Source organism: Nipponia nippon, unplaced genomic scaffold (assembly GCF_047370975.1).
Source record: "Nipponia nippon isolate SJK-2023a ecotype South Korea unplaced genomic scaffold, ASM4737097v1 scaffold_14, whole genome shotgun sequence".
NCBI classification, from domain to species: domain Eukaryota; kingdom Metazoa; phylum Chordata; class Aves; order Pelecaniformes; family Threskiornithidae; genus Nipponia; species Nipponia nippon.
In genome coordinates, this window is record NW_028262330.1 from 14,425,988 (window position 1) to 14,498,076 (window position 72,089).

Sequence of the window (72,089 nt, forward strand, 5' to 3'; positions counted from 1 at the left end):
AGTCTAGAAATAACAAGATTTAGAGAAAAAAAAATTAAGAAAATCAAAGTACTATATTTTAGCCTGTCTACGGAATTTTATACTTGTCTGAATCTTTGACATTTTGGATTTAAGTAATAAATAATAATGATGACCCCATTACTCGCTTGCTTTGAACAAGCAGTCATTACTGTCACCTTTGTGTCACAAAGGGGAAATTGAAGTATGTGGAGCTGACATGACTTTTTCAAAGCTACCCAGCAAGGCAGAAGTCATCTTGTGTAAAATTTAAACATCCTGAGTCCCAGTCCTCTGTTCATTGTGTCCATGAAATTCAAATGTGTGTGCTTAAACCACATACTGGTAGCTTTAAGTGGAAATGCCATGTGCATCCTCTCACCCCTAAACTGTGGTTACCTGCTGGAGACGGCATTGTGAGACAAAGGAGGCAGGAAAAAGCTGAAGAATTAGCTCTAGTTCAATTTTTTTGTTGTTTTCTTTAGTTCTTCTAGGTGGTGTTTAGCTCCCTCTTTGCTAAACATCACTGTCTGCCTGAAGAGAGAACTCTGCAGTAGGGCAGACTGCAATCCCAAAGCATTACACAGAGCCAGACCTAAGCACCAGTCCTTAAACACAAAGGAGGAGAGGAAGGCAGGAGCACTTGGTCAGCCTCATCATCTCTGCTGTTGATGTGGCCCATGTGGTGTCTGTGGTTAGGGGTACCCATCACACGGAGTCAGCTCTCCACATTCAAGCAGGCCCAAACTCCCTGCAAATCGTGCCATTTTCTGGCAGTCATATGGTCCTCCAGGCAGGGAAGCTGTGACTCTGTGAGGAGAGGAGCCATGTGGAACAGGGTAAAATCAAATAGGGTTTTGGCATCTGGGTAGACAGACATGGCATGCTGGGTAGACAGGACTCTCAGTTAGCCCTAGGGGGACTCCGATACATGAGTGGAAGAGGGCAGCCTCTGGGAGAGGGTGAAGAGCCCAGGACAGCTGCTCAACTGTGTCTGCAGAGATGCTGCTGGGCTTAAAATCAGAGCTGACTCCAGAGAAGGCAAAGAAACAACCTGAAGAGCAAACAGGGAGAGCAGTGATGGGAGAAAATAATCATTACAATGTGATGAACATGATACACAAGGAAACTGAGCTTTCAAGCCTTTGAGTCCTGGTTATATGGCAGCTCCAGTTTCATTTCCCAGAGCTAACTGCAGTGACACAGTTTACAAGCAGCTGCTTCTCACTGTAGCTCTGTGTGGCTCCAGGAATGACTGCAAAGATACCTAAACACAACATGACATTTAGCACAGCAGATGGTTTGTGAGATTTGGAATGGCAGGCTGAAAAGAAATAAAAATCCAGAATTGTGGTTGCTATGAAAGCTGAAAAAAGATGTCAGTAAAATATTCTTGATTAAAAAAAAAAAAAAAAAGTACTAACGTCAGGAAGAATTTTGCAGATCATAGAGTTCCTCTTACTGGAAGCTGAGACTGATGGGAAAAAGTAAAAGAAAATTCCTGAAGCAAATGAAAGGAAGAATCTGTATCCTGAAAGGAAGGATGGTTCCTACAAAGTTGAGGCATGTATACAGCCTGCCTAACAACCTGGCACCCTGGCCAAATAATAAGCCAATATAGCAATGGCAGATGGGAATGCTGGGGTAGCTAGGAAAGTGAAAAGTGCCTTTGGAAGACCCAAAGATGGTGACAGCTGGTGAACTGAGGACACCACAAGTCCCTAAATGCAGCTTCTGCCATCAGGCTGTTGTGGAAGTGCCAGCAGAGAAGCTTTGACTGTTGCAGTGGCGACTGCCAGCAACATCAGCTGCTGGTGCTAGAGGGATATCAGAGGAGTGGACCAAGAGACAACAGGTTGCAAAACACAGATGTAGTCAAGTGGAAGTGGTTTGCTCTACTGTGCAGGTGAAGAAGCTGACATCAGCCTGGGGTGAGGGGCTTATGTCCAGGAAGTTGTGGCCTACAGCCTCCTGAGGAGGTACGCCATGGTTTGGCATTTCTCATCCTGCTGCTGTCCCACACACTCAAGGTTGTCTTCAATTTCCACTGAAGACTGGGACTCACAAATATCAAGACTGCCGAAGAAGGTACACTCCTGCTGGTATAACTTCCCTTCCTCCAGTTCTGGTATCAGGCACAGGTGTACAGCATGTCCAAATAGACCCAGAGGCACAACATCACCTTTTTCATCTCCTGTACTTGGGGCTGGAGGTGTAAGGATACCATTACTGTGCCATACGTTGGTCAATAGTTAAGATAGACCTCCTCCCATCCCAACCTCAACGTCCTAGAGGGAAGATGACTGTAGTTTAAGAACAAGTTGTCATAGGATACTTTGTTTATCTATTTTATTAAAGTTGTATTTTCTCTCTTAAAAAAAAAAAAAAAGTGGTGGTTATATTAATTCATGTTTGCACCGGAACAAAGCAGAACAATGGCGCTGGAGCGTCTCCCAGATATCCAGCCTTCCCAAATTTGTCTTTTTCATAGGATTCAATGAGGTGGCACATGCGTGACTCTGCCTTACTTCACTTCTTTTTGGTGACTTGGGAAGTGAGCACATTAAACATGACAGAACTGGCACATCTCTCTTAATCTAGCAGATTTATTCCATATTTTTAAAAATACAAACCAGTATTATTGATTCCAAGGCATAACAGACAGAGAGCTCTCCAGACCAGAGTGTTTGTGCATTACTATTTGAGCCTTTGAGGCACAGACCTTGGTATGTAGAAGCAATATATTTAAACAAAGAATGTAAGTACACATTTATAATTAGCATATAGTTGACAACTCTGGCCATAGAAGGAGCCATTGTGTCTGGAAGGTTGTGCTTTATGTGTAGTAAAACATAAAAATTTATAGCATGTTTCACAGCAGATTATTAAGATTTTGTAAACCTTATTCGTACAAATCAGATCAGTTATCACACTACATCTAGTGGGAAAGCTCTGTTGAACCCGACAAGCTATTTTGGGCTTAAAATTCAATTTTTTGTCATACAAGTTTTGATGGAAAGCAAAATCCTTGGCAGAGACAACTTCAAAGCTGTGGGAGTCAGGTTTTAGTGTGGGTTGTCTCTGATGTCCTGAGCGTTAATGGACTGACTCAGAAGAGACCAAACTTGCCAGGCCCATGGGGGGATGGGCTCCTTGTCGAGAGAAGAAGCCTTTAGCGCACACCAGTCTTCCTCAGAAGGTGAAGGCAGTGGAAGTCTGGGGAGTAAAGGTGAGAAATTGATTGATAAAGAGAAAAATCCTGTTACTAGGTCTACAGAAGCATAAAACCCTGGGCTAACCTTAAAGTTTTTGTTGTCTGATAATTAATCTATGTGCAAATTGGATAAGTAATTTACACAAAATGTCACTTGCAAACAAATACCAATTTGGGTTGATCTGTCTCCTCCACCTTTTGTTTTGTCAGAGCAAAATCATATTTCTTGTCCTTTCCCCTAACTGCTTCTGTCTCTCCAGTCTGTGCACGTGTAGGAACCCTGGCAAGTCTAGCTTCTTTCTTACGTCCCAGGGACCTGCTGCAGCTTTTCTTATCGGCTCCTCTGGCTGCAGTGTCCCTCCTGCGGCCCTGGGTCTCCACAAAGGGCAGGAGGAGAATCCCGGGAGGATACCTAGCTGCAGACCTTCACCTTCCTCGCAGGAGGGTCAGCTAATTTCACTGACTCTTTTCACAGCTATTTTCACTGACGCTACTAACATGTTTGAATTGTTGAGTCTCCTGCTGTCTTCTAAATTGCTTAATATTTTATTTAGAACTGAGGAGCTTGTAATATTTCTGTGAAAATACATGTGTGTGGCCAGCCAGATTTAACAACTTCTGTACTTTAGTGATATAATAAATAATACTATATTTTTATGATTAAACTTGCTGATTTATCTACTTACAAACATGCTTTCTGAAGGAATCCATGTGATGACTGTTTTTATCAGGCCTCCATGGTCTGCTTATATAAAAAAATGTGGATTTTTATAAACTGAAAGAGGCAAAAAGACCATACACATAATAGAGAGAGGAAAATGTACCTAGCAGGGACTGCTGTTGAGAGCACAGAAAACTGTTTCTTGATCATTTGAAATACTTTAAAATGCAATTAAAAAGCAAACTATTTTACTTAGATACAGTAAAATCTACCATTTTCACATTTTTAGCACCCAAGTAAAATGCATTCTAAACCACTTCAAGATTTTAATATCTTAAACAACAACTTGAGAATAAATCAGTCTTTTTTAAATTGGAGAAGAGACAGTCAACAGATATGTAATGTGTGGTGCTTGTAATGGGTGGTGGAGAAATCCACTGCTGTAAAATGCTATATAAGCAGAGTGCACATTCTGGTAAAAAGCCTTTTAAAACTGCAGATATATTTTAAAATGTATCAAATATTTACATTTTATTAAAATTTTACCAAAATATACAACCTTGTATTGATTAAATAGGTTAAGTTCTTAACACTAATAGAACAGTAAAAGAAATACTTTTTGAAAAGTGCCAGAAATGTGATAACTCAAATGTGTTCTTGACCTAGTGCTAGTCAATGAGTTTATCTGTTCTTTGCAAGGAAACAGTATATCATAACTGGTAAAGTTTACATGTTTAAACATTTGTAGACCGATAAATAATTTTTAAAAGCATTGGTAAGTTATGTAAGCTGCATAAACAGTCTGCTCAAACAGCACATTGAAGATAGAGGCAACCTGTCTCAAAAAAGTGCCATTTGCAGTTGTAAAGAAGATGCAGGAGCAGGGAAAGCCAGAAGGGCAGCCACAGTGTTGGCACCTGGTGGAGAGAAGATGTGTGAATAGAGCCCACAAGCAGCCCTGAAAATTATTTATTTGACATACAGTGGTTTCATAGAATCACAGACTGGTTGAGGTTCGAAGGGACCTCCAGAGGGCACCTGGTCCAACACCTCTGCTGAAGCAGGGCCACCTAGAGCCGGTTGCCCAGGATATGTTTTATTACATTTGCAGGCACTTAAGTTAAAATAGAGTGCTTGCCAGTAAAGTACAGGAAAAATACGTAACAAATGCTGTGTAACTAGCTGTGGGCTAGATAGTTTGCCTGTGTGCCTGGGATATACATTTATATTGTAGATAAATATTGCTGGCTAATCTTTCTGTTGCCGCCTTCTTATTTCCTTTCCGTATGCCAATTGGCTCATGTTCGCAAGTTTGGAAACTGGCTTATGGAATATTAACAAACTTAATTGAATTTCATAGGTCTCTGGGCGAGCTATATGTGACAATTAAAATTTCATCATGGTTCTTCTTAAATGCTGGAAGAAGTATTTGACAATATTCTTTTGGTGCTGTCACAATCCCATGTCATTATCCACTTCAGGTCCCCTGGGAGGAAGGTGGAAGCAGCACTTACCACCGACCTATTTTGTCATTTGGGCCACAGGTAGGGCAAACCTGCAGATGCATCAAAATGTGTGGCTAGTGTCAAAAAAATAGTGAAAACAAAAATAAACAAAGAAAAATTGTATCAAAACATTTCATTTGGGCACTTTCAAAAGAAAATATTTTGGTCTTTCATTTCAGAATGACATTTCCAGCATGAAACTTCAAGTGAGGATGCTCAAAAAAGGAAGCAAAAGTCTGTTTCTTCCCAAGCTTTTTTTTTTTTTTTTTTAATATGTATAAATCCCTTCATTTTATTTAAACAAAATATGCCTGGTTTGGCCTGAAACTGTTTTTTTGAGATGGTGGATGATTTCAGTCTGCGGAGAGAAGAGTCTTCTATACACATATCTCTATTTATGAAACACACCTATGAAAGAGAAAAACAAATGACTTCTCTGTTGTGTGAGTAGAATGGTAGTCAAGCGTGGATGAAGCTGCTGGGACAGACTGTGTGTGTCCAGAGCCTACTCATTTCCAGAGTACCTCCTGCTCCCCTGTGTACATCTGTTTCAGCTTCAGTTATCTTCCAGGCTGGTCAACTCAAAGCATTTTTTGATCCAGCAAACCCCTTCTACTCCAGCCACACATGTTAGCAACATCCAGATCAACATTTTTCTTGGATTAAGAAGACTGGGACAATTGAGATATTAACTGCGTCCTCCTTGCATTGCACATCCCAGAGATCTGTACCGTCTGGAGGTGAAAGAAGATCTTTCAAAATGTACTGTGGCTGTTGGAAGGTGCTGTCCTAGAGGACGGCTTTCTAAATCTCGCTTTCTTCGAAGACTTCCTCAGTTGTCTCTCCAGTGGTGAATTCTCCTTCGCTGCTGTCTGACATGCTTGCCCATGGACGAGACGGGCGAGCACAGCCTGGCTCTGCGCTGAGATCTGTCCTCTGCTTCACCAGCACCTGCTGGAGCTGCATGCCCCAGGGCTTGCTTGCCTCCAGGCACAAGCCATGTTTGCTGCCAAGGTGCTGTTTTTTTTGTTTCTGTGAACATTTCCTGAGGTATTTTATGTTTTCCCCAAGAAAGCAGAGTTTACACCCAAAGGGATCCACCAGCAGGAAGCGGGACCACTGCTTCTGGAGCTCTGCTTTCACCTGGGGGGAGAAGAAAACAGTCTGTCCATGGTGATGTCTTGTGACCACCGTGCAGGCCACTAACCCAAATGCTAGTTGTAAAACAAGAGGGACTGTGGAAGTGCTTGAGCTTCCTGCGCCTTTGGGGTGCACCTTGCACCTGGCGAGGTCACTGTAGCGCAGAAACAGACTTGTTTGCTAAGTCAACCTTAAGAGTCCACTCCCTTCACTCTAACTTAGGGAAATTTTTCCTAGCCCCTGAATCTCTGATAGCATGTGATCCTAATGCATGTGTGTGGGAGAGCTCAAGTGACTTTCATGTTTACAGCCTGATGAAGTGAGGAGGAGGAAAGACCAAGGGCTGTGGAAATGAGGACCATGCAGCTTTGCTGAAGTGTTGTGCTTGGATATCTGGTTTGTTTTGTTAAAACTTTTTATCTGGCAGCCTGCCTTAAATCCTCAGCACTGAGTGTCCTGCTGCCTGCATCATCCGAGCCAGTGCTGCAGAGGGAGGGCAGGCTCCAGGCCCGTGCAGAGGAGCGGGACGTGCCCCTGCTCTAATGAGCAGGCCCTTTGGCCCGAGAGTTCAGCTGGACCAGGAGATAGAAGGCCAAAAGATCAACTTTTAACAGCTGATGAGAGATGCTAGCAGTTAGACAAGTACTCCTGTATTGCAGACGAGTGCCAGCTCTCTTTTTTATTTAAGTAGTTCTGAAATTGCTCCAGGTTGCTTTGTTAAATATTAGGAACCTATGGCCTACCTTTTGTATAAAGCCCATCTCATTTGTTTCACTGGTGCCTTTAAGAAGGTGTCCAAATTCATGAACCTGTGTCAGTGTAGCGTGTACCATGCCAGCTGGCTGTGCCAGGCTCTTAAGTGCTACAGACACTGGAAACGTGTCTGTTTATTGCAAGTAGTGGAGGTCTGCACCCAGACCAAATATAAGGGAAGTGCAGACAGTAAGATTCAACTTAGAAAACATTTAAAATTAAGTGAGATTAATTCCACAGCCTACATAGCATGATTTTCTGAGGTAGCTTGTAGCAAGTCAGTGTGATAAGGCAAAGGCAGCATGCAGCTGTGATGGTGATGAAGGCACTGGGTTGTATGGGCAGGAGCAGAGCTATTAGATCAAGAGAAGTGATTGTTCTCCTTTACTCAGTAACTGTTCCACTACCTCTGAATATTGCATCTGATTTTGGGTCCCCATTAAAAGAACTGTGTTGATAAGCTTGAACACTTGCCCTATGAGGAGGGGCTGAGTGAATGGGGCTTGTTCACACTGAAGGCGTAAACACTTCCTATATGAGGGGATCATGGAGGAGATGGAGCCAGCCACTCTACCCAGGTGTTTGGTAGGGATACAAGAGACAGTGATCATAAATTGAAATAAATAGGGGAAGTTCTAACAGAATATATGGAAAAGATGTTTCCTCCTGAGTACAGTGAAGCACTGGAACAGAGGACCAGAGAGGTGGTGGAACCTCTGTCCTTGGGGGGGGGTTCGAAGCTCAGCTGGACAAAACCCCAAGCAACCTGGTCTGAATTCTGTTTTCACCCTACACTGGGAAGGAGGTTAGGTTTCTCTGCTGTCATCTCCTCGCAGAAGAGCCATCACTGATCTGCCAAAATCCTGGCATGGAGCAAATTGAACCCCCAGCTGTCCCTTGAGGCATAGCAGGAGACAACTTCCAGACAAGGAAGCCCCTCACATCAAGTTTAGGGATGTCCCAAGCAGTGCATGCATGAAATTACTTTTTCAACATGTTGTTGTCTAAGATATTAAAGCATCCCAAATTTGGTCACCTCATATGGACTTCAGGGGTAAATTAAGAGAGGGTTTAGCCTGGCCAAACATGAAGTCTGGGATTCCAGATGATTAATGGAGTGGGGTTTAGGTGGCTGACTATAAGCCTCTACTGGTATTTCAGACCTTTCAGGGTATCCATACCTCCACAGTAGCAAGTCAGTGTGATAGTGCAAAGGCAGCATGCAGCTGTCAGGCTGCACTCAGGCTTCAGTGGAAATACTTTGCTTTTGAATCCCAAACCTGTGAGAGGTCTTGCTGTTCTCTGCATACAAAACAGTTATACCAGTTCAAAAGAATGCATGCATGTTCTCGAATAAGCAGAGCTAGTCAGCATATTCATCCTTCTTGGCGTCATTAATATACTTTACTAATTGACAAAAAACTTTTCTGATCGCATTGTCACTTACCTCTCCATTAGCAAAGCAATATAAAACTGCTACAAAAAAACCCTGTAAGAGAAAGACAGTAAGAGCGAAAAGTTAGAGTGTACAGGAAATACCTGAAGTTTTGGTTTAAAGATGACATTACCGTTAAAGCCGCAAATATAAACAACGCTGCTTGATTTTCAAAAAGGAAACTAGTTGCTTGTATTTACTTATTATTGAAGTACCCATTAACTTGTTTTCATACGGTGCCTTAGAAAACGTAGAGTACGTTCGGTGCAGATGCTGAAGAAGAGAGACTTTTGATCTTCCGTGTTATCTTCATTTTGCTACCACATCATATTTTTTTTCAAACTACTGCTGTTATACTGTGACTGCTTCTATTTCTAAACATCGTAAAATAAAAAAATGCAGCTTGGGGGTCTCATATTACCCATGTGCTTGTTTGAATTTGTGAATGAGAGGGATCTAATTTGGGTACTTTTTAAAAATGAGTGAAATATTAAGTGATTAGTGCTAGTTTAAGGCTCAGCTGTATTAAGTGTTATGGCTATTTTGAATTGCCATTTTTCCTTTGAAATTAATCTAAATAAACACCTTAAAAAAAATTAAATCCTAGAGGTAAAACTTGTTTCAAACCAACCCCAAAATTACTCTTTCCATCTTCCTCCTCTCTGTCTGTATTTGATCTCAGATCAAAACAGCTTACATGCATGCATCTCAGCCTAACAGTCTGGCACAGATATGCAGATTTATTACCATTGCTTCAGGAAATGCACTTCTCTTGGTATGCCTAAACACACCTATGACACAAGTTCTGATGAAGAGAATAAATACTGTTGACTAGCAGTCCCAAGGCAATGTTCATATCACAAGTAAAAAGGTGTCATAACCATATATAATACAGCTGACATCACTCAATTGTTTTCACACTCATATTTTTCCAGAAATGTTTCTGTTTTTCTCAGACAAAATCTCAAAAAGAAATTCATGTACACAGCAACTTAAATAATTTTTATTATATCTAGCATTAACCAATAGCATTTTGAGCCTACTTTTAATTTTCTAGCAATCCTGAGAAGTTTGGGGCCATTAATTCCTTAAGCATATGTGCAGTAAGTATGAAAAAGAACAGTTTATCTGCCACACCAGTGGAAATGGGGGCAGGAGAAATAGCAATCACAATTGTTTTTTCTATGTATTTTATTTCTACTATATTTCATGCTTCACCTGCGTTATTATAGCACGATATAGGTAATTTTGACGTGTCATTTATCAGTGTAACTTTTAAATAGTCCTCTGTATATAAATTATTTCACAGAAATATGAAAAAAAATCACAAAATATTGTGGTCATTAGCATTTATAATAGATAATATTTTACTATCAGGACAAATTTTAGAATAGTAGTTATAGAAGACTCAGAAACCATGGAGAGAAGTTCTGATGGATAAATACAAATTTAACAGCTTAAAAAGCAGCTTTTTATGCAGAACTGCTTCTGCACCTGGAGATAGTTCTCTTTCTTGGGTAGAAAGTCCATGAAAATATCTCTGCTGGGTAGGTTTTTTTGTGTTCTGAGCATGAGCTCTAAATTTGGCCTCACAGGCACCACAAACAGAAATAGGATCTAAACTACGTGGTGCTGTTAAGTCCTGTGACTGATAAGCCTGATGATACCCACTGCCAGAAATGTAGAAACTCACAGATGAGGAGAGGACTTTGTGAATACTAGTGGCACCTCTGTGTTGAACGTAAATTTGTAAATCCCTATGTGAATTTAGTTCACTGCTGCTGTAAGATCAGAACATGCAGTGACAGGCAGAAGCACTGTAAAATCATACCGGCAGGTGGAAAATTCAGTTGACTATTCATGTTTGATGTTCATTTTATATCCTGATTTCTTTAGTGCTTCCTCATATTCATTTTTTTTGCAATACATGGAACTTCATATTTCGAAATCTTCCCCAAATGCCATGATTTCTAAGGCACACATTTTTAAAATTATCACAGTGTGAGGGAAAAAGAAGAATCAGAAATTCAGAAGAAATGTTCATTAGCATAATAACCAGTTTGAAAGGATGGATGCACGTGTAAGCTTCACAATTTTTCTTCGGTTCTATTGACAATGGCAACGGGATAAATTACTCATTAAATAACTGGGGTTTATCCACCAGAAAGCAGTATTTTCTCCTGTGGCTAACAGTTCGCATGCATCAGGAAGCCAAGATGTTTATATTGCTCCACTTTCTAAAGCAAAGAAACATCATATCTACAGCAGAATTTGTATTTAGAATTTAATTTTGTGCTCCTTGAAAATGTTTGAGTTAAAACCTCCAGATGAGATCCCAGAGGTAATTGTTTTTCTTTAACAAAACAGTTTAACTGCTTTTTAAAACTACTGAGAAGATTTACAGACTAAACAAATGTAATCATGTACAGTTTATGTGCTTTTTTTTGCTAATCCCTTCACAAATAATACTGTAGCTAAAAAAGAGAATCTGCAGTAAACATTGTCTAAGATCTTTGGGTATTTTTAAAAGAAGTTTTTCTTCTAAAGCGTGCCATGTAGCCGAGCGCGTGCATGTTCCTCTAAAAGGAATGAAGTTTGTGTTTTCTAGCAGGGATGAGTAAGCTGTCTTCTATATCAGATTTCTGTGTACAAGCCAGTAAATAAAATTTTCACTTAAAATGATTCTGTGTTTCTTAAAATAACATCTAGTCACTGCAACCTCTCCAAGTAAGGATATGTCTTACTGAGGAACATGTACTTCAACACCATGTCAGCAGGCCCCCTTAGGGTGGTGGCTCTGCATGACCTCCCTTCTGCCTGCCTGGATGTTTTTCCCCTCCAGCTGTAGGGGGAATTTTTTATTAGAGCCTCAATAACAGTGTCAAAGCACAGATGCATACATATGCCAGAGCACTGGTGCATACATACAGGTTAAAAAGAAGGATCACCATAAATTGTGGGAAAAGTGCAATAATGATTGATGATTTCATGTCTCAGGCTGCAGAAGAGGGCAGACATATGTCAAAGCAGTGAGTTAGTGAGTAGTAAGGACTTCTAGCCAGAGCTATTGCTGGGTGCCTCGTTAAAGAAAGGAGACCTGGAAACTGCTGTCCTGTCTCACCAAGAAGTTCAAGGCAGGAAGATAAGGGTAAAGGACGACTTTGCTAAGCAGGTAATTTAACAGGAGTACTGCCTGAAAAAGTAATTACTCAGCAACTCTGCAGAACGCAGATTGAAGCAGACAGCAGTGCTTTGTGCCTGCAGAAAGACTGGTGTGTCCAGTTCCTAGCCTTTGTAAACTGAAGAGTAAACAGTTACAGTGAAACACAGGTATACTTGTGCATAAGCAGCTATCTGAGAATCAATCACCATTTAGTTTCAGTATCAGCTCGCTGTGGAATTTGGACTATTTAGGATTGACCACTGTAACGGAGTGTGGCTCCTTCTCGCCTTCATGCTTGCAGCGAAGATACGACGTGCAGAGCTGCCAGAGCTACACTCATTCCATCGCTACGTCAAGTTGCTGCCTACTTAGACGCTACTAAGGCAGGGTGACTGAAGGGGAGTCAAGTGCATGAACATCTCTAAAACATTCTGCTGACTGTAGAGGTGAGAAAATTCTTTTCCACCTACAGATGCTAGTCCATCTATCTGTTCCACCTATGTGAGTTCTCTGACAATTTTTTCTCTTAGCTCTAGAAATTTGTTCATGAGTATGGTACTTTTCTTGAGTGGACATATAGGAGGCCATAGTGTCACTTTGCAGGTATGGTGAATGAACATATCCTTTAGGGAAATGAAGCCCAAACTTTGGATGAGGACAGGCATTCTCATGGTTATGATTTTTGAGGGGTAAAAAAGCTTGATACACAGACATTTCAAATGGAGTATTGCAGGAATGAACCTCATTTGTTCTTTCAGCTGAAGAATTGTTGGTACCTCCTGAACTGACTAGTTCTTTCAGAAGACAGCAAGAAAGCTCTTTCTCTGCTCAGGAAAGTTAAATTGCTACCTGATTTACCTTTGTCTTCTGAGAGAACTGGATATATGGAAACTACATTAAAAAGAGACTCCCTTAAAATCTTAGAATTTATTTTGCTCAATAACCTGGAAGTACGAGAAATACTTAGTGTGTCACCACAGGTACAGCCATGCCCTAGAGCAGTCACCCAGCTACGAGCTCCTCTGGGTGGAGGCACATCTGCACCTTCTCTTGAATCAAGGCAGGTTAATCTTGATATTACTGCCATGTCTCACAAGGCCATGAGTGGAAGTAAAGGATAATGCAAGGGCTGAGATGTTCTACTCTTTGCTCCTCTGATTACTTTAATTTTCTCTTACCTTTTTAAATCTGTAAGTATTTAATGTAAATGGTATGAACACTCAGGGGCAGGTGCCAAGGCCTCAAAGCATCCCTTTCCCAGCCAGCTGCTCTAACCACTAAGCCACAGATTCAGATTCTTTCATCCTCTTTCCTCTCAGTTCATTTTGCATCTTTGGTTGCTGGCTTAAACAGCTTTGTTTGGGCAGGAGGAAACAGTGCTGCATAAGCCTTATTAGGCACTTCCCTGGAACAGGTTAAACCATCTCCTAGCTGGGGCCTGTGTTGTCTCCATTTCCCAGAGGGGTGCACTAATCAGGGGTCTAGTGTGCAAAAGTGGACTTTTTTACTGGTGTCTGTTCACTGAATTTGTGGTGGGTTTCTATGTTTCACTTCTGATGCTTTAAGTGCTTTGTTGAATTTATACTTAAATCCATGAAAGAGACAGAAGCCCCAAACTGAGGTCCTCAAAAGGGCATCTCAGATGACATCTTTGATGCCTATATGTGAACTATGGAGACCTGAAGTATGTAGGTGCCTGAAGTATGTAGGTGTGGGTTTTGGCATAAAAAATGTCTTTGAGTTTTTCTCTAGGCTTTCATGGAAGTACCACTGTTACAACTGCTGAACAGCACACAACTCAGGTGATTCATGGCCACTTTAGTTTCTTGTACAAGACATGTCTTCAATGCACTTGCTCGAGGGCATTAGTCTGGCAGGCGTAACTAGAGTGTGTCCTCTAAGCTGGAACCACACACAAAGCGGTTTCTGCTTATCCTTCACATGCTTCTCCTCACAGCAAATGTTTTAACTCTGCTGGTTGTTCTCACAGTACTCAGGTCTGCATCTCCTTTCATCAAACTGCCCCAAATGCCATGTAGTCTACATTCAACTGCTCTTGGAAAAAGTCCTAGAAGGTAAGGACTACCCCACAGGCCCACTGTGTCAGCGATGTGTCAGTCATGAACTGACTGCCCCTACTACCCAAGCTAAAGTGAAGCTGATCCTTGTATCTCCTCGTACAAAGAGTCTTAGTGGGTTTTTGGTTGTAGAGTGGCGTGACAACAAGGTCATTGTGGTGTGTTTGAAGTATGTTGGACGTGTACTATGCACTGAAAAAGATGAGTCCAGAACCAACTGTCTCCTCAGTATGACTGCAAAGTCAACAGATCACCTGAAAATCGTGTTAAAAAAAGCCATCCAGTGCTTTTTAGGAATTAATTTATGTGAAACATATTTTAAATAGGCCACTTTAATCCTGTTTTCAGAACAGGGGTCTGTGATGAACTGTCACCCATTACCAGAGAACACAGGACAGGCTGTTTCTGAAGATGTCAGACTCCTTTTTTGGTCTTTGGGACTACTGTACTTTGAATATGCAGTTTGTTAATTTTTTATCTTGTCACTGTAATAGTGTATTTAGAGACATTATAGGTTGGAGCATAATATAAATAAGAATACTGTACATCTGTGGTATCTATAGGTGAGCAACATATATATGTGGATCTATGACCCCTAAAAACAGTACTTGCAAAACAGTACTTACATGAAATGAGCTCATTGTCAGCTGAATGAAAAGTCTTATGTGTCTTGAAAGTCCTTCCACCTGTTCATCAGTGATGAAGATAAATACAAATTCATGGATCCCCAACAATGGAATCAGCACAAGTGTGGATCTTGCCAATCTTAAAAAGAAAAGGTTTGATTATAGTATTTTTTCAACAACCTCGGTGCAAAAATAAAAAATTCAGCTACAAAGAAATTATTCCAGAAATATTCCTTCTATATTCTGACTCTGGAATGGTATTAGTAAATTTTTGATTTTGAGGACAAATTCCCAGATACAAATTTTGGAGCACACTATATCAGAAAAGTCTGTACAGGAGGGAATCTTGGCTTTGGGTTTAAGGTGAAAAGTTAGGGACAAGAAATTGAACAGGAAGGCCACTATCATGAAACTTATACTGCTAGGTAACAGAAAAGTATTCGCCTAGCTAAATATAAGTGATCTGTTAATAGGGTTCTTAGACCTTCCTATCACTGCTGAAAACTTATGTAGCTGCATAGAAAGTTTCTGCGGTACTGTCGGCAGTCGTCTACTTTTTAAAAATTGCAACCAGAATAATTTTTATGGAAGAGAATCTTCTTTAACAAGTCTGGGAACATGTTTGCATGGATGAAAGAAGAGATCACAAAAGAGAGTGAGTTCTGAGGAAGACTTGCAATGTGAGGAATAGCTTGAATCTTTGAAAGTCTAGCAAAATTATAAGCAATAGAAAAGAGAATATAATGCAAAACATTAGCCAATGTTAAATACAGGCACTGCTGTCTGTGACTATCATCATAACAATCTTCCTGTAGCAATCTGGAGAATATAGCTGAGATCTCTTGGACCTTGAATGCTGAAGGAAAATGGAAATACACTTCTTGTTACAGATTTAATACTGGAATTTAATGGGAAGTTAGTAGTGGAATTTCCATCCCCCCTCCCCCTGCCCAGTCATAATGAAAGAATTCATCTTAGTAAGGCAGGACTGTAGTAGCAGACAGGGATTCACAATGCTTTGATTAAAGATACCAAGAACTGGAAAGAACTGGGATGTGGAAAGCAGTTAACAGATCCTCAGGTTTCCATTGATTTAAGTGCAGTTTTCACTGCACCCTTAGCTCCTTGCAGAGCAGCCTGCCCTTGCTGTACCCACAAGATGTGGGAAGATGTTTGTGCAAAGTCCAATTCCAGGACTTTATGTAAGACATGATGTACCATTGAGACTCTGGCCAGGAGAGCCCACACTAGGGCCTGCAAGAGTGCAGGCTAAGGATAATGTTCTCATTTGTGTTTACAAGAAGACCAGGGACATTCTTGAGTCTGCATCTGTGAAAAAAAGGTAGATCAGAAATGCTAATGTCACTTAGGAATGTCCCACAAATCTTCTACACCTTTTCTTTTGAGAACCTTTTGTCACACTCAAGATAAAAATGTGTCACAGCAGTAGAGGCCACAGGTGTACAGTGACGATACCTGAGAGCAGAGATCTTACTGTATAGGGAAGTACTTGACAAAATGCCCATAATACTCAGCACACAGGTGCTGACCTGCCTTTACCTCTCAGATAAGAAAATGTTTGTGGAGCCTGTTTCCCCAGGTGGCTTTCCTATATCATAGTCTGAATATCTGTTACACCTGGTGGGTGGTAGGTGAATGTATAATCTGCAAGGGCAAACTGGCAACCTTCTGATGTTGTGAGAAAAAAAAAAAAAGGGCTCGGACTTCTTTGTTATTTATTACATACCTGTATTTGTAGTCATGAAAGCTCATTTGTTGAGCTTTTAGTTTGGAAATCAGCATCCTGAGAATTTTTAAGAAGATGCCAAAGTTAACCTTGAAAGAAAATACATATGGGTTACTTACAATAAATGTTATGCCACTACTCATATAGCTATTAAAGAAATGTAAAGTTGATATTAAACACTTGTAAAACCTGTCACCGAATAACCAGAATGCACTTGTGATCCCATCAGAACAGAAGCAGGTTGTTACCACAGCTGCAGCAGAGACGACAGAGCAGCAGTGACAGGCTCTGCTGATAGCAACTCTCTCCAAATGAGGCAGTTAACAGAGTTTATATACCTTTAGGTCATACAACTCTTCACCAAACCATGACAGGATGTGGTAAAAAACAGCAGTGATTGCAGTTCTTCAGATAAAGAGGCTCTAGACAGCCAGAGAAGGTGGCCCTGGGCATTCTTTTATGAATAATTCACTCCTTTGTTAATTAAATTGTGCTGACTTGGCCAAGACCAATCTGCACATATTTCTTTTCTAATGAGGCCTGCAAATACCTATGAGACATTAACTATTTCACTTCCACAAACCAAAAGTCATATGCAAAAAAATTATTAAGGTGCCAAAGTTGAGAAACTTAGCATTGGCTTATTCAGCCTGATTTATGTATACATTATCATATATGATCTTCCAGTACAAAATTACATTTTAATTTTACCACAGAATTCTGCTTCCTCATTTTTGGGGATGGCCAATTATTCAGGACTACTTTTCTTGTCTTCTTTTGATGTGTAGGTATTACTGCTGGAACCCTAGTTTCTGTTCTGCATAAAGAATTGAACACTTCTCATGCTGTTCTCCCCAAATGGGCACAGAACATCACAGTGTTCTAAGTGGATATTATTCCTTAAAAAAAAAAAAAAAAAAAGACGACTAAAACATAAATACATGGAGGTCCAAACTGTAAGATCTCACCAGTTAGAGGTGCTTTGGTTTGATTTTGCAGAGCAATTAGCATCAACATTATGTTACTGAGAGTGTCATACTTGTTACTTCAGCTGCAACTAGAAGTGCTCAACCCTTACCCCATCGGCTGTCTGGATGTTCAGAAAGCAAAAAACAGAACTTAGTAGGCAGTTGTGATATTTTGCCTACCATTGGGTATGAACTTGGGGACAGAGACAGAGTTGGAAAGCAATTTTCTGAGGCAGCACGGAACTACCTTAAGCTTAGGATCTTTTTTCCTCATGAAGCACCCTCTTGTCATTCATGCATCTCTGTTACTAAAGGGCATGTCTTGCAGACTGTGCTCTCCTGTTTTATTCTGCAGCAACAGTTCATCTTGTGGGCATCTCTAAGGACAAGTTAGGGGAGATATAGATGTGCACATGTACAAGAGGGGTGAGTTATCTTTAAATGGATGACTACTTCTGGTCTTTCCTAACTTTTAGAATTTGAATTCTCTTTTTACTGTATCTTTTTTCACAAATACAAAAAATTCATCATAGTCAACGCTGTAAGGTTCTTCAAAAGTAGAGCTAGCGAGAATTTCCATCCAAACTTACTTTTGTCTGGAAAATTTGGTTTATTCTAAAAATAATTTTCCATTATGAACTTTATCTTTTCACAGAAAACACTAGAACTTCATTGAAAATGACTGCCATAAGATTGAAATATTTTTACTCTCAATGTTTCATAGAAAAGACAGAATTTTCACTAGAACATGGAAGCAAAATCACAAAATCACAGAATGGTTAAGGTTGGCAAGGACCTCTGGAGGTCACCTTGTCCAACCCTCCTGCTCAAGCAAGGCCACCTAGAGCAGGTTTCCCAGGACCGTGTCCAGATGGCTTTTGAATATCTCCAAGGATGGAGACTCCACAACCTCTCCAGGCAATCTATGCCACTGCTTAGCCACCCTCACAGTGAAAAAGCCTTTCCTGATATTCAGAGGAAACCTCTTGTTTCAGTTTGTGCCCATTGCGTCTGGTCCTGTCACTGGGCACCACTGAAAAGAGCTTGGCTCTGTCCTCTTTGCACCCTCCCTTCAGATATTTATATGCATTGATGAGATCCCCCTGAGCCTTCTCTTCTCCAGGCTGAACATTCCTGGCTCTCTCAGCCTTTCCTTATGGGAGAGATGTTCCAGTCCCTTAGTGGCCCTTTGCTGATCTCTCCCCAGTATGTCCGTGTCTCTCTTGTACTGGGGAGCCAAGAACTGGACACAGCACTCTAGGTGTGGCCTCACCAGTGCTGAGCAGAAGGGAAGGATCACCTTCCTTGACCTGCTGGCAGTGCTTTGCCTAAGGCAGCCCAGGCTACCATTCGCCACCTTTGCTCCACAAGGGCACATTGTTGCCTCATGGCCAACTTGGTGTCTGCCATGGCCCCTAGGTCCTCTTCTGCAAAGCCACTTTCCAGCTGGCCAGACCCCAGCATACACCGGTGCCTCAGGTTGTACCTCCTCAGCTGCAGGACTTTGCACTGCTCCATGTTGAAATTCATGAGGTTCCTGTCAGCTCATTTCTCCAGCCTGGAAAGGTCCCTCTGGATGGCAGCACAGCCACTTCTTCCAGTTTTCTGTCATCTGCAAACCTGCTGAGGGTACGCTCTGCCCCATTGCCCAGATCATCAATAAAGATGTTAAATAGGATCGGACCCAGTACTCAGTACACTGCTAGTTACTGGCCACCAATTAGACTTTGTGCCGCCTTCTGGGCCTGGCCATTCAGCCAGTTTTCAATTCACCTCACTGTCTGCTCATCCAACCCATACATTGAATTGGTCATTACAATGGCTATGCCATGGTCCCTCTGTCAAGTGCTGTTGAAGGTCTCAGTAAGTACTGATACAATGTACCAGTAAGTACCCCACAATAAAAATGTAAAACTATTTACTAGCAGCTTGGGATTACAGCTAGAAACAGCCATTTCAATACAAAATCTAAAAAGCTAGCTATGTGCAAAGACTCTAATGCAATGTGGGACAAAGAAACCAAAATTGTACATGGAGTTTTTAAGATCAGTGTTAAGACCTACGTCCATCATAGTCTCTTCCAGTTCTCCACCACCAAACTCAGATAATCATTTCCTTTTTGAAGTACTCTGAAATTCTGGATGGCAATAATATATATACAAGCAAGGTGCCATCATTCTGTTCCAGGCTGACAATACATGAATAGAGCTGCTCAGGAAATAGCAACACACAAACTAGTATGGCATTTTTCCCCACAGTACTTTTATTTTAAACAAAACAGTACTGTGGAATAAGGTCTAATAAGAATCATATCATGGAAAAGACCTTTGAGATCATTAAGTCCAACTGTTAACCTAGCACTACCAAGTCCACCAACAACCATGTCCCTAAGCACCACATCTACATGTCTTTTAAATACCTCCAGGGATGGGGGCTCAACCACTTCCCTGGGCAGCCTGTGCCAAGGCCTGACTACCCTTTCAGTGAAGAAGTTTTTCCTAATATCTAATCTCAGTCTCCCCTGGCGCAGCTTGAACCCATTTCTTCTTGTCCTATCACTTGTTAGTTGGGAGAAGAGACCAACCCCTACCTCACTACAACCTCCTTTCAGGTAGTCATAGAGAGCAATAAGGTCTCCCCTCAGCCTCCTCTTCTCCAGGCTAAACAACCCCAGCTCCCCCAGCCGCTCCTCTCCAGCCTTGTGCTCCAGACCCTTCACCAGCTTCATTGCCCTTCTCTGGACACGCTCCAGCACCTCAATGTCTTTCTTGTAGTGAGGGGCCCAACACTGAACACAGTACTCGAGGTACGGCCTCACCGGTGCCAAGTACAGGGGGACGATCACTGCCCTAGTCCTGCTGGCCACACTATTCCTGATACAAGCCAGGATGCCATTGGCCCTCTTGGCCACCTGAGCACACTGCTGGCTCATGTTCAGGCGGCTGTCAGCCAACACCCCCAGGTCCTTTTCTGCCAGACAGCTCTCCAGCCACTCCTCCCTCAGCCTGTAGTGTTGCATGGGGTTGTTGTGACCTAAGTGCAGGACCTGGCACTGAGCCTTGTTGAACCTCATACAATTGGCCTCGTCCCACTGATCCAGCCTGTCCAGATCCCTCTGTAGAGCCTTCCTACCTTACACTTCCACCCAATTTGATGTTGTCTGCAAACTTACTGAGGGTGCATTCGATCCCCTCCTCCAGATCATTGATAAAGATGATGTCTTGATGATCCCAGAGATCTTTTCCAACTTTAATGATTCTACTATTCTATGATTCTATATCTCACAAGAAAAAGTTTAGGAACTTTTGGCCTGTACACCAGCTTATGCTTCATGAGGAAAAGGTCTAGCTGCCACATCTCCTTCACCACTTCAAGGACTCAATACTACAAGACTCAACAGACAGGCAATTAGGTTTAAGAAAGTCATCGCAGGAAGAAGCTAAGCCTGGTCCTCTATACACTTTGCTGGGGGGTGAAACAGCTTCAACGGTCCTCTAGCTGCTGTTTATTCTTCTGTAGAAAGATGTCATAGAATCATAGAATTGTTAAGGTTGGAAAAGACCTTTAAGATCATCGAGTCCAGCTGTTAACCTATCACTGCCAAGTCCACCACTAAACCATGTCCCTAAGCACCACATCTACCTGTCTTTTAAATACCACCAGGGATGGGGACTCAACCACTTCCATGGTCAGCCTGTTTCAATGCTTGACAACCCTTTCAGTGAAGAATTTTTTCCTAATATCGAATCTAAACTTCCCCTGGTGCAGCTTGAGGCCATTTCCTCTTGTCCTATCACTTGTTACTTGGGAGAGGAGACCAACCCCCACCTTGCTACAACCTCCCTTCAGGTAGTTGTAGAGAGCGATGAGGGCTCCCCTCAGCCTCCTTTTCTCCAGACTAAACAACCCCAGTTCCCTCAGCTGCTCCTCATAAGACTTGTTCTCTAGACCCTTCACCAGCTTCCATAAAATGTCCATAAAGTCTTACATAGTGCTGTATCTTTAACACTTTTTCTGTATTTTCTAATACTTAATGACTATAAGCACTGGTAATGATCAGAGGTTACAAGCTCAGAATAAATTAAACTGCTGGGGCTATCTGAATCTGTGAAATAGCACCAAGGCAGAAGATCCCAAAATGTAATATAAAAAAGCAATGATTAAAAATTATGTTAGAGGAATAACTTATATGTGTATTTATCTATTTACAGATAAATGTAAGCTGACCTGTCTTTTTGCCAAGTTTAGTTAGAGGGATTTTGAACAAAAGTTTATCCATTCTGTCACTTTATGTCCACCTTGATATTTCTGTGTATTGGTCTGTAGTAGGAAACTATATCTTATTTGTTCCAAAATATCAAAGGACAAAAATGGCACTAATTACAATGAAAAATGAAGGAAAAAAACTCAGGAAAAAGTATTTTCCTCTAGTTTTGGGTGATGATGACAGGAGCTCTCCAAGTAGTGATAAGAACATCTGAATTAAGGTTAGAAAGTTATCTTTAGAAATATCATTATACCTAGCCTGGACTTTGCATGTTACAGCTCTTGTCTGTTTTCTACCATCCTTTTGCTGTACCCCTCTGGCCCCGTATGCACTCATCGTTATTGCTACTGAAGACAGCAATTGGATCCCCTCTTAGCCTTCTCAGGTCTGAACAAACCCCATTCTCTCAGCCTCTTTTGGTACATCATGTGCTCCAGGCCCCAATAGTCTTGATGGCCTCTGCTGGACTGTCTCCAGTATGCTAATGTCTTAAAAATGGATATAGTATTCCAGATGCGCTCTCTCAAATGCTGAACAGAGAGGAATAATCACTTCCTCCAGTGTGCTCTGTCCTTGATGTAACATTCAATCTTGACGTTACTTCTCTTGTTAAAAACAGTGGTTCACATCCTCAGTTCTTTGCACTGATTTACACCAGCAAAGATTATGCCCTATTGGGTCACTGGCTGAAAGGAAATTGTGCAGAAATAATAGCTTAATTAAAAGGTATTTTTAAATTACTGATTGTCTCCATCCAAGAGCTAGTCTTCAAATTACTTCAGAATACATTCCTGCCTCTTAGGTTTGTTTAATTTCCTATTATTCAGGGGACTTGCTCTGGCTTGAGCATACTAACATCAGTGAACTTAATTTTGTTACAATGAAAGCAAAACACTTGATCTCTTTGATGTAACAGAAATGCTATTATTTGTTTCTGTTAGTCGTGTTCCACTAGCTGTGTATTTTCTGCTCAGGCCCTCAAAAAGTAAACTGATGATTGAGTCTTCTTTCAGAATTAGAAATATCCAGGAAGAAATTGGTTCAGATCACCTCAGGTCTGGACTTCGTCCATCCTGACATTTCCCTCAGTTTTGGAAGAGTTTCAGTCTTTCTTAATGCTCTCTTTTGCCTCCTCTCACCTTTCAGGACTTTTTGTTTTCTTTTCTGGCTCTTCTCTCCACTGCAATTTTTTTTTTTTTTTGATAGAGAGTCCTCCATTGTCTATCTAATCATTATTATTATATTATTATTTTTGATGGCTACTAAGTGTGTTTCTCTGTTTCACAGCTCAGTCCCAACTATACCCACTTTCTCTCTCACACGGTTCTCTCCAACACAGCAGCAGCAGCAAAACAAAGTCCATTATTTCTTCTCTAAAGTTTTAATTTCCACATCTTTTCTTTAGTGTAACAGAAACCAATACCCTCCTTTCCGACCGATGCATTGAATGCATCAATTCCTCAATATTACACTTTGAGCTGTCCTTTTACTCCCTGTACACATTTGCATACATGAATAAAGTACATCTCTCCTCTACAACATTTGCATCTCTCTAGCTAACCAAATCACTTATTCCTCCAATCCTTTTATGCCTTGCTGACTGCATGAGAATATAACATATTCTTGACACACACCATAGTCCCACCTATCAAAATTCTGTGTTCATAATCATACCCTCATGAGTTGTTTTGATCATGCTATTTCCATCTCTTCATTATCACCGCCTTTCAGGTGTACATTTTTGCATTTATTTAAGAAAAAAATTCATAACTCAGTCTTGTCATGCTATGCTTAATTTTTTTCATTATGTGAATGCTTTCTCCCCATGACCATCAGTACTTCTGTCGCTACTTCTCTGCATCCTTGTTATCATAGGATCCTCCTCTATAGAGAATCTGGACCTTTCTAGTGGTGCTCATCACATGGTAGCACTCTCCTAAGTAACCTGCTCATTGAGAAAATGACAGTAAAAATATGAGAAGTTAAAAATATGAGAAGCAAAAAATATGAGAAGCAAAAGGCTACATGTTTGATGGAGCTGGAGCTGTGCAGAATTCACTGCACAGGCAAAGAGCAGCATTTTGAGAGGTTGACATTGATATCTTTCTTGTGTGTAGATAGACATAAAGGAAGTTATGCCTATCCACCCACAGTAAGAAACTTCATTCACAATTTTTTCTGTCTCATCTTTTCTAATTCAAGAATTGGATTATACTTGGAGAAAGGGTCACCAAAGACAACCACACTTCTGCATGATATTAGGAACAGATGAAATAATTCTTACTGCAATGGAAAACAACATTGGTCCTCGGATGATCCACCAGATTCCCATGTGTTCGTTTGTTACCCAGCACCTGAAGAATAATTTAAAGTATAATTACATCCTTTTCATAGAAAAAAATTAGAAAGCTTACATAACCTATGTATATATTTCAAAAGGAAGTTGACAAAGTTCAACTTTTTCAGGTGGCACTCAGAAGAAATTCAATAAAACTAGGAAGAGTCTCACCAACGACTGTAATTGTATTTATTCTGAAGATCTTTCCACCAGAATGTCGAGAGAGGTTTCCCTAGACCTCAGACTTCAGAACTATCTGGCAAACTCAGTCTTTGGATCCACACAACAACTGTACATGGCACCAAACCTTCATAATGGAATTCATCCTACTCAAATTTATCTATCTGAAACTGGAAACTGGAAATGGGTAAACTATGAATTGTGAACATGGTTCTTGACCTGCTAAAAAGTATGTTTCCTTGAAGCTATCTCCTTTTCTCCTGCTCTAACCTTCTAATTTGTCCTATGCACATGTTCCTTCTTGCTAATTAGCATGAAACTCTCTAGGATCTTGGCTTGTCATTTATCGTCTTTATAACATCTAACTCTATGAGACTGATATTGTTGCTTAATAACTATGTTGGTGTTCCAAACAAAACTCTCTAGGAACCATGAATAAAAAAGGGGAACAAAAAAAATCATACATAAACCCCGAAGTTTATGTGGTGCCATTAACAGCATCATTGAAGACCAGAAGACTGGAAAACTAATGCTTACTAGTGCGAGTTACTCTTACTGATTCATTCACTGAATACTGAACACATTCATTTACTATCCGCTTTTAGTGAATATCAGTTTTTGTCATTATCCTCCATAACCAATATTTTTTTTTCAAAATGGCAGTGAGTACTAATTAAACGCAAAGTGTGGGTGGTCTCCAAGGAAAGCACTGGTCCCCTTTTCTTACTAACAAGATGCTCTCCATGAAGATGTTTGTGCTGACAATTTGCTTCATGTAAGTAGATGAACATTGGATGCAATAGCTTTCATTTCAGGAACAGCGAATGTTCATTCTACTTCTTGATTTATGCATACGTAAATCTGAGAATTCCTAGAAGTAGTTTAATGTAAAAGTACTAAAATGAACCTAGAAAATGTAACAAGTATTAATAGGTGCTGTATAATCTTAATATAATCTAGTAGTCAATACTTGTGTCAATTACTGTCAAGGGCTTCCAGAAAAATTAAGCAAGCAGGAAGCCAGTATTCTAAGGCACATTTTATTTAGTAACCTACCCTGTGTTCTCCAGTTTTGATCTGCTTATTCCCCAAGGGCCCACAAACAGGATAGGAACAACTGAAAAGAAAACGAGTCAATTACAGCCAAGATTGTGGAATGGTTTATACAAGACACACATATGTTCGTGTGTGGTGCAAAGACATATGTTTTTCACTCTTCCATTTAGAACTGTACAAAAATCAACCTGATCCTGGCTTTCCCCATTTTTAGTTCAAATACAAAATGAAATTTCATTGTATAGTTGAATCTTGCATTTTCAGACTGATATATACATATATATACACACATACACTGCTGATCTGTCCAAATCTTCTAAATTCTTGACCCTGAGAATTCAAAATAATTGGCACTTGAGGCGCCACAGACTACCTAAGGCACCAGTTATTAACATTCTTATTTGTTGAACCTTAAAGAGTTTTCAGTGGAGGCATGGAATGCTGTCTAGTTAATGAAAACAACTGACAAAGGCTTGTTTTCGTGGCTTACCTTTCCTGGACCCCTTAAAGATAATCCGTGGTCCCCATTCCCCTATTGTTGTCCCCCCTCCTAGAGATCATGGACTGCAGACTGAAAAAAAACCCTGATATAAAGGATTCCTACACTATTCCAGTGGTCTACAAATGTGCAGGCACAAGCTTCAATCACAAGCACAAGGCACGTGAGCTACAAAAGGCAGGCATTTGATTGGATTCTCAGCCCACAGGAGATTTTCTGGTGGATGTGGCAGAAAGGAAAGGAGATGTGGTTCACTGGGGCCAGAACAGGAACTATTCAGGATTCTGGGACACTAGCTAAGGTCATGGGGAGAGCTGGAGGGTGGCAATACAGGGAAAGGGCCAGAAGTAAAATAATCTCAGAGATAATAGACATCTGAGTGGGTAAAATGGGGAAAGAGATAGAGAGGATCTCACTTGGGTGGGAGATAGCATTTGTGCAATAAGTGAGTCTGAGAGAACAATCAGGACATGGACCACTTGTGAAGGGAGCTACACGTCCAAGGGAATATGAGGTTGTCCTGTGAGGAAAGATGATACCCGGGAGGATGAGGTGATGTTATCAAGTGCAGTGCCTGGACAGTAGCTGAGGAAGTGTGTCTGTCTCAGTAGGTGTAAGCATGGTTCACCCCTGCTGGCTCAGCAGCAGCAGTACTACAAATGTCTGTAAGATAGGTGCCAGATATCCCATCTTAGTAGTAATAAATATAAATAAGAAATTAAGTTAATTAGTGGGAAAAGGCCTTTAGGAAATCAGTGAATATGACACAGATATGAGAGAAATGGAGGGGACTGACAGGGAGATGATCATTATTATTTATACTCTTACACTAGTGAGCAAATTTCTTAACAGATTTGTCCTATTGCAGTTTGAAGAAGGAATAAAATGATTAACCCCTGTTCCAACGATCAAAGCAACAAATGGATTTAGAGAAGTGGGAAGAGTGAGGAAGTAATGAGACAACACTAACCAGCATGAAAGACAGTGGTTTTCGTGTGTCAGCAGCCTGTATGCTAATACAACCATATTAATATAGCACAAGAGATCTGTGAGAGGCAACAGAAAAATCAAGTCACAGATAGCAAGAAGGACCCTCTGAAGTGTAAAGTGCAGAAGAGGAGAAAGCCCAGAGGCTTGTCAATGGAGTGTGGTGTTATGCTTTGACAGAAACATTTAATAGATGAGGAAGGATGGGAATGAGTGTGAAAGTGAAGGAAAGTAGTTAACGTCTGATGAGGAAGAAGCAAAAAAGGAAAAGGAGGGATGCCAAAAATGGGATAGTATGTTCAAAACTGCAAGCCTGAAAAATAATCTTCACAGCAGCATAGTGAATGAATACAGGTAAGGATGCTGTAGGACGTAAGACAACTTCCAATGTGACTACATCTAGAGATACATGGAAGGATTAAGGTAATATTCCACTTCTCTTAAACATTGAAATAATTCACTCTTCAAAAGTACTTGTCTTCTTCCTTTGGTTCTAGAGAGAGTCTCGGTATTAGTTACCTATATTTAACCTTGTTAGATAAAATTAATCCCCTCCTACATTGGGTAGACTAAACTAAAGATTTAAGCACTACCTGATACTAAGAACCCACAGGAAGTCTGATATGAAAACACCACTCAAAGCACTCAATGAACATAGCATAAACCATACTGGGGGAGCAGAGGAGGGACAGAGGTTGGGAGATGGCATAAGAATGAAAAAATTAAGAATTCTGTTTTAATCATATGGAGCTTGACTTCATAGTTAAATAATCGGGAAAGTTTTATTTTTTTTAATGTTAACTGCTTGATTTCCCTGTAAACATAAAGAAGTTGGTCCAGAATACTTGGGACTCAACACTGACTGTGCAGAAAAGGATATAGGAATGTATTTTATCTTCTTTTTTATCAAGATCCTTTACCCAGAGAAACTAGACATGTTTTGGGACAAGACCAATTTTCTGAGACAATTCTAACTAGCAGATTTCTATCCGGGTACCAAAATGCATCATTTGAATATTCCAGTTACCGTTTTGTATTTGTCCTGACAAAAGATTATTATCCCCAGAGATGTTGCAATAAGTACCTAGATTTAGTCACCAAATCTGAGCTGTAATATACTGGCATATATGTACATATCCTTCTCAGCTTAAATGTGTGAGTGGATTTGGTGAAAAAGAATTCATATGTGGAATTTCACATCTGCCTTGGAAGCTGGAAGGACTGCATTTGAGTATCTAGTATTGACTTTGAGCTACCGTGTCCCAAATGATCAATGATTAGTTTCTTTAGGCTTTTCTTCTCTCTTCATCATAGGTATTAAATATTGATTTCCATCAAATTGTGTACTATGTTAACCTGATGAAGGTAAACTTCAACTTAGCTTGAAGATCAATACTTCTGTTTCAGATGTGAAAAAAATAACTGCTTTTTTCCAGTATACAATAAAACATGCCTTTCCCCATTGTACATGCTTCCTCAATTAAAAGCAATGATTTTTCCTGAAGCTCCTTTCTGATCTGATGTCAAAATATCAGGTTATGCTATACAATGAAATAATTTTGATTTAAACAATAGATCATCCTTTTTGTTTTACACATGAGAAATGAAACTTTCCTAAGGTTACAGCACTTGCTTTATATGCATGGACTGACATTTCTGAAAACATGTGTGTTCCCATTGCAAACACCTCTGTTTAATCCTTGTTCTGTACATTCAGCTCTTTCCATGTTATTAAATTGTTACCATGTTGATCAGTAGTGAAGTCTCTGCATTTATCATCTGGGCCTCAGAACTCCTCGGATTCTCAGGAGCCTAGACTAAAACAACCTGAATTTCTTAACTTCTGGAGATATGCTGGTTTTTATCTGGTCTTTAAAGAACTAAGAGGTGTGAGTTGATGAACAGTCTGTTAGAGTTCTTCTATTGTTACAGAAAGCTAGATAAAATCTTATTTTGGATTTAAATCTGTAAAACAAGAAGAAAAGAGCATGGGTATTCTTATTGTTAACAAAAGGGAAAAAATTGGCACAATGTCAACTGAGTTTTACAGTTATTTGTAACTAACTGATTTAATACTGCAAAATTAAATGTGCCACTGCCAAAATTACTGGGTTTGAGTACTTTTTTATTGATCTCTGATAACAATATTACACAGTGCACAAAGTGAAGCAATCTGTTGTACTGACATCTTCAGAACCGTGCATACAATACTATCTCACGTGTATTCAAAACATGGTTCAAATGCTGTAAGAAACAAAAGTCAGATATCTTTTAATCTTGTCAGTAGTAGTAACCACAAGCTATTTCTATAAAAGAGAGTTAAGGTTTCTGGGTTCTTTAATGGATCTTTATTCTTTCAGATCAGCTAGTTTTGCCCTAAATTATCTTGTGTACTTCAACAGGGTTTTCTATCATGCTTTTGAAACATTTTTCTCAGGTTTCTCCCTGTGTGGTATTTTAGATGCTTAAGTCCTGTTTTGGATCTTGCTTTAAGCATTGACATTTTTCTACAGCAATGATTCTTTGTTAATAAATTAATACAGTCATATTAGAAAAGCATGAAAAAGGGCCTTATCACTTAATTCTAGGCATTTCTCCAGTAGACTATTTTTTTAGATGCTATCCAATTCCCATTTCAAAATTCAAGAGGTAAGGTAGATGTCAAAGAGAAGTAAAGTGAATTGTCTTCATTCCCTGTGATTGTTACAGAGAGAGCCTGGTACAACTTTTAGTCAACTAAAACTGAACGACTTGAAGTACTGTCAAACTGACAGAGAGTTTGCCACAGCCTTGATAACAATAACCAAAATTTCCTTTAAACATGTAAATGTTGTAGCATTCCAGCTGTAATGATTATAATTTCATTGTCCTTACTCCATGAAAAATGCCTGAAATATGAGACCTGAATCATGCAGCATATCAGATTGTCCTCTAACTTAAAGAGCACTTTAGAACTTTAAGGTCGGTTACGAAGGTGAACATATAAAAGAAAATTTTTGATGCTTAGACATCTTTGCTATGTAGGTGCTCTATCACAAAGGAAGACAATGAAGTTGCCGATAGGACCATAATATTCAGTGATGACAGAAAATACAGCCAAATATAGTCAAATTTCTTCTTGTTCTGTGCACTAGGCTACTGTTTTCTTATGAAACAATTCACCAATTTCCTGTATCTGCAGGTCAAGCTGAACTGCAATGAATGTAACACTGCTGGTATACCTTTACTGACAATCAATGACTTCAAAACAAATAAACAAAAAAGAGTTCAGGTTTTTTCTTTCTTCACTACAAAGTATCCACCACTGACTCAAAAAAGTACCACAGAATCAAGAACTTGGAAATTGTTAAGTACTTACCCCATCCTATTACAATATATGTCTGTAGCAGTCGTCTTTCAGAGAGTACAACAGTTATCAGTAGCGTATGCAGATAAATTCCTTCTACTAATAGCCAAAAATAATTTGCTCCAACAAAGTAATGCATGAAAAACTGGGCAGTCCTGCAAATGACTACAATCTGTAGAAATGAGAGACCGGGAATCATTGTTAATATATAAAAGCTCTGACAAATCCTGGTTTTCTCTTGTTACTTTAGCAACCGTTTTAAAACTAGCACATATGGTTCAGTCACATATCTCACAAGACTCTCCTTGCTGCTTGGGAGAGGCTGGAGGGGAGTGCAACAATTTAAAGGCTTCTACATTGTCAGAGATTTTGAATGGAGGTGACAAGTAGGAAAAGAGTGACAGTGTAGGCTGGGGTATGTGTTCTTTGTGATCGATGTGATCGGCATATCAGACTTTTTATTGATGAGCTATTAAAATAATAGTCACCATTAACATCTTGCAGGTAATTTTGCTTTTTGACACGGGCAAACTATATTCATACAACATCATACAAATATAATTTATCCAGTGGTCGCAAATAAGAGATGTTGTTATTCCATTATCTAAACAAGTGTAAGAAAATTAGTACATTTTCCAAGTACAGAAAAGCCTTTAAACTATTTTTTTCTCTTAGTGTTCTTTCACGGCAAATACACTGTTTGATAACATTGTCTTAAAAGCAAGATTTGTGTGCACTGCATTGTGCTATGCATAGTGAGTGAATAAATACAGTGTTATGTAAGTGCCAAATAAATGCGTAGATTTCTTCCTAAAAACTACAGGTGTAAGTTGTTTTGCTTAATTGGATGTTTCTAAATATAACTATTGATTAATTGGTTGTTTCTATACAAGGCTTCATATAAAATCAATCTATTACTACTTATCAAATCAGAATTTTTTTCTTGATTACCCCAAGCTTTATCAGCAAAATTTCAGCATTCAAAGAGCAGCTAACAAACCCCTCAAAACTTGCCCCCATATGGCAAACTTCTGAAACTGTAACTGTTCACGGCCAGTAGCAGCACACTTTTACCATTAGCAATGAACTAACAAGTTACCTCAGGACTGAGGTATAATATCCATCCAGATTCGTCATTTGGTCTTTTGGAGTAAATATTGTAGTATACAGTGTCTTTTATAAGAACTGCTGTGGCGCGCAAGATAAAAGATGCAAATAAATTCATATGGATATAGTTTCTTGTGCAGTGAAGTTTTCTGTAGGAGAAAAAATAATGTATAAATCCTCTGGGATACATTTAATTTGCATAAATAAAAAAAAATACTGTTGTATTCATAGCGTTGCCATCAATGGATTTTTCTTAGGAATTGCTTTTATAATGCTTATTAGGAAAATACAGGTTATTTACATTGGAAGCTAAGCAATAAATTCAATTACATGAAAAGAAGAATGTGCATACTGGGGTCTGTACTTCTAAAATGCATGTAAATTGGTACTAACCTGAGTGAAGAAAGTATAAGGAGAGCTAATACAAGTGAGATAAGAGAAAAATAATATCCTATAGTGTACAACAGCTGTAATGTGGTAAGTAATTTATGTTCTTCTTCCTAGGAACAAAGAAGAAAAATGTATTAGACACGCAGGCAGGAGGGCAGAGCACAAACACAGCTCAGAAACTTTTGTGTCCAACTTCTTTGTGTTGCAAGGTAGCCAAGGGAGGTTTCTGACAGAGACACTTGCAGACAGCCTTAGTTCTTTTTAAATTCGAAGGCACTCAGTTCTCATTTCCAGATTGCTCCTGCACAAACACCATTCATAGTCTGATTTACAGCTAATCATTGCCATGATTACGTGCACCAAATGGATCATGGTGGTTTAATAACTGCAGAGATCAACTCACTCAACCTATACACACAAGTGCAATTACTAAGTGTGTGGCCTGGGGACGCAATTACAGATCAGTTGTGTCTGTACGGTTTTGAAAGTCAGCTCTGTCTAGAGTCATTGAAATAGACTGACTTCTGCCATGAGTTCAAAGAAAAAAATCAAAATTATTAAATTAGAGTTGTCTAGAATGTCTTTGAATGACGAATAAGACCTCAGAGGAGGAAGGGGGGCACTCATACTTTCTTTCCACTTTGCTTCATTTAACATTTCTTCTTGTTAAGTTTTTCCATTTAGCTGCTTATACCTACCTCTCATCTCTTCATATTGCTTTTCTAGCTTAAGGAAAGCTTCTCTACAGAAGGGACATAGAGGTACAGTATATGTGACTTTCATAATCCATATTTGGCCTGAAAAGATTTTCTTGAAACCTCTGTCTTTTCCTTGGTGATTCTGCTGTTTTCTTTGTGAATTGTCTTACTGCTCAACACTAAGGATTTTAGAACTGTCTTCCCACCAGTAGTTGTCTCTAATCAATTTATGCTAATGAGTACTATCTGGGTAGCACGGGTGAGCTCGGCCTGCTGGTAGAAACTCTCTTGGAGAGGGCGAAAGTGCCCAGGGAGAGCAACGTGGGTGCAGGAGATTCCCATAGCACAGCCATTAGTCACTCTGCTCCATGAAAATATTCAAACAGGCACGAACCTAATAAAAAGCATGAGTTATCATCTTGGCTGCGACAATTTTGCAACACCAAAGCAAATGAAATCAAGCTGATTTCTCCGATGTATGCAGATACTAGCTCTGTGCTATTTCTAACATCTTGAGGCTTTCCACTAAATATAACAAAACAGGTACAAACCCACATTTAGTGTTAGTAGGAAATCTGGTTAAAGCGTTCAGAGAAATCATCTGCTGTCACACAAGATGAATTAATGTGTCTCCCACCCACAAGTTTGCGATCCAGAATGGGCAACAAACCATGGAAAACTCTCAGTACTGAGGAATATTTTTCACACTTGTATAAATTAACTGTAAGTTTAGGAGTTCAGGTATCGTTATATAGAGAGTTTAGTAAAAACTTGGTAGTATGTGGGGATCCTGAACTAATAGTGTTTAATAAAGTAATCAATAAAGCAATGTTACTCAATAAAGTAATAAACAGTAACCGTGCTCACCCAATAAAGTATTAAAAAGTAAAAAATAATTCACAGTAATAGTGCTTACCTAAGAGACTTAATTTTGACATCAACTAAGCTGAACGCGATGGCAAAAGAAGTTACAAGAAGCTGAAAGCAGATAAGCTGCGTGCTGTACTGTTATCTGAAACTCTGCTGCATTCGTTGCATGTCATTGCTCAGTTGTGCAAGCAGGCGCCAGGATCAGATCCCTGTTTCACTGCTTGAACTGTCCTTTACCTTAAACTTAACTCAGGTGGTGGAATTGAGCTTGCTGAGGCCAACTGCCTTCTCTCAGAAAACACAAGCCAGGCTTTTTTGCAGATACAGAACAAGAGTGGGATTCCCAGCTTCACAAACCAGAACTGATCAGTAATTGTTTTCATTTTATCTTCGCTACAAAAAGCTGTGCGCTGTCGAGGTGAGAGTACCTAGTTTGCTCTGTATCCAGCTCAGGAAAGCCATTCCCCCCTGCTGACAAAGCCCAACGCTTGGGCTGCATGCTGTATCAGACCGGGAAGGATGGCATTTGCATTATGATGAATCCTCCAGTCTGTGAATAGCTAAATTTGAAAGGACCAGTTAACAGCTTATTAAATGCTAAAAGGCTCAGGAAGCAGCAGGGAATGAAGTTGTCTGGCCTTGGCAGACTACGGCGAATTGGGGCAGATGATGGGATGCTTTGAATTTAACTCATTTGCTTGTCAGGTTGCACTGTTTTTCAATTTTATTAGGAGAAATTCAGTACATGTGAACACTGGACTCTGAACAGAAAATAATCTGTGGCATCTAAAGCAGGAATCCTCCTCCTCCTTAATCTTTCCTCCTCCGCTTCTTCTAAATAAAATAACAGGTTTCCATTTGGTAATCCAAATGAAATCTGAACATCTTTTGCAGGTATTCAGTGGAAATGTTTTATCAGTTACTCAAGAAGGGATTAAGAAGATTAAAGTATTAAACCATAATATAAAACATACTTACATTTTTTTTTAAATTATTTTTCTCAGAACACTCTGAACTATCACGCCAAATGTCTGTGGAGTTTTCCTTTGTTTGCCAAGTCCCTTCATCCAAGCAGACTCTGTATACATTTCCTACACTTCCTGAAAGTAAACAGAGGTTTAGTCTGAAAGGTCAAAATAAAGATTTCATTTTTCATAAACATTTTAAAGATTTCTCCCTTACAGCACAGCAATAGGCACCACCCCAGCCCCACTCAAAAAAGGAATAAAAAACCCTTTTCTTTTGTCTTTGACAATATATTTGTCATATTTACATAGGACAAAGTAGGAATGTAACCTAGCAGAAATAAATTCCCAGAATGTACCTGGTATTTACAAAAGATACATAGTTACTGCATCCAAAAGAAAAGCCTACATCTCACTTTATTCCTTTTTCCTCATTAAACTCATAAGTTCCATCAAGTATGGGTAGAACATTGCCCAGGCTGTGCAGGCAAAATTGTAGGAGGAAGAGTATGGTTTGATTAGGGAATGATCTTTCTCTGAAACACCTGTGGCTGGTGGTTTTTTTACGTGCTTTGGGGCCTCATCAGCAGGTGGTGTGAACAGGTGAAGCTTTCTTGGTTTTCCCTCTATTGTCCAAGTTTATACTAATTAAGAATTTGCCCATGAGATCAGAAGAATGGTATGGGGACCCTGGCTGATGTTTGTTTGATGTTGTCCTTAACAACTGCCTTCCATTTATTTCTAATCAGACATGAGCTTTTTCATTCATTTTTGAATTAGGAAGTGTTTAGGCGTTGCAGCAACAACCAGAATATCTCGTTTCGCTCAGGATAACTGGAACTGAGAGAGCTGCTTTGGGAGCACAGTTTGCTGTGATGGAGGAGGAGCTCTGTGCGGAGACTAAACACTGAAAAAAATCTCAAGGCATCTATGAAATGTGATCAGAAATCTCGTTTCTAGACTACCCTAATTTTTCAGTGCTCAGGCTTGGCAATAATGACAAACCACAATAAATTTACTTCAAGTTTCCAAGCGTTTCTGGTCCAAGTCCATCGGTGCCTCAGAACAGACACAGCTATGCCTTGGAAATGGCACCAGGAATAGAAATGGGGACTACAAACAACCCTAACCCCAGTCCCACAAAATCTCTAGGACAAACAGACAGCTGGGCTGTCTCTAATGCCTCTTCTCCTACAGCGCTGAAGCATGGATGAGAATGCCAGATGATGCTGTAACACAGCAGCCCCACTGTGTTCCCCACTGTGAACACAATTAAAAGCTTCATAACCTGGTGCAATGTCTTACGTCTTGCTTTTGTAGAAATTTAGACAGAAAAAGAGAAAAAAAGAGTCTCCATTACATGGAGGGAAGGAAGATGCTTTTATGTTTATTATGAAGAACTGAATTTTTTCTAAATGGTTGGCAGAAGCAGTTGTTTGGGAGACTAGATAGAAGCTGGGTCTCTTTCTGTTTAGCAGGAGAAAAAAGAGCAAATTATGACATTACAGAACAAACCATGTGTGGGGTGGACTGGAGAAAGCTAGGATAAGCAGCCCATAGTAGTCTCCCATAAACTAGAGGACTCAGACACAATTGGTCTTTCCAAATGATATTAGAAACACAGCTAAGAAAGCCACGTGTGGCTATGAAAGGCTGTGTAGCAGGATTCAGAAATGTTAGCCTGCAGTTGTAGGAATGTCCTTTCATTTCTTTAAGAGAAAGGGGATGTGGTTTGCTTTTAGACAGTTTTGCTCCTGCAGATGTTATTCTTTTTCCCTTCCTGAGAGTCTCACTGCTCCACTCGCTTCAGGAAAAGGCTGCTTGGAAAGCTTGTTTTTTCACCACACCACTTGCTGGTGGTGTGGTGTGTCCTACTGGAGGGCTGACTGCTTGGACTGCTGCCTTGTTTGGGTATTCCAGCTTTCTGGGAGAGAGCTTCATGTCTGGGGTCAGTGGGGACCCCAGAAGTTGAACCTCAGAAGCTGCACCCCAAATCTGTTACTGCCAATAAAGGCCTGGCAGTAAGGTTACACGATCTTGGAAATGTTGCTTTATAGCAGACAATATGGAGCTGTAACAAGCATGGAGGGAGAAAAAGAGTAAATAATTAAACATCAACAACAATTTTGTGCCTCAATTCAGAAAAGAGGTGAAAAGAGATGAGTCAAGAAAGCCCTCATATACTTCAAAGTATAGTGGGACAAGAGAGACCAGCACCATCCGTCCTTTAGCTGGTTTCCCAGCATAAACTCGAAGGGAGGATACTACTTTCACATTACCGTTTTCCAACCATGGCAAATATGAAGGACAAGGAACAGAGACATTTCCTGGGGGTGAGTAAGGCCAGCAAACAAACTGATCAAATGTCCCATTACAATGTATTCCTGGGGAGAGAAGCAAATAGAAGCTTTACAAAAAGTTGTTCAGACAATGGACAATCATGAAAACCATTGTATACTGTTCCAGGTAACCAGCAAGCTACTCCAGAGTATTTACAAGATGTAGCAGATAAACTGTGCATTCACTGTGCAATGCTCAGTGCACAGTGCAGAAATGGCTGCTACCCTTCTTGCCTGGATCTACACAACAGCAGAAGATTTTACATACTTCATTATGAGATGAGGGTATTGCTCAAAATCATCCTGAGGCCTCTGTTGTCCCAAATGTAACAGACAGATTCCAGCCATGCTCTCACCCACTGTTTTTGGTACATGCCACAGACTTTTTGCTGGTAAATGGAAGATGTTCCACCTTTCATGACCCCTGTGACACCATTTCTCAGCTGAGACCACTGCCAGATTCTGGGGTAGTGACTCCTCTCAGTCTTTGGGCAATAGAGGTCAGGGAGCTGGTAATATCTCAGACCTTAGTTCAGTTTTAAGCTTCACAGGTATCACATCACTCACAGGACTTAAGGTTAAGATAAAACATTTGATAACGCAGAATTTAAATGGTGCAATCAGGTTACAGAAATATAAAATAAAATGCATTAATGGCTGCACTAGTCTCTTGGTTAGTTTCTGTCTGTCTTCTAGGATAAGATGAAGTTCTTCTCTCTTAACTTTAATCCTTTTGCCAATCCAAAGCTAGAAGAGTAAGTCCTGCTTTCTTTTCTGTGATATATAGCAATACTTTGAGAAACTTGCGTAGGAAGAATACAAGGAGCAACAAAGATAGCTATGTGCTATCTCACCACCATCTTTTCAGGGTGTTTCTGCTAAAATACACAGCACAGTATGTGCATTCATTACTAAGAATGTACCTTGTACCTTTGAGGCTGAACATGTGTGGCCCCATCTGCCTTATGACCTGTGTAGTTGTTAACATTTATAGCTGCATTTTTATTGTTCCTTTCCCTGATACCTGATCGAGGTTTGTTCAAGTGTGGATTGGGTAGGCTCCCAGGGGAAAAATATTTTTTTCTCCATTTCATGAAAACTGGAGTTCTGAGTCCCTGTAGTTCTCCTGATTGCCTGCTACAAACTGCTGCCCTCTAATATCTTGCCATGTGTCACTGCTTGTGGCCTCCTGGGTCATCTGGCTTAGTTCTAATTGCCACCAAAAGCCACCATTCTCTGCCTTCCCACCATAATACACTCTTCTTTTGCAGCATGCTAAGGGTTTCTGCACACCAGGTTTTCCCCACAGGTCATTGATCTCTAGCTTCTCACTACTGTTTTTCTTTCTTTCTTGTGAGCTTTAGTTGTAAGCTATCTTGCAGGTGTACTGGCTGGGCTGATCTGTGCTTTGCCTCCCTTGCTTTCCAGGAAAACTTTTGTCCCCTCTGCAGTCCTCATTACTCTGTCTTCTTGCCTCTCTGAGTGTAGTCACATAGTCTGTAATTTATGGCAGCTTCTTTGTCTGACCTTTCTGTGTTTTGTCCTTCCTTATTTCCCACAGCCAAAGTAAACAGAAAAAGACAAGAGAAGACAAGAGAAGAAGAGAAAAGAAGAGAAAAGAAGAAAAGCAAAGCAAAAAAGAAGAGAAAAGCAAAGAAAAAAAAAGAAAAGCAAAGCAAAGAAGCAAAAAGAAGAGAAAAGAAGAGAAAAGAAAGAGAAAAGAGAAACCAGTAAAGCATAGCATTTCGAAAACGTCAAAGGGCAACAAAAAACAAAACTCTGGGAGTGAGATCATATTTTTCTTAGTACTTGCATCCTACTACTAGAAAGCACATGCCTGGGGATGATCAGACTTCCTAGAAAGTGAATTTTACTGGAGGTAAGGGTAACTCAGCTTTATTATCATACTGGCCATACATGCTGTTCTGATGACGCCTCTGTCACAAATACATCTTTCTTTCTGAGAAAGTCTGCTTAACATTTCTACTGTGTATCTTCATTAGTACTTTTCTGACTTCTGGTCAGTCACCTTTGTAACTTTGAAGTCAGATAAACATCTACACAACATAGAAGAAAAACTTATATTGTCGGCATCTAGCAACAAGTATTATTTTATCATCACATAAAAATATAGCATGATGAAGTAAACGGTGAAGAACTAGATAACTGAATGCTTCAGCTGAGTGACACCCTGGCCCTTCCTGCATGTCCTTTTGGTCTACATGGTAACATCCTGCATGGTAACCAGAACAGTTAGTTGCTTGCTTCCAAGGGAACAATTCCAAAACCTGCCTACCTGGGTTTTTTGGGGACCTGAGGCAGCCCAGATGCATCACACTGCTGGCAGACATTTCATTATGTGCTCAAATTGACACTGTGTTGTACTAGAAGCATAACAGTTTTGACAGAGGTGACTGCCTGGTTTTCTTGCCTTGAACTGCTTAGGACTCAGAAATGATGTGCCATCCATGCAAATCCCTAAACTATGGAGATTCCCAGATTCTAAGTTCTCAGCATGGAAATGCATATTGGCAGAATTGCTTTAAACATTGTTGATGGTTTTCGCCTTTTGCATAGTAATGGCTAGAATACTCCAGGACATGATTCGTATAATCTTTATTACCCTCTTGTAAGCTGATGGAAACTGATTCCAGAACCAACATGTCCTCAGAGCGTGGAAAGCACAAGTTCCACACACCAGATTACTTCTGTTTTCATCCAGTGCCTGCCCATAAAAAATACATAAACATCACAGAAAAACGGGACTGGAACTCTTATTTTCCCCCAGCTGTCACTGCTGAATACATAGTGTGTCAACTTGAACAAGGGTTATCCTACCTCCTTCAGCACCACTAGTGGCCCAGTGGTTAGCATGCTTTACTGAAATAGCACAGAATCATAGAATAGCCCAGGTTGGAAGATACCTCAAAAGATCATCTGGTCCAATCTTTTGTGGGAAAGGGAGCCTAGATGAGATTATCTAGCACCCTGTTCAATTGCATCTTGAAAACCTCCAGTGATGGGGACTCCACCACATCCATGGGGAGGTTGTTGCCGTGAATGATCATTCTTCCTGTAAAAAAAGTTTTTCTTAGATCAAGAATGTCCTGGTTTTGGCTGGGAGAGAGTTAGTTTTCTTCCTAGTAGCTGGTATAGTGCTGTGTTTTGGATTTAGTATAAGAATAATGTTGATAACACACTGATGTTTTAGTTGTTGCTAAGTAGTGTTTATACTAGTCAAGGACTTTTCAGCTTCCCGTGCTCTACCAGGTGCACAAGAAGCTGGGAGGGAGCACAGCCAGGACGGCTGACTGAGACTGGCCAAAGGGCTATTCCATACCATATGATGTCATACTCAGTATAGAAACTGGGGGGAGCTGGCCAGGGGGCAGCGATTGCTGCTCAGGGACGGGCTGGGCATCGGTCAGCAGGTGGTGAGAAATTGCATTGTGCATCACTTGTTTTGTATATTCTTTTTATCATCATCGTTATTATTATTGTTAATATTATTCACTCTTCCTCTGCTCTCGTATTAAAACTGCCTTTATCTCAATCCATGGGTTTTACTTTTGTTGTTCCCAATTCTCTCGCCCATCCCACTGTGTTGTGGGGAGGGGTTAGCGACCAGCTGCGTGGTGCTTAGTTGCTGACTGGGGTTAAACCACAACAAGGAGAAACCTCTTCCAGTGCAACTTGTACTTGTTGCCCCTTGTTCTCTCCATGTGTCTGTTTGTGAAGAGAAGGCCCCCATCCTCTTTGTAGCAGCCTTTTACTTTGATGAGGTCCCTCCCTGCACCTTCTGTTCTCCAGGGTGAAAAGACCTAACTCCTTCAGTTTTTCCTTATAGGGTAGGTTCTCCAGCCCTTTGATCATCTCCATGGCCATCCTTCAGAACCTCTCCAGTCTACCCATGTCTTTTTGAATTTTGGGGACCAGAACTGGACACAGTACTCCACATGCGGCCTGAGAAGTGCTGAGTGCAGTCGGGTGATCAGTTCTCTGCTGGTAATGTCCCTGCAGCTGTAGCCCAGGATCCAATTTGCTTTTGCTGAGGCAGCAGTGCACTGCTGACTTATGTTTGGCGTGTTGTCCACCAGGACCCCCAGGTCCCTTTCAGCAAGGCCACACCCCAGCCATACACATCCTAGCATGTGCTGAGCTCTTTGGTTATGTCTTTGTTAAACTTCATACAGTTCTTGCTAGCCCACTCTTCCAGCCTGTCCAGGTCTCTCTGTAAGATGGCTCTGCCTTCTGACGCGTCCACCTCACCACCCCAGTTTGGCATCATCAGCAAACTTGGTGAGGGTGCTTTCAATGCCATTGTGCCCAGATCATTTATGAAGATGTTGAACATTTTTCGGCCTGGTATCGATCCCTAGGGGACCCCACTTGTGACAGGCTGCCAGCCTGAGTCGAAACCATTTTTCACCACTGTTTGAGTGTGGCCTGTTAGCCAGTTTGCTACCCATCTCACTACCCTCCATCCAACCTGTACCTTGCCAGCTTGCCTGGAGAAGGCTGTGGGAAGCAGAGTCAAATGCTTTGCTGAAGTCTCCCCATGTTGACAGCTGATGTTACCTTGTTGTAGAAGGTGATCAGGTTAGTCAGGCATGATTTGCTTTTGGTAAATCCGTGCTGGCTTTTCCCAATCACCTGCTTCATTTGATTAGTAACAGTTTCTAGGGGGACTTGTTCCATTACTTTCCCAGGGACTGAAGTAAGACTAAAAGACCTGTAGTTTCCTGGGTCCTCCTTTATTAGTGACTGGTTTCCATGCCCTGTTTAGTAATCAGCCTATGTTTTCTCTGTGCATCTGCTCACATATGATGTTGTTCTTGGCATCTTTAGACAATTTCAGTTCTAGAAGAGGCTTAGCTCCTGACAGCATCTCTGTACGCCCTAGCAAAGTTCTGGTAGTTCTCGATGGGTATTTGGCTGCCTTTGCATAGCTGGTATGCTGCTTTTTTGCTTTTAAGCACACTCAAAAGCTCAGGAAGAATGAGTGGGCATTTCCTGCCTCACGTATACTATGAAAGCTGAACAAAGTTCTTGATGGAGATGGGGGTCAGAAAGGAGAATGGTGTCTTGCTTTGTTTCCCCAGCTGTTACAGCTTCACAGCATAAGCTGAGGCAATTAGCTCATGCTGTTGCAGCTGCCAGGAGCTGCAGCTGCCTCTGGAGCAGGTCAGTGATAAAGGCTGGAGAGCATGAGGATTCATTCCTTTAGCATGCTGCCATGCCCAAGCAGAACTGCTTGTTTTCAGCAACTCCTAATTCAGTTGAAAGAAGATAAAGCCTGTTATTGAATGTGACCACAAAAAATAGTTTCCTTGAGTCACGGAGTATATCTTCCCTTTTGTTTTTCAAAGGCCTGTGAAAGTTAGAGATTTCAATATTTTGGGAAAAGCTTAAGGAACTTTAAAACAAAAAGTATTACATAATTTAGGCTTGAAAACCTCTCTTTTTTTTTTTTTTTTTCCCTGCTGTTTTAAAATCCCAGGTCAACGTTTTGGATTGATTTCCAACTTCTAAATGCATTTTGAATGATGACAAATACACACATTGATCTTAATCAGACCGTATGTGCTGGCTGACAAAGTTGCACACTACCATGTCATAAATGCGGATTTCTACCACTAACAAAGTGAGTCAGAGCTCATAATATCCTGGAGTCTCCCTGTGCATTTGATGAGGTGAGGTAGCTACCAAGCAAGATGACCATGAGTGTTAACACTTACACACAGGAGCAGAGACCTGCCTATAGCCAGTGAGTACACAACACAGAGCACAGTTTCACTGTTAATCTTTCCTTGGTGACTGCCGGCACATCTCTCCCAGCTGCTTCTTGAACTTCTCCAACTACTCAAACCAAACCTGTGTCAACCTTTCCTGAAGACAGACATCTAGCTGAGCAGAGTTTATACTTTTAAGAGTGAAATAATCACAGATTATAAGGTCCCCCTTTTGCCAAACAGCATAAAACTTAGAGCACTCAATCAGAGGTAGGAGGCATGGACTCAGTTCCTCCCTCTGCCACTTTTCAGGAGAAGATACTATCCTCTGAAGCTATGCTGCTCTTCAGCTAAGAGTCCAAAAGCTGTGGAGGCAGGAGAATAAATAAGGGACTTCAAGCTAATCGTTATAAGTGCCAGGTGAACATGGGGCAACCTGGTCTCACTGTCTTAGTTTATTAACCTAATGACTGTACCACAAAGTGCATAAGTAGTCCTGTGAGAAGAGGGCAGCTCCCCAGCTACCTTGACTAGGCAGAAACCATTTTCTGTCTTGCCTCATGTGTTTTGGGTTCTTGTCTGCCATGGCTCAGTTTCTGAAGTATAGAAATGGGAGACATCTTTTTCCTGGATGGTCTGTTCTCCTGTCGTTAGCATAATTTCCAGGTATATGGGTTTGACTTCCTTTAGACTGAAAAGGGAAGTGAAAACTGGTCTCCTTCATCCAAAGGACATGGCTCTTACCAATAATGGGTAGCAGCTACCTCTTGACCAGGCACTCAGTGCTGCACCATAGTGGTAGCTCCGCACTAGCTGTTCAATGGTTCGTTTCTGTATATGATCTGGTTTTACATATAGGAACATAATATGTTTCAGGACAAAGAGAGCCATTAACTTCATGATTGCATGTCTCGTTACAGCTGATTGTTCTACATTTAGAACTTCTAAACAGACACACACTTCTGCAAAGCAAGTAAAAGAATATTTGCATTTCATCAATGTTACTTAACATGTTGCTTTATTGTGCTGTTTGTTTCCTTACCAGTATCTACAGTTGATTCCTGCAGCATTTTCAAGCATTCTTGTCTATATTTCTTCCATCCAGTAGTGGTTTTTTCCAGCAGAGATCCTTTGGCCTGTGAGTGAAAATACTGAACATAAGGAAAATCAGTTAGAACCTTGTGGTCTTTTAGTGGCAAGTTTCTTTCCATTTAAGAAATTTAAGAAGAGAGGAGAGAAGAGGAGAGAGGAGAGGAGAATGGAGGAACGGTAGGTAAGCAGGGAGGTAAAGACAGACCCCTTCCTTCTCCAGGAAACTATTAGTGAAATTTCTTCAGTTGCTGTCTTTGCCTGAGCAAGAAGTGTATTACCATGCTGCTGTATTACCACAGAAATCTATTCAACTTGTATAAAGTTCCTTTTAAAAGATCCACACAGATATTTAATTGCTAGGATCTGTGAGGGTGCACCAAAACCATTGACATTTCATTCCTCCACTGTAGAAAATGGGTGCTTATCTTCACGAATTTTACAGTCTTTCCAGGCTTTTTACAGTTGCCTTATGCCAAGGTCAGCTAGTAGTTCTCATGTATTTATGTTTCTGCTAGATTAATTTAGGAATCTCATTGATGATAATATTGAGGGCTGTTTCTTTTTAGAGTATTTTTAAAGATAATCAAGCACACCTGGTTGAGTAGAACAGTAAAAAATTGAATAAAAGAGTAATGAATAAGTAAAACTATTTAGCTACTAACACCTTTTCCCCAGTACATTCTGTACTCCTGCCCAGCACTTTAAAGACCACTTCTTTCTCCAACAGCTGCAATTGTGCCATGGACATCTTTCTTTTCCTTATTTTTTTAAAAAAAACCATAATTGTAAATCTTCGTTCTACTTGCCCATCTGCACCAACTATGTTGCCCTTTTTGCCTGGACAGGGCACAGTTTTGCTGTCTTCTTGTGGCCGTAGAGGAGAAGAGTCTTTGCCCTCAAGATTCCTCATGTAATGAAATGGAGCATTACTTTTATCCATGCCAAAATTTTCTCTATATAAAACATCTCACATGAATGGATTTTTATGTCCTGAGCTTTTGTAGGTACATTTTGTTTGTTTGTTTTAGATATTTTCAAAGCTGGTTTTGCCTATGCTTTCCTGTTATAGTGATGACCCCAGAGGAGATAAAGAATTCCTTTAAATTCTGAAAAGCTAGATTTCTGGAAAGAATATGATCTGGAACAATTGCATTGATGTGATCTGTTTAGAAAGAAGAGAAATAAAAGCACTTCCAGAACAATCTCCCTTTTACTAGTGTAGCCTTGAAGACAGGCTCAACTTTGGACTTAGTTTAATGACAGCAGATTCTGTGGAGTCCCCTCTGGTGTCTGGAAACAACCATCCTATGATTACAAGACCTGCCTGCTCCTCTTGGCTGCTGCTATGCTGTGGGCTCCTGGCTCCTTGCTCTGGCTCTTTCTCTTTGCCTGCTCACCCAGTGCTGTGTTCTGGAAGTTTCTGTCCTCAAATGTGTTTTGCTGCTCCTAAAAGCAAGAACAATCCACCCTCAATCCACAGGGTCCTACTGGATCTATCACCCACTCTCTTCTTTTCTGGGTGAAGATAGGCTGAGAATACAAATGAAGCAAAAAAGTGTGTTGGTGTCTAACTGGCCACTTGCTCTGATGGACAAATTCTGGCAGGTTGTATGGGAGAGGACTGCTGCATTTATAAGATGTGGATGGCACTTTGGCCACAGAAACACACAGAAAAAACACAGAGATTGAGGGGATTGTCAGTGGTGTTCAAAAAGGGAAAGTGAGAAGAGGCTTAGGTGCCCTGCTTGGACGTGCTGACCTTGAGTCACTCCCTTGGCACCGGGAAGCAGATAAGCAGAAAGGAAAGAGACCTAGACATTAGTATGAAAGGATGAGATCAGAGATGTAGATCAACAGTTGTTAGCACAGAGGAGAGAATTAAATGTGTCCACTGCTAAAATTACTCCTAATATAAAATTTGCTCTGCTGTTAAAAAAAAAATAATCCCAGCTATAGACAGATTTTAATAATGATTTTAAATATAGTGACTGATGTGTTTAGGATATGGTGGACATCTGTGGCCTTATCAATGTAAGGGTTCCAACTGTCCCAAGGGGACTCTCATATTTTAACTTGCTCTCTGTAAATATCCATCTTTCTGACACATCTTTATCACACAACACTCTGACTGCAGAGGCCTTTAAGAGGGCTGTAGCTGATAATTACTGTTTAGGAAAGGAATGGCTAAAAATAGAAGAGTTTTAAATGCAAAATTGCTTTGTGACATATTAGGTTTGGGCTGTTGAAGAAATGCCCAATTAGGAGCAAAGCAGTAGAGAAAGGATAATGCTAGATACTGCTTACAGTTCAGTATCAGCGTGATGACTTGATCATTATTTATCCAGGGAAAAGAACACCAGCCTAAGCAGTCTCTGTGTAATATGCCAGCTGGTGTTCTGAAACCAGGGCTTTGAGAGGCCAGAGGTGGGCAGGCAGTCAAAGAACACTGTCACTATAAGTCACCAAAAATGAAAAATTCACTACTGGTTGAAAATGTTCCCAATTTTAATGCCCAAATTTTGGAGAGTAAACTAAATATAAGTTTTCTAAAAAGCAGCAATCCTTATACCAAAGGATGCTTTCAGCTCTCTGGGGAAAATCAGTTTCCTTTTGTCTGGACTAGACCCTTTTTGGAAACTGCCTTTCACACATGTGTGGTTGTCCTGAGCTTGGCTGAGCTTGGTCATGTGCCAAGGGCTGAGATAAATAACCAGGACAATGTGTGGCTGTGAACTTCACCTGTATCTTTTTCTTTGAACCTATGTTTGTTGTAAAAATAAAGCAAATCATATTTATTTACCTTCAAAATAAGAACAGTGGAGACTATTAGCTAGCTGTTATATGAGACCACTCTTTCATGCATGTTTTTGCTGTGTAAAATGTTGCCTGCCTGATACTCTGCTTTTAGTCTCCCAGCTAATTTCCAGACACCCTACTTTAAATTCCAGGGAGTAGAAAGACTATCATCATTCTTCCTCTGATGGGCTTGCAAGATAAAGAGAGAATATTTACAGCAGCCATGAGAAAGGAATGCATGTTTCCAAAATAAAAAGTATCTTGACATTTCCCTCATGTAGGCCTCAAAATACTGGGAGTCAGGGGAGATTCTTCAGACACTCTGGGGTCAGTGAACCTTATCTGAAGAGGCAAAGACATGGAGATGACGCATTTGTAGAAAAGACTGCTTGATTTAAGGGATAACGCTTCAGTTTCTCATAAACAAATGCATTAAACAGCCAAGGAAATACAAGGAAAGCCTCACAGCAGCTACCTGGATGCTTGTTTGGTTCCATTCCTGGACATGAGATTGACATACAGTCATGAAGAAGCTCACTCAACAAGAGTGAGGAGCAGTTTAGGCATATATGAGATTTTCACATCACTTCCTTACATAATTGTCAGTTTCTGCAAAGCCGCAGGCACAGTCAGATAGCCAATAACTGGTCACTGTTGGTGTAAATATCTGAGATGCTTGGTTTTCTAACATAAGACTTTCTGGTGAAAAAAAAAAAATCAACTCTGTGTAAAATCAGAGCTGCACCTGACAAAAAAATTAAGAGCTGTCAGCTGACCTCAAAAGTTAATTTGAGATATAGTTAGAAGAACATATAAAATAATTTAAATTCTTAATCAAAAGAAGTGCAGATTATTGGAAATTAACAGGGGAGCAGACAATGACCAGTTAATAATGGCCATTTAGATCACAGAGAAACATGAACCCCTCTGCAGTGCATGCTCTGTGATAGACCTAATGCAACATTTTACTCCTAGAAACCACAGCTAGAGGATGTATCTCAGGACTTTTTGAGAATTTATATTTAGTTGTAGAAATGAAGTGACATGAGACACCTGTAGACAACGTTGCAGTACAGGAGACTATTGACATTTCTGGAGCTGTACATACAAGGGAGGATGTTGAAAAGGAATACAAGACTATTAATGAATAGTATTTGTCCCTGGTGCAACGCTGCCTGAATAGTATGACTAATTCCAATGGTCATACCTCGAAAGAGATTGGCAATAAATTTGCAAGTTGTAAGGAAAGTGCTGGAGTGGCCTTAATCATTAAACTAAACGACTAAGAAATCCCCATAGATTTATCTTATCAAAGAAACGATAAACAGATATTCAACAGCAAACCATGATGACTTGAATGGCAGCAACTTGTGAACTGATCATCAGCTACTTACACAGGGACTACCAAAAGTACTTAAAAAAAGCAAGCTTGCTGTTTGTACATGACTATTCAGTCTGCAGTGGTCTCCACTCTCTCTGGGGAAAAATCTATAAGGACATATGTATAGAGAAAGGCTGAAGAATGCTGGCAGTGCCTTGGAATAAGGCAAATTATTTTTCTTTCCCTTCTTGGCGTGAAAGGAATTGATGCAGGTGCCCCAGACAGAAGACTTCAGTGTTTTCTGCAGTGGGACATCCTGTTAAGTCTCTTCTGCATTAAGTGCACTAAAGAGCTATTCACTGTCCAGTGAGAAGGCAAACTGTGTGGGCTGGGAATAAGGCACTAGCCTTAAGAGAGAAAGGGAAATTAAGGAAGTGGGATACCTTGACATTGTATGTCTGTTTAACTAAGTGAAAAGGATCCAACAAAAAAATCAGAGAGACAGGCTTGTCTCCGCACCTTACATCCATGTCACTATTATTTTTCAGAAAAAGGAGGGTCTGCAGGATGGGTCAATGTCAGGAGCACAGCAATCACTGCAGAGATCACGGGGGCTTTTCCTGCTTTTGCTACATGTGTAAGAAGGCCCAGTCCTGTGGGTATGTTCTAAGAACTGACAAATTGCTCCCTGCATCTGACATGGGTCTGTGTTTACAGATCCCAGTGAGGTTTTATTATGATCTAAGTTTTGGGCTACGCAATGCTATCAAAATTTAGATACAATGCATGCTCAGCAGTAGAAATAAAAGCTTTCAGGTAAATTTACCATGATCTTAAGCAGTGGCAACATACAGCTCAGCATGGCTTTTGATCTCAGTTTTATGTTTCAGTTGACATTCAGCCGCTAGCATTTAAACAGGACTTCTGACTCAAAAGAAATTAAACTCCAACATCCAAGACAGAAGCTCAGAAAATCCATGACCTTTTGCCCTGCCTGGACGTTTCTTCACTTCAGGCTATCTGAAGTTTCACTGGTAGCAAATGAACTGCTTCAGCCTGCGAGCCTGGCATCCAGCTCGCACCAAAGTTCATCCGTACTGAAATTTAATCAGATTTCCCTGGAAGGGACTTTCAATTCATTTGGTTTGCTCAGAGCCCACAAACTGCACCAAGACGACACCACTGTTTAAAAATATGTTAGATGCAGCAGAAAACACTGCCTGAAGCTCTCACTTAGGAAGTGGATTATAATAATAAACCTCCAAGGTTGCAAACAGACTGGTTTAAATTTATTTTTTTCATAAATGACCACAGTATAACTTCTTATACTAAGCTAACGGTGAAATGAAATGTTTCTGTTTATTCAGACTATGCTATTATGGACAGAAAAAAACTTCAATTTAGGTATAAACTAGAAAGAAGAGCTTAAATATTTACTTATTCTTTCAGCTGTGATCCTGGTTTATTCTGATTGATATTTTTCATATCTGTATAGGTGTTTGCTAGAAAAAATGGATATAGTGATTTATGATTGTTATTTCTTTAAATTTTTCTTTCTTATTAAATAGAATATGAAGAAATATGACACATATTTCTTTAAACAAGTTACAGGAATCACTATGATAAAGTAATTCACTCTGATTTATAGTCTTGTAAAGTTTTGATCTCACGGAAGTAATTGGGAGATTTTCTGTTAGCATTGATGGAACCAGTGCCCTACAGATTTAAGGTATCTCACAAATCTGACAGTTGTTTCAGTTCTATATTCATTTATGTGAGAGAAGCTCTAGATATGAATTATACAGAAGCATTAGGAATATTTTCTATTAAAAAAAAAACAAAACAGAATATGTGTCTCCTGCTAACTTTTTCTTCATAAAAAAGCTAGGAACACAATTATGGTCTCTCCAGCACATACACATGCAAACCCACTTCCTTAGTAACCCAACTAAATGGAGGACAAATGGATAGAAATACCTCATTACTTTCAGTTTAAAATAAGCCTGTCAATTACACTTATTCTCATGTACACTTATTTCATAGAAATGTAACTTAAATCTCTATATGAATCATATTCAGGTGAATGGAAATTTCCTATATCTTAGTTTTTTTTTTTAATTTATCAAAATCAGGGTTGATATTAACAAATAAATAATAATTATTAAAAACATAAGTGAAAATTTCCTTGAAGTGAATTACACTGAGATATTTTGTCATTACATACCTAAAACTCTTACAAATTATCAGACTATATGGACAAAGAGGTAAGCTTTCATATTTTGTTTATAGATTTAGGAAAAAAAGAAGTGAATAGTTTATTAGATCTCTACAAGAAATAAAAGTAGAAATAACATACAGATTTACTAGCCTTCTGTAAGAAGCTGAGGTGAAGAATGAAACCAATAACACCAGATTTCACAAATGTGAGATTCAATACTCACCCCTCGTACAAGTCAAAGGCTAAAAGATAGTGCTAGAAACAAAGCAAAGCTGTTTTTAGAACAGGGGAAAAGCAGTAGAAAATAAACATGATTCGCAATAGTATTGATATCTGGTAGGAAAATTGAAAAATAAATATAATTCAATACTGATCAAAATTGGTATGAAAAGAGATTGTATAAACAGATGTAATACAATTTATTCACTGTATGAATGAGCATTAATAGAAAATTGTAATAAATAACCTAGTCAGAGTGAGTTCTAATACAAAACTCCACAGCTTCTCAGCCAACATTTCTCATGACTAATTTTTAATAAACATAAGTTGTTATGTCAGAACTATTTTTAAAACAGACATGCTGTTTGTGAAGGTTAAAATGTTGTGTGATAGGAATCCACTTTTATACTTGTCCATTATTAATTATTGAATTGGCTTACCTGTTTCACTAGAAACAATATCATGACAGAGCTGGCAGGTGCGGGAGATATTCTGGACCAGAGTCCCATGCTGGAACAGAGACCAAAGAGTGTCACCATGCCCATTCTAATAAATTTGTCCCCGGTATGCTGCTATTTCACTCTACTATAGATCAATTATATCACCCTGTCCTGTGAAAAAAAAGTAAAAATGTCTTCTTTTATGCGTGCAACTCTTTCATGAATGTTCTTACAAATAAGTGAGGAAGTCTACTAAAGTGTCTAGGCTTGCTAGACTCCAACTACGTTTTGTTTTTTTCTGATTAAAGGCAGAGAGAATTTACCCTAAACTCCACAGAAAGCCTGCTTACTGTAGCTTGTCCTTTAGCCAATAAGAAGTCAGAAAACTATTAAAACATTAAAGGGCTGGTCCTGTTCCCTTGAAACTCCATGGGAATTTTGCCAGTGGTTTTGCAAGAATGTAATCCAGCTCAATAAATACATATATATATATTTATACACACCTCATGAAACCATTAAAAGAAGCCCTAAAACACAGAAAAACTTCGTGTACGAAGCTTGCTGAACATAGCTGGCTGTTAGGAAGCAGCTCAGTAATAGCTGTTTTTATCCTTTCTGATCACGTTTTGTCAAAGATGTACAGTCAGGGCAGGATCAAGGAGAATCTAAATGTACAAAAAATTATGTTACCAGCAGTTAAAGTTTTACTACAACTCTTGTGACGTTCAGTGTTTTTTTCACAGGTTCAGCTGCAAGGTTGGAGAAACTGCCAATGAATTTCAGCTTTAATTTTCAAAAAATTGTTTGCCACTTTTCTAGTTGCAGAGAAAAACCTGAAAACATTAATAAATTTGTGTGTTATACAGGCTCAGGGAATAAAAACATTTATAATATAATAATTTTAGAGTCTATCTTATGATTGTCATGCTTTGAGCTGGCAATATGGAGAGTCAAGAACATGTTGCCTCCTCCTTTTCCAAGAGAAATGAAACTTGTGGTTATTCATACTGGAGGATGGCTCATGCCCTTCCCAGAACTCATGGGCATCCTGAGCAGCTAAGCTGGAGAACAGGCAGAGGTGCAACACTAGGATTGTGGAGGCCAGCAGTAGCCCAGTTTTCAATGCCAGACATAGGCTAAACCCAAACTCTATGGCAGATACACCCTGCACACCCCATCAACCTGGCCAGAAATGCAACCTGACTCCCTCTCTACACACATGCCAAAACTTTCTTCTGGAGGAATCCGGGAGGTGAAAGGGAATGATGTATACTTGTGTGTCATCTTTACATAAAGTCTGGATGTAAAAAAAAAGAGTACTGGGACATGGGGTATGGAAGTGCTCTGAGGACAAGTATTTCAGGGTGGAAATACATCCAGCCCACTGTAGAGGTCTGGCAGTAAGGGAACTGGCTGCTCTGCACTACTGTGCCTTCTGGGATATTCCTCCCTGCCACACCTAAGGGCAACTCTGGGGAACAGGTTACAGGCACATCAAAGCCCCCATAGCAACTGCTCATCTCTGTATTGCTACAAGGGATAAAAGTACATTTTCTAATGGCCATATGAGTTAGATCAGCCCTGTAGCAGGTTAAAACCAGGAGACTCGAATAGTGCTCGGGCATTGGAGCTGTTCTGAGATCACCATAAAAAATGGCCTAGTGCTCAAGAAACCCTGAGGTCTGCCTAGACTCGAAATGAGCAGATCCACAGGGTCTCCTGCAGGACATCCTCACTGTTGCTCAGTAGCACGCAAGTCCTCTCATGTTCTCCACTGATAGCTAGCACTCAGCAGCTGAGGCTCTGATTTCAGTTTTTGAATTCTACAAGTTGTTAGTTTTTACCTGCTAACTTCTAAAAATCATCTGGAGTTTATACTTGAATGAGCTCTGTGGTCCCTCTCTGGAGTTAACACTACCCAGGACTAGGTCAAAGCAGGAGACCCACATTAAAGTGTCCTCATGTTGTAGTTACACTAATAAATTGTGGCACTGGGTGGTAACGACAGAATGCAGAGCTGAAGTTTGAATTTCTGAGTTATTGTTCAGGGTTTTTACTAGAACAACATAAATCAGGAAGGTCATAATGCTGAACACTAGCCACAGCTGCCCACCCTCATTCACTCTCAACTTTACTCCAGCAAAAATCACTGAATATAACACTTTGTTTGAAGGAAGGTCCAGCTAATCTATTTGATTCTCTTTAATTTTCTTTCTTTTTTTTACCATATGACAGATCTAACCAATAAATGCTCATGCAATGCATTTCTCCTATTATATAGAGTATTCTTACATGGCAAATTGATTTAAAGCTTTGTGGTACCAGCACTGATAGAGCATAAGCAGAAAACTGGTTCAGTGAAAAATCTCAGACTGCAGTTGTCAACCAGACGATATCAATTGACAGAGCTTTTTCTGAAGTCTCCAGACTGATTCATAGTTTAGTACAAGGTCTGTTTAGTCAAAGAAGACAACAATGCTATGACATTTATGCTGGTTAAAGTTTATAATGGGCATAAAACTGTAAAGTTTGCACATTTGAAGAGGTGTCAGTGTTATTCCCAAATGAACTCAACTGCCTTGAGTCAGTGGTTTCACAGGACTCGAAATATGTTTGAATACAGCCATATGCAGATTACTCCTGGGAATAGGAACAGAGGTAAGTGTTTAATCCTTAAAAGGACTTTCCTCCTTCCCTCCTTCCCTCCCACTGATCCTGTCCTCAGTCTTGCTGGGCAGTTGGTAGTGCTGTCCAGAAGTAGTATCAATGCACAGAGGCTTCAAGTGGAGTTCATGAGTGCTACATCCATGTGAAAATGCAGTAACACAAAGCTGTAGGAAAAAAATAACTCCTGGCTCAATCTACAGTCTGCTTTTTGGGTTGTGAGACTTGCTCTACCGTTTTAGTCCAGATACTTGCTTGGTCTTCCATGCTGTTGCTGGCCAGCTCTTCAAGCTGAGACTTCATAACAGTCTAAAGCAGGCATTTATCCCGTTTCTTTGAGTTTCATGCTGGGACTTGTCTAGCCACATTCTTCTCCAACCCTCACATCTGAGTAGAGAGTTGTCTTAAAAATCAGAAAGATTTTAATTAAAAGATACATGTGACTTCAGTGTCTGTCCGGTGGTATCACTCTCCCTTAGGGCATGTGTTTTGACCTTACAGCTTCATTTTAATGAAGCAATCGTTTACTAACATTCCTGCTCCTTCTGGCTCTTTGCATCGCTTATTTGCATTATCAAACAGGTGGAAAAAGCAACATATATAACATGTCAAGGTAGGAAATGTTTCTTAGCTGAAGGAAAAATAAATGCTATTTCACACAGAGAACAGACGGACAGACAAAATGCAGATAATTCACCTTCTCTACTCTTCCATCTAACTTGGGCAAGACTTCTATTATGTGTTCATGGAGGCAGATTGGACAGTGTCCAGAAGCCCATCAATAGCATGGTCATGTAACTTATGATTTTCATTTGTCACTGGTGGAGCTTTGAACAGATGCAGTCACCTTCCCAGTGGTCTTGGGAAGTGCTGTAATGCTGTGAGATGCTCTAACTTAACAACTGGTTTTATCTCCTTAAGAATTTCTTTATAGTAAGATTCACAACTATATTCAATTTAATCAGTGATCAGTGTAACAGAAGCATTTGGAACTGCAAGATTTTATTTATTTTTTTATCTGAAAAATGGAGAAGTTCCATCAGTCTGACTCCACCTGCTGATCAAGGTAAATGTGCATATTTTGTTTGTATAAATAAAACTTGTCTGATGGCATACTGGGGTACTTCCAATGCTTCTGTGTTCTGTGTATCTTTACTCCTGTGATTCATGGGGCAAACTATAATTTATTGTCCGACCTCCTCATACTTCTTTCACAAGACATGACTGCCAAATGACACTGTCCTATATCCTTAATCTCTCCTGCCACATGATTTCTGGTCATGCCCATATCTCTACTTTCTGTCTTAAATACTAAGCTGGTACAATTTTCTGAGAGGAATGAAGAATGGGATGGTAAATACAGGCAGGTGTTTCACCAGGTAGATATATACATAGCTTTATAAAAGATTGTTTCTAGAATAATTGATAGAGCAGTTCTGGAGGATGCCAATTTCAGGACCAGCTACAGACAGACGGCAGAGAGCCTCAGCAGCATTTTCTCTCAGTTTTCTTTCTTTAGTCTTCTCTATTACAGCATTCAGTAGCAGTTACTGGTGTGAAGGGACGAGAAAAGTTGCCAAACCTTTCTGTACAGGACAGAGCAAAGGAAATCACTGCATCCGCTTTAATAGTCCTGATGCCAACAACAGCAATGCTGTGCAGTATATTTGGGAGACAGGAGATGACAAGTTCGTTGACCGAAAGTTTCATGCTGGGATTTGGTATTCCTGTGAAGAAATTATAAATGAAGAAGGTGAGTAAAACCATGTAAATTTACTTAAGAAAGTAATCAGAGTTCTTCCTACTTGTTTGGTGTCACCTTCTTCTTTGCTGCAATATTGTGTATGTATTTTAAAGGAAAAAGTATCTTTAAAAAGTTGCTCTTCTCTTGGAAGGGGGATCTTAGAGGGTGCTATCTAGTCAATTCCTAAAAAATTCCTAATAAATTCTGTAAAGAACTTTAGCATGACAGGTTGTAGTACAGATGAAGATTTTTTTGTTATTCTTCTAACCAGAGCAGCAAGTTAAGTTACTTTAACAGGGAAGTGGTTTATTTTTCTGATGTTTTTAGTCCCTTAGGCAAAAATGAACATATTTGCCTTAAACGATTGCTTACGATCCCCTATGGCTACATAAAAAGCACAATGTGATTTTTTTAAAAAATAATTTGAGCACTTATGTCTGTGAGATCTAAGTTATTTAATGGATTTCCTCTTAAGTACAGGTATTTCTACTTTCTTACTGCAATCTCACTTTTCATAAATCAAAGCAGAAGAAGATTATTTTCACCCTGGTGAAACATAATTTGGAGACTTATTAGTCATGAGTGGTGGCATTTAATTGAGTTTCATTCTGGCATGTAAATGTCAGTAGAATGAAACTAGCTTGCCATTAAAGAAGGCTTCTAGTTCATTTTGGATCTTTGTATAAGGGAATTGCTTAGCTGTTTCAAGAAACAGGTCATTTATTGTAAATCCAGGTCAACACTAAGTTTTTCCCCTTATTGTCCTGATCAGTTTATGAATGACATCTAGAACAAAACTTCAGAGAAATCAAATCAGCTGTCATCTGTGCTATAAAATGCAAATATTTTTGCAGTCATCTGTCCTGAAAGTCCAGTTCTACCAGAAGGTCTTGTAAGTTATGCAATTTTAAGGGGGTAAATGTCAAGGATCAGAGCAAAATACATCTCCAAAAGACATCTTTCAGGTGGTGATTGCTATGGATACCGGGGCTGTTTAATTTGTGCATCTGTTATGGAAGTTCTTGATTTCCAACTTGGTACAGTTAGTAGCTGAAAAAAAACACCCTGCATTTTCAGAGCACAGCAGAATTAATTCCAAGAGCTTTGTTCACAGCATCTGTGTGCGGGTCAGGAAGTCACATGGGTTTGAAAATCAAAGCTTACAGAAACAAATTGGAATCAAGCTTAGAAGAAATTTGTGTCAGCAGCAGCCTTGTTGCTGTAAGGAGAGCAGGTCTTCCTTCACAGGGAAGATGGTATACAGGGTGCCGGTCTTTCAAAGGAATTGATCTTTTTCCCATTCTGGCTTTCACAGCTACAGTATTTTGGAAATCAATTCATAGCCTTTCTCTAAGTCTTCCTGACTCTGGTTCTGCCTTGAAAAAGTCTGGAAGGATTCTCTAGCTAAGTCCCAGGAGCAGGCCTGTACCAGGGACTCTGTGTGTACAAATATACATCAGAAATAGTTTCTCCTGATCGTCTCAGTTTGTACTTTTATGATAGATTTTACATTTTCTGCTTTCTATTAATCTATTTCTTTAGGTCACCACAGAATACAAAATAATGCTGAATTTTATTTTAAAGTAAATTTTATTTTTTTTTAGGTGAGAAATGTAGAAGCTTCATTAGTCTGACTCCAGCTGCTGATCGAGGTAGATATGCATATTTTATTTGTGTAAATAAAACTTTCCTGATCACATTTACCAATATAAATGTTATGTATTTTGATATAAAAATACTTGCTTTAATCCCACACAGCTTTTTGTCCTTTATGTTTTTAACTTCAAAATGAAGTCCACATGACTTAAAATATGAATCTATGTCTTTTGAAAGCACTCTATTTGAATACAATTTTTTTTAAAATTACTTTGAATATGGGTACTGGAAGTCAAGATTTGTAAGTTTTTGGCCCCTCTCTCCTCATACCTCCATATTCAGAGAGTCAGGAATTTCGTGGCTTGCACCAGGCAGCCTGGGAGGGACCTGTAGAGGGACAGGTAGTGTGCTGCAGGGGTGGGCAGTATGCTGAGGGGACCTGGGCGAGACATGCTGTGGACCAAACCAACCTTGATGGCAGTCTGAATCCCTTCCCTGTACCTTACACAGAGCTGTAAGGAGGCATTTCTGTTCTCCTGAAAGCAGAGAGTTGCCCTCTTTCTTTCAAAGAATCGTTCATGTTCCTATAAAACATGCCTGCAGATGCTGTTAAGCGCCCCCACCTCCAATGTAAACCTTATCACAGATGTGGTTAAACCAATTACTTTGCAAGTGGCTGATCCAGAAAAAAAAGTCTTCCTTCTTCCCCAGGGGGTTGAAACTGCATGTTCAGGATACTGAGACTGGAGTACTTTCCTGGATATGCAGTTTCAGCCCCTTGGGGAAGAAGAAAACTCAGTATCTGAAGGCTAGTCCTCCTTCCCACTATTGCAGCTTGTCACTGGGCACAAATAGTTAAAGATTTTTACAGCATGAGAAAAAAATATGAATGAGATGTAGTTCTTAGTCATACAGACATGGTCCTCAGAAAGGAGGGATGGATTATGGCCCTGCCCTGAGAGCTCCTCACAGGTGAAACCACTGGTGGACGTAGTGCTGAAACTAACTCTGTGAACAGCATCTGCAAATGCCCCAGGCATCTGCAGATCAGATCAAGACACCTAAGACAGTGTCTAGGTACCTGATAACCACACTGAGAAGCTATTCCTGGGTAGGGAAATCCTGTGTGGAAATAGAATCCTGTCCTGTGCAGGAGAAGAGCAAGTTTGTGTTCTGCACATGGATATGGCTGTTGTGTGCACAAAACTCAGGATGCATCAGGCTTACTCCTCCTGAACTTATCATCCCTAGGCATCATACACAGGGATAATCACCACAGTTGTTCTGTGCATATGTAATGATGGGCCACATCAAAAATGTTAAGATGCCAGCTCTCGTAGGTGGAGCAGCCAATAATGTTGGCTAATACTGTCTGGAGTTCCTAAACAAAATCAGAATTTTTAACTGAGACAAAGATTTGCTGGAGAAATAAACCTTACACAGGAACCCCACACATAGGCTGGCCCAAGAATTTGATGTCTAAATGGCCTTTGAATCAGAGAAGTCCCACAGACACTGTCAAAGCCTGCAGTAGGGGTTATTTACCACACAAACATTTTTTACTGCCATATATAGTGTTTAGTAATCAATTACATGTCTTATCAATGTTTCTGTTTTTAAGTTATGATTGTTAGTATATACCTTAACATGAAATCACTATTGGAATCGACAGCCAGGTGTCTCAGGACACACTTACTTGTTTTTAATAAGGTTTGGGAAGGTTGTTGGCCAGTTCTTGCTAGAATCTGGACACAAGAAGACCTCCTGCTCCTGACTGTGGGACATTAGCATGCTAAGAGTAAAAGAGCAGGCTGAGAAACTTTAATGGGAAGATTAACTTCTTGCATAAGATGTACTTAACAGATATCCAGAAAGAGATGAATTACCAGATAACCAGAGAAATGAATCCCAGTGAACCCTGGAGAGTGTCTGGGCTCATGAAAGCTTCTCTGTCCAAAAAAATCAAGATCCTGTTTGGTGGAAAATTAAGCCCATGGGGAAGATTTTATTTAATGACTAGACCCTCAGGCCATGTGGCTGTGTGCATGGCCTTGCAGTTTGATAGTTGGGTAACATGGTCTTCTGTTTTGGTACACTTCTCTCTGGACTCAGCAACCGTGATGTCAACAACTAGATAACTGGATAGTAATTCTTCTTTTTATATTAACTTTGGTTCATGGTAATTTTAGGGTAGCTTCTGAGTATAAAACCATACTGCCCCCCCTTGTACTGTAAGCTTCTTAAGTATATAGCAGGAACGTGCAAGTGCTCTTCTACTAAATGGCCAAATCAGTAGAGGGAATTATAATTTAGGGTGTCCATTGACCTTGAAGTCTTCCTATAGATGTTAATTATAACATAATAACATAGCATCCTCACAGCCTTTGAGCTTTTGTTTGATGTTGTGTAAACAATATAACTGAAGAAGAAAGAAATGGTGAAAATACTAAATGACTGCTTATAATATCAGTGCTATTGATTTGGTTTTCCAGGGGTTTTGTGGCTGTCTATTGTAGCAGAGCTTCTGTACATCATTTTGCTTCTGACTGGAGCCATTCTTATGTCAGTAGAAATGTGCTGCTACAGTACTGTCATTGATGGACTAAAGATCAAAACCTTTTCTGCAGTAGTCACCGTATTAGCAGGTACAGTTAAGGATCTCAATTTATTACATCCAGAAAACGTAACACTGATGATAGACTTCTGCCTGAAAATTAGTAACAGCATCCAAGTTGCAAAACTATTACAATACCTATGGAGACACTAACAATACAAGATGCAGCAAAATTTTACGGAAAATATTATTTTCAATTAATTGTTTCTTAGTATGATTATATTTATATTTTATATTTATATTTTTTGCTATTTTTAACATCATTATTTTAATTTTATAATTTTTAATTTCATTGTCAGATTGGTTGTCAAAAATAAAAAGTAACATACTCTTCCAAATAACTTGATTTTTTTATTCCCAACATTCTAAGTATAAAATTAGTATTGGCCAAATTAACATAGCACTTTTAAGAGGGAATAAAATGTAACTGGATAATTGTTAGTAGAGAATCATCATTAGAATTGTCTTTAATTTTCTGCATATTACTTCTTAATCCAGTGCTATTTAATCTTAGGATCCTAGGCAAATTCAGTTTGGAAGAAACTTCAGAGGGTCGCTAGTCCAGTCTGAGGAATCTGGTTTGAATTCAGTGTTGATTGTGTGTTGAGCAGGCTGAGGTTGGACCAGAGACTTCTGAAGGTGTCTTACAGCCTGAAGTACTCTGTGATTCTGTCTATATTATAGAATTGTTACTGAGGAATGTTGCAGTAAAACCAGCAATTACGGTTTCATAGAGTTATTAATTTTAGAGCCAGAAGCAATCATAGTGTTTATTTACTATAATTTCTTGTGGAACAGATGCCACTGTGCTTCATATGGTCAGAATTGTTTAGAGTCCAAAGTTATTTATAGTTGGTGAAAGCATATATTTTAGAATGGCATCTAATTGCAAGTCAAACACCTGGCAGATAGCAAAGAATTAATCTCAAGATTGTCTTTCTCTGTCAAAATTTTGGGCTTTGATCCTAATCCTAATGTTTCTGGATTTAGTGTTCATGCGTTTGTGATTGTATGCCTTTCTTCATGAATTAAAGGGTTTTTATTATACTTTTTCCTCTTAAACATAAATGCACATTTAATTCATTTGCCAGTCTCATTTTTGTTGGGTAAATAAATCATGTTTATTAAACGTCTGACTGTGATAATGAGGAAGAAATAATTTTCTTCCTTTCTGCAGAAACCTTCGCATAGTTGAAGACAACTATCACGTCTCTCCTTCATCTTTTCCAAAAGAAATGATTGAGAAACCTGTCATATGACTTTACATGTATTTCTAAGACCTCTGATCACTCTTGCTGCTCTAGTCTTTCTCTAGCCCAGTTTTGCACAATATTCCTAGAGGACCATTCTAAATGTGGATGCCGGGCCAAACATCCAAGGACTTTAACAAACACAATTTATATTCCAGATGGTGACTTCCGAAACACTCTAGTTTTGCTTAATTTTATGGAAGTGTAAAACTTCTAAGGACTCATCACTCTGCCCTGAGTTAGGCCCAACTCTCCTAAACATTTCCGGACAGATGTTTGCCTAACCCCATCTTAAAAAAATCCCCAAGCCTAAAAAACCACCACCACCACCACAAAAAAAAAAATAAAAAAAAATCAGCGCTCTCATTTTGGTACTAAAGTTTCTGTCACATTCTTAGGAAATTTAATCCAATTAATACTGTTCTAAAGTTTTTCTTCGTGTCTAATCTAAAGCCTCAGCTGCTGTAATTTTTTACAGCATTTCTTTCAGGATACCCACCTGCAACAGAGAGCAGACGATTCTTTCCTCTTTGCAATTAACTTTTACACTTTAAAGACTGCTATCTCAGCTCCCTGTAGTCCAGAGAGCAGTCCCCAAACTTTGCTGCCTATGAACTCTGAGAACCTGATGGAATGTCTCTTTTCTTCTGAATGACTTTTCTGAAAGCTGTCCAACTAGTCAAAAATATCTATTATCACCAGTTCTACTAATTGCTCAAAAAAAGCCCTGTTTCTCCTGTATCTCACCAAACCTCATGATCTACTGTCATGTCTATTTCCAAAGAAAGAGTAGTGAGCTTTATTGAACTCTTTAGGCAGTTTTGCCCACTATTAGCAACTGTTCCCTCTCCCAATAATCTTAAGTATTCACTCTTATTAATATTCTTTTTGGTTTTAGCATGTACAGTATTAAGGAGGCTTACACAGCAAGTGGCAAGCTTTTCTTGGACATTCCACTAGTAAGATCTCTTGAAATATTAAAAAGTTGAAGAGCATCTATCTTAGCTGTTAAACTTATATATAAATCCCTTGTAGATATAAACCAAATCTAGTTGCCCTAATCTGTAAGGAAGATGCAATTTCTTGTACAAACATTCTAGCAGACAAATGCAAATTAAAATTCAGCTACTGGAAACAGTAGCTGCATAATTCTAGCTATATTGAAAACACACAATTAAAAAAACTTGTTACAGTATTTCACCATTGAAAAAAACACATTAAAGCTAGTGTTTGGTTTCTCAATTCCCTCAGTCTTAGCTCAGACTGAATAAAATCCTAAAATGTATGTTCTAACTTCTGCAGAACATGGTGACTTAAAAGAAGAATCACAGTGTGAAATTTTCTGACCATAGGTATGTAGGTTTATAATGTTCCACACGCAGCTCTTGACTCTACAGAGATTATTATTCTAATTTGTGAGTGTTTTCTCTTAAAAACATGTGCACTGCTAGTTAACTCCACAGCTATGAAATACACATTGTTGATACCACTGTCCTGTTGCCCTCAGTGGCCTTTGATGAAAATGAACATTGACAGGCACCCATGTATGACTACACTTGCCTTTTATACATGAAAATTAGTTAAATTTTCACCATTTCTCAGGCACCAGACTGCCCTGATGCCACTGCTGAAATGTTGAGCCTGACTCAGAATTTAATCCTTGTACAAGAGCGAAGAGGAGAGCTCTAGCACAGGACCTCATGTTCACACTCCAGTTATATGCATTGCTAGGCAGCCAGACTGGAGGATTTAGGACAGACATTCCTGTAACTCAAAAATGGCTATGACATACCACCTCTCTGGTGAGAGATGGACAACTGGTCTCCATTCTCTAATAGCCACATCAACAGTCAAACAACCTTCTCCAAACAGTTTATTAAGGAATGTGCCATCAGGGTGCCAGCTAATTACTGAACGCTGTATTTCACAGAGTGAAGCCTCTTGGCTCTGTGCAGCATAAAAGGGCTCTCCTAATTGCCTGTTGATGGTGTTTCAGGCAATACCAGTATTTCAGGGACGACCATTTCCAAAGTGATTACTGAAGCCAGGTCATTGACAGCCCTGACTTGTTATGCCTGAGGACATGTCCTAGACTGAGAGATACTGTGTGCTAGCTAGCTAGTTTTGTAAGAATTCATGAAACAGACCTACTTTAGGAACACCTAACAAATTGGGTCTTGTGAGTTTGGTGGGGGACCGTCTGCTCTGAGAAGCTAATGTGTTTCAGACAGTGGGATAGTTGATACTGCAAGGGTATTTATGGATTTGTAAATGAAGCTGGAAACAAAAAAATAGATGTTCACAGTGAAATTTGCTACTGGAAGATAAAATGCTAGGGGAAAACAGATACCCCTAGGATTAGGCAGCAGCCTAGTAGCAATTTTGAAAAATAAATTATTAAATATAAGTCCCTTTCATAATTTGGACTTTCGGTGCTTTTTAATGGCCATTAAGTATTTGTTCACTTTTTCATTCACCTATATAACGCTGACAAATCTGGCTGCATTTAAGGCACTGGGAAAGGGCGTATGACTGCATGCCTTTGAAAACATTTTCCACCGAACAACAGGAAACTGTGGGAAATGTGTCCTGTGCAATGCAGCTGAACGATACTTTGTTGTAATGGCTGATGCCTGCTCAGGGTTGAATTACTAAGTAGTTTTCAGAGGATGAGAGCCAATCAGCTTGTTGCCTTTTAGAATCTATGGGTTGCATGTCCCATTGCTCCCTTCCATTCCTCTAGCATAAAGAGTAGGTGTCAAGTGACTGTATTAGTGATTATATTGGCAAATACATGACACATAAATACACTTAGATTATAATGTCCAGTATTTTTGAGTGATTTATAGAATTTAGATACTTTATAAAATATTCTTCGGGACCTCAAGGGACAACTGCAAAAAGTTGACAACGAAGAATGTCCTCAATTTACATTTTCTAATGTTCTTATGATATTATATTTTTTAGGTCTTCTGGGCATGGTTGCTCACATGATGTACACAACTGTATTTCAAATGACTGTAAATCTTGGTCCTGAAGACTGGAGACCTCACACATGGGATTATGGCTGGTCCTATTGGTACCTATTGATTTATATTTGGTTCTTCCATTACATTTCAGTCACTTCACCCTATGATCAAAGGATGTATACCTAATTTACAAGTAATGGGTCGACCTTATTCCCTCCTAGGGGTGCAGTTTGGTAACCAGCTGTTTTTCTCCAAATTCAGTTGTCTTAGATTATTGCATAGAATGTATAAGCTTGTGAGTTTTGCATTTGTCATCCTTTAGACAGTGCAGAGACCTCCAACTGCTCTGCACGAAGCAGGGGTTCTTCTCCATACACATCGGACCCAGATTTAGTGCCCTCATCTCCCAGGACAGCTGCCTTGCATAAGTTGTTTAAAACTCTTCCAGCTTTAGCCATTTAGGCTGAATTTTTCCTTATCAGATATATGCTTCAGGTTGTTGTATCTGGAACATTTCAGACAAGACGGTTCAAATTTTTTGAAAACAGGCTTAGGTAAAACCACGTTGTTTTGGCCCTGTAAATAATTGCAATATATCCTTTGAGGAGATTTAGTGAATTTATTAAGAAAGAGGGCTGTTCAGAGGATTTTGATATAGGGATGCGTCTTTGAAAATCCATCAAATCTGATCAACAGCAAGCATTTGAATGTTCAGGTGCTGAAAACTGCCGCTATTTCCCCAGCTGTGACTGAGAAAAAGAACAGGAACAACTGTATTGAGTTAAATCAAAAGTCAATCAATCAGGACCAATATTTTGGGTCAGGCTGATTGTCTCCTGCTGACTGGGTCAGAGCAGAGGTCACGCTGATTGTCTCCTTCATATGTGCTCTGACAGCTGAGATCACAGCTCATTGTCACTCATTCTTGTTGCTCTTTCTACTTCTATTGCACCATTATTGAACGAGAGCTTATAGCTGCATGCAGTCTTTACAAAGTAGACTTGCTAGGTATTTGTGCAGTGAAATAGCTGTTTCTTTTGTCTTTTGTTCTGTTACTTTTCACCTTCCTACTAACTCAAATGTCATTTGAAGGTCACTGTACATTGCTCTGCATCTTTCCTGAAGTCCTTTTCCCAAACAGCAGCAGTTTGAAGCTATTGTTACATGTATATAAATGGAGATGTTTCTCTAGTGTTTTCAGAGTACTGAAGGACAGGCCTGCTCAGTACTCCCAAGCTGGAGATTAGCCATATCATGACAAATGGTGTATCTTATCCTGTTTGTCCAGCAGATGAGGTGGCTCAGCACCCATATGTCACCCACTTGCTCAAAGAAGAATGGGTGATCCCCCTTCTGTCAGGAAGACCTGGTCTGAGAAGGCCCAGTACCAAGTATCCAGATAGCACCCTGGACAATGTCCAGGGGCTACTTGGATACCCTCAATGGGTATCATAGGAGCTGTGCAGGATCCTCAAATAGTGCCTTCTTCCCTTCTTTCAGACTTAGATACTTTTTGCTTCTTTGACTCTCACTGCTTCCACTCATTCATGTTTCTGTTCTTGCAATAATAATTTGCTTTCCCTCGTTTCGAGCTCTGATCTCTTTTCTGGGAGGTCTCTCCATTTTTTTCATGAATGGGATTAGGCCTTTTTTTACTTTAAAATCAGTAAGACAAGTGGTCAGTGGAAAGAGATGGAGTGTTCCTTCATTAGTTCCCCCTTCCTATGGGAGTGGAAACAGAAAACTGCAGACTGGTACTGAGGAGCCTGTTCCCTCCTTTCCATCCCACTAGGAGGAGAAGAAAAACACCCAAATCACTGTCACTATTGCTGTTACTGACACAACTCCATTGATGCCACTGTCACCACCATCATCATGTTCATCACTGATATCATCACTGCTGCCGCTACAGCTAGCCTTCTCCTGAGCACCTGAACTGATGACTTCCACTATGTGGCACACACTCAGGAACTGAAGATTTCATGGCTGACCTCTAACGATTCAGCACAGCCCAGGCCACTGAATGCCCAAAGAAATGCTTCTACCAACACAAGACTTTGCAAGCTATCAGTACCTGCATACAGGAAGACATTGAGGAGGATGATCTGTGTGGTGCCTTTCTTCTAATCAATTTTATGCTCCATTTTTCTATCAAGATTCACTTTCTTCTTTCCTTTTTTTCAGCCTGTTTTATAGTAATCTAAAAATAAAGCAAGCCATACATTCAGGTGCCTCAGTCCCTCCTCCCAGCCTTCTCCCTTGGTTTCTTCCCTCTTATCTCCTTTCATATACAATGTTGTCTCTCTTCTGATAATCTACATTTGCACCTCCCTTTCTGTTGTACGAACCCTCATCTTCAGCCTCCCTTAGCTGCTCTCCCATTGACTACATGTGAGAATCTCATCTGATGGTAAGAGAGGAAGGATGCTGAAGCTATTTGTCTTTTACAAGAGGAAAGAGAACAGATGCCAAAAAAGGGGGCATTAGTGATTATAGCTGACACTCCCTTTCTAATTACCTCAGCGCCCACTTGTGGCCAACAATGTCACCAAGACTATGACAGGGACATGGGCAGGCAGAGGAACAGGCAAAGACTTTGCTGCTTTTTCAAGAAAACAAAGAATTGGGCCGATGTCAGCACCTTTTCATCCCAATCTCTAGACCTAGTAGAGCAGCTAGTCGTGCAAGAACTACTGAGCCTCTGTCATGGATCTTCTACCTGCTGCAGTTCCCCCTCTGTCCTCACATCCAGCTGCTGTGGCCAGGGCTTTTCTTCCACCTGGCCCAAGAAGCATGAAGACCTTTCTACTTCCTTTACAGTGCTGGAATTGCTAATGATGGGTAGACTCACTCTGCGGTATCCCTGAATGCCTCTTCAATAAGGGGCATAATCCTCCCTGTTTCTGTTCTCTTCTTCAGCAGCTTTCCTGGAGGTTGAAAGATGTTTCTATTATTGGTGAATCTCTCACTCTCCTTGTGTTTCTCAGACAGAGGCATCCTCACATCAAGAGACAACATTTTCTCTCTAAAGAGCTGCCCTGTACTAAATTCCCATAACACACCTCATATGGGATACTCCATGCAATAAAAGGAAAACCCATAGTCCAGCTGAGCTTCTATCGGCATTTCACTTATGCAGATGAATGACTGGTTCCTTTAGTTTGCTTCCTTGTTGAGTCGACCTGTTTGATTTCTGCTTTTGTCATTTGTCTCTGGGCGGAATTCAAATTGAATGCTCTCCTTGAAGCTGAATTTCCACTGCAGCCAAACTGCCCTTTATTCTCTGGCTCTCTTAGTGACAAGAGTTTGCTCACTTCCTTTCTCAGTTCTCTCTAGTTAGATGGGGGACTCCCCATTTTTTCCAAATTGTTTATGGAAAAAGCAAAATCGCTGGCAAAAACTTTGAAGAATCACACTGATATCCTTCTTGCATTGTCAAAGGAAACCATTTATTTCTGTCCTTTGTTCCTTCTCTTTTAACACAGTATTGGTCTACATGAGAATCTGCTCCTAAGAGATTAATTTCTTTCAGCTTTTGCTAAGAGGCCTTTACAGAAGCTTTCTTGAAATCAGTTTCTTACCCTTATGTCACTGAGTCCTTCAAAGGACTTCAACAGATGGATTAGGAAAAGCACCTTCAACAAAAGCAGTGCTTCATAATATCAGTTCTATCAATTTATCTACTAATGCTACTGTGCTTCAGTTATTCAGCCAAAAATGCCTACTACGTGAGTCAGGACTACTGCAGACCTGCCACTTTTATCTCATTCCAGAGGCTGAATCTTCAATTCTTCTCTACGATCGTTGGCTTAATCCACAGTTATATACCACCATAGGTAGGCCTGCTGTCCCATTCTTGCTCCATTTGCATGGGGAGGTAAATCTGTCTGCTTCTGGTGATTTTCCCCTATTATTGTTATTTGTTTGTTATAAGAGCTCTTCTGCAGCTCCCCACATTTGAGAGTTAGTCAGAGTTTAGTTTGACTGACTTTAGGATCAAAGATAGCTTAAGTTGCTCCCCTTCTTCCTGCTTCTAAGAGCCCTTCACATCTACGTGCCATACTCCACCACCGTCAAATTCTGTCAACCCATCTGGTTGTCTGATCACCCTGGAAACCAATCCTGGCTAAAAATAATGCTAAAAAAAGAAAAAGGAGGAGTTATTTAAAAACCTAAATGAGTTTACTGAACTACAGCAAGGATGTGGGAACAGACAGCTCTGAGGGAGAGGAGAGATAAGCAGGAATTTCTTAAACTGATTTCTCCACCAAAGCACGTTTTGTTAGATAATCGTGGCCTTGCCATATTAAGAAAGGCTCTGATGAGTAAGTTCGTCCACAGTAAACTGCAATTCATTCCACTGTGGCCATATTTTTGCATGCTACTTTTACACCTCTGGCATGCATTTCCTACTCAGTAGTCTGGAAGTTTCACAAATTTTTAGCAAATTATACCTCAACATAATTCTTTAGTTCTGTCTTCTTATGGTTTTACTTTTAACATTTCAAAGTTGATGTCCTTTTCTCTCTGCTTAGTCATGACCTGTATTTTCTCAGGAATGCATTTCAGTGCTCTGAGCCTCATTTAGTCAGCTATTTAATTGTGCCTTCTCTTTTCTTTTTGACCCTTTTGGATAACCGGCACACATTTTTCTTAGTGTCGTGTGTGAGATTTGTAGTCTCAATAACTGCATCTTTTAATTTTTTATCCATCCTTATTTTTTTATAGTTCCTCTTTCTGATATTATTCTCTAAGTAGAATAAACAGAGAAATTGGAGGCAGAGTTCCATTAAACAGGAATGTTAAATGTGAATATTATAACCAATATGTAGAGGTCAACTATGTAAGTCAGGTATGTGGATGGTCATTAACTAAGACTATTTGTCCCCCACCATGCTCCTCTTTCCCTAATATACACCAATATAATCACATGTATGCAGTATTTTCAAAAATAAAATTGAAGGACTTGGATATGAAAATGTTCTGCTAATTTCCGATAAACCTTTTTGTTTATAGCCTCGCATGGGCTTCCTTCGCTTGCTGTATGGCTGCAGCTGTCACCACTATTAACAAATATACAAAAACTATTTTGGAATTCAAGCACAAAAGAAAAACGCTGGAAAGGAGTTTAAAGATTAAATACAAGTTTCCTGATCATACATCTCCAGAGAAAGCTTGCAATGTGTATGTGAACTCTTTTCACAACAGTACAGAGGACCCTGCACACCCAATAAAAGGCTTGCGTCACCTGGCCACTATTTCAGTTCTGTAAATTTGAACTGTATCGCAAGGCATCCTGTAAATCATAATACTAAATCAGAATGAAACAGTATTAATTAATAAAAATGTATATTTGTGTAGCATTAGTTATTTTTCTTAATAAAGAAATGATATTTCCATGGATGTTTCAAGGAAGTCTTAGTATTGGAAAAGTAGATTCAGGTGTCTCAGTTCAGAAAAAGGCAGTGACACAGGTCCTCCACTGCTCTGATTTTTAAGCAGTCTCTAATGCTAATATAAAGTATGTAAGTTTGTTAGAATTTCAGAACATTATGGATTTCCGCCCTAATTCTTAATTGAAAAGACTGTGAAAAATCCCATCCCAAAACCAAAACTGACAAAGAGAGGGGCAGCAAATAAGGCAACCCACATGTGGTGCATGGCTTGAATAATTTCTTTGTTATTAAAAGTACAATCTCTCTTGTGTATTACAGCCTATGATTCAAGAGCTTCACCATAAGCATAGTAGTAGGATTTGCTGTGAATGAAAGGCTAATAGAGGGACAAGACTTTCAATGTAAATACTACTCATTTAAAATGGCTAGGAAGGCAAATAGAAATCTGGAAGATACATGGTTGTAGACAGCACACAACTCACCTACGAAATTCTCTAGGTGTCATTCTGATAACAGCGTCAGAAAGAATCAAAATTTGATTTGTGATTATTATACATGAAGAATAATCTACAATCACATTAAAGATGGGAAAGTAAAAATGATTATGATCCTCATAGATCAGGAATACACAGCTGCTCCACTCTGAGGATCAACATGGAGCTGAGCTTTGTGTGCCTACTCTGTTGGACACCGGTTTTTCTTCATTGTTGTATGAATCCTCCTGCTAATGAGCCCGCACAAATGCATTTGTGAATGCTGGGGGGCAGAGGCCTTACACAGTACACTGAGCAGCTCTGGGCTTTAGAAAAATCACTGTACATTTTTTTCAGGCAAAACAATCCTAACATAAATATAGTCTGAATTTGTTATGCCAGCAGGTCAGTTTATGGCCAGTGATAAGGTGGAGCTGATAATAGAGTAACACAAAACTAGCTAGCTCAGAAGTAAACCATGGGCCATTAGTGGCAAGAGAGGAAAACTGAGAGAGCACTCAGTGTTGGTGGTGACGCATCAGTGGGCATTGCCCCTAGCACCAACTGGAGCAACAGTCTCAGTCAGGCACAGCAGAGGTCTTGGCCCAGACTGGGCTTCCAAGGAAGGATGCAACTCTCTGAGTCTGGGGCTGCAGGGAGTGCCACTTGCTGAAGCTGGAGCAGGTGAAGGCAGCATCCTTACCTGTAGAAGGTGTTCTGTGACTGAGAAGCTCTATTGGAGTTAAGGAGCTGTGGGAGGAGGTTAGAAGACTGCATAGCACAAGGGATGATGAAAAAGAGACTGACAAGATCTTCACAGAGAAGCAGCAAAGATGAGAGCCTGAACCCCTATAATGCACAGAAGGAAGAGCAGCCAGAGACTGTGCTCAATGGAGACTCCCAGGACCAGGAACACTGGATGTTGTGGCTTCTGGCAAGAGAAGGATGACTCTTTCTCCATTGGCAGATCTGCAACTGCAGAATAGTTTTGGTCTGTGGCGGCAGGCAAGAGGCTGCAAGCTCTGCCTGGGGAGCATTCAGAGCCAGATGAGCCTGAAACATGCAGCAGAACCAGGGGAGCATGGCAAGTGACAGTAGTGGGAGACTATGTCCTTCAGGGGTTGGAGGCCACTATCTGGTAACCTGACTTGTAATCCAGGGGTGTTTGCTGTTTGTTGGGGGATTAGATCTGACATGTTTCAGGGCGATTGCTGAAGCCTGTCCAGCCCTCAGACTATGATTCCATGCTGATTATCCATGTGGACACCAATGATACTATCAAGGAGACCTTGAGCATGTCACGAAACTGATGAAGGGTCTACATCACAAGTCTTATGAGGAATGGCTGAGGGAACTGGGGTTGCTTAGTCTGGAGAAAAGGAGGCTGAGGGGAGACCTTATTGCTCTCTACAACTACCTGAAAGGAGGTTGTAGTGACATCGGTGTCGGTCTTTTCTCCTAAGTAATAAGCGATAGGATAAGAGGAAATGGCCTCAAGTTGTACCAGGGGAGGTTTAGACTGGATATTAGGAAAAATTTCTTCACCGAAAGGGTTGTCAAAAATTGGAACAGGCTGATTATGGAAGTGGTTGAGTTCCCATCTGTGGAGGTATTTAAAAGACAGGTAGATGTGGTGCTTAGGGACATGGTTTAGTGGTGGACTTGGCAGTGTTAGGTTAACGGTTGGACTTGATGATCTTAAGGGTCTTTTCCAACCCAAACAATTCTATGATACTATAAGAGTGACTATATATAAGTGTGACTATATATATAAGAGTGACTATACTCTAGGGGGTGAAGATGTAGGACATGAGGGCCCAGGCAGCATTTTCATTGATCCTGCAAGGACAAGGCTTGGGAGTAGGGCATGGATCCTGTGGGTCAACACTTGATTGTGCACAGCCAGTCCTGGTGACAGGGGTTTGGCTTTAAAAACTGTAGGTCTCTCTCAGAGGATGAGGAACTGCTGGGAAGAAACAGGATCCACCTGGTAAAGCTGGACAAAAGCATCTTTGTGATCAGACTGGCCAACCTGTTGAGAAATACTTTAAACTAGGAATAATGGAGGAGGAAGATTTTATCATGAGGTAGAAGTCAACAGTGATAGGAAGGAAAAGGTGCAAGGTCACAGGAAAAAATGAGGCCTCAGGAATGATAAAACAGGGTAAAGAAAAACCCACCTCAAGTGTATGTACACAAATGCAGTCTGGGAAACAAGTGAGAGGAACTAGATCTCCACATGCAGTTAATGAGCTGCAATATCATTGGAATAAGAGACATGGTTGCACAATTGAGCTGCTGCGATTGTTGAAGATTAACTCTGTGGAAAAGGACTTGGGAATCTTGTTGAACTGCGACCACAGCAAGCTGAAAATGTGCCTGGCAGAAAGCAAGCCAACAACATCTTGGGCTGTATTAACAGGAACATATCCAGTAGATCCAGGGAAGTGATTATTCCTAGCCACTTAGCGTTCATCAGATGACATATAGAATACTGTGTCCAGTTTTGGGCTCCACAACACAGGAAACACAGGAACAAACTGGATTAAGTTCAGCAGATGGCCACCAAGACGGTGAGGGGGCTGGAGCACATGTGATATGAGAAGAGGTGGAGGCTTTTTCTGCCTGCAGAGGAGACTTCAGAGGGACCCGAAGCTCTCTAATACCTACAATGTCTAGCAGTCTTCCAGTTTCTACAAGAAGGTTATTTGTTACATGGATCCAGGCTTTTCACACTTGTGCACGGTAGGAAAATGCATAGGTTCAGGTAAGAGAGGCGTGGACTGGATACAAGAAGAAACTTTCCCATCACGAGGACTGTCAAGCAGTGAAACAGGCTGCCCAGAAGAGGCTGTGCAGTCTTCCTACCTGGAGATTTTCAAGACCTGACTAGGTAAAGCCCCGAGCAACCTGGTATTACCTTATAGCTGATAGGAGGGTGGACCAAAGACCTCCTGAGGTCCCTTCCCACCTGGTTTATCCTATGATCCTTCCCCTGCTGCCTCCCCAAAATTGAAGCTAATATTTGGAAATATTTGGAACCTCTTTTTTTCTGTTCTCTTTAGTACTGATTGCTTCTTTCTGTATAATTCAAATACTAAATGAACCTTTATTTTCAAGGTTCAAGTTCTGCCCCTCTACCCAACAGCAGAAATTCTTTTTCATCAGTTTATATTTTCCTACAATCAACTGTTAGCTCCTGTCCTATAACAGCATCTGACTGTGTACAATTTAAA

General features: G+C 40.1%; 1 protein-coding gene across 2 annotated transcripts; it reads right to left on the bottom strand.

The window, feature by feature from the left end:
- Positions 1-2,661: 2,661 nt before the first annotated feature.
- On the bottom strand, positions 2,662-54,578 carry GLP2R (glucagon like peptide 2 receptor). Of its 2 annotated transcripts, XM_087750793.1 has the most exons (14): positions 54,394-54,578; positions 50,148-50,217; positions 43,104-43,212; positions 36,270-36,374; positions 34,004-34,125; positions 31,461-31,567; positions 31,060-31,216; positions 29,973-30,132; positions 25,129-25,189; positions 23,839-23,908; positions 16,320-16,408; positions 14,573-14,711; positions 8,718-8,759; positions 2,662-6,520 (listed from the first exon to the last, which is right to left on the bottom strand). In XM_087750793.1, the coding sequence occupies exons 1-14, from the start codon at positions 54,576-54,578 to the stop codon at positions 6,182-6,184; spliced, it is 1,755 nt and encodes a 584-aa protein (XP_087606919.1). In that variant the 3' UTR covers positions 2,662-6,181. The 2 variants fall into 2 exon arrangements, with proteins under 2 accessions (XP_087606919.1, XP_009470306.1); XM_009472031.2 differs by lacking the exon at positions 54,394-54,578 and having other exon boundaries at positions 43,104-43,197; positions 50,148-50,252.
- Between the last annotated feature and the right edge of the window lie 17,511 nt (positions 54,579-72,089).

Coding starts and splice junctions, on each gene's coding strand:
- GLP2R (XM_087750793.1), bottom strand. CDS start 54,578: ATGGTTTTACTCACCTTCTTCATTTATAATTTCTTCACAGGAATACCA. Junction 34,126..36,269: donor TTTGCCATGGTTGGAAAACG/GTAATGTGAAAG, acceptor GTTTACTTTCAG/GAAGTGTAGGAAATGTATAC. Junction 25,190..29,972: donor ATATATTGTAATAGGATGGG/GTAAGTACTTAA, acceptor TTTTCTTTTCAG/TTGTTCCTATCCTGTTTGTG.